This window comes from Haliotis rufescens, unplaced genomic scaffold (genome assembly GCF_023055435.1).
Source record: "Haliotis rufescens isolate VD_foot unplaced genomic scaffold, xgHalRufe1.0.p SCAF_8, whole genome shotgun sequence".
NCBI classification, from domain to species: domain Eukaryota; kingdom Metazoa; phylum Mollusca; class Gastropoda; order Lepetellida; family Haliotidae; genus Haliotis; species Haliotis rufescens.
The window spans coordinates 27,957,043-28,029,131 of record NW_025964372.1 but is presented as its reverse complement, the minus strand read 5'-3'; the positions used below and the strand labels follow the sequence as shown (position 1 = coordinate 28,029,131).

At 40.2% G+C, this 72,089-nt stretch overlaps 7 protein-coding genes across 7 annotated transcripts in view; 4 read left to right on the top strand and 3 right to left on the bottom strand.

Moving 5' to 3' along the window:
- Positions 1 to 779, top strand: part of LOC124143476 — a 4,070-nt gene extending 3,291 nt beyond the window's left edge. Inside the window, exon 5 of the mRNA XM_046512473.2 lies at positions 264 to 779. Coding sequence (XP_046368429.1) covers positions 264 to 631 — 368 coding nt within the window. The 3' untranslated portion in view covers positions 632 to 779. The remainder of the gene's footprint in view (positions 1 to 263) is intronic.
- Positions 780 to 4,761: 3,982 nt separating this feature from the next.
- LOC124143480 lies at positions 4,762 to 11,759 on the bottom strand. The gene is made up of 6 exons (XM_046512477.1): positions 11,693 to 11,759; positions 10,404 to 10,640; positions 9,337 to 9,561; positions 6,782 to 6,861; positions 6,189 to 6,282; positions 4,762 to 5,220 (listed from the first exon to the last, which is right to left on the bottom strand). Exons 1-6 carry the CDS (start codon positions 11,742 to 11,744, stop codon positions 4,931 to 4,933), a joined length of 978 nt encoding a protein of 325 aa, XP_046368433.1. The 5' UTR covers positions 11,745 to 11,759; the 3' UTR covers positions 4,762 to 4,930.
- Positions 11,760 to 28,763: 17,004 nt separating this feature from the next.
- Positions 28,764 to 30,723, top strand: LOC124143530 (fucolectin-like). Its single transcript, XM_048389763.1, has 3 exons — positions 28,764 to 28,812; positions 29,520 to 29,774; positions 30,224 to 30,723. The coding sequence occupies exons 1-3, from the start codon at positions 28,764 to 28,766 to the stop codon at positions 30,715 to 30,717; spliced, it is 798 nt and encodes a 265-aa protein (XP_048245720.1). The 3' UTR covers positions 30,718 to 30,723.
- A 4,988-nt stretch (positions 30,724 to 35,711) lies between these two features.
- Positions 35,712 to 37,753, top strand: LOC124143514 (fucolectin-like). The gene is made up of 3 exons (XM_046512514.2): positions 35,712 to 35,748; positions 36,347 to 36,601; positions 37,057 to 37,753. Exons 1-3 carry the CDS (start codon positions 35,727 to 35,729, stop codon positions 37,533 to 37,535), a joined length of 756 nt encoding a protein of 251 aa, XP_046368470.1. The 5' UTR covers positions 35,712 to 35,726; the 3' UTR covers positions 37,536 to 37,753.
- Positions 37,754 to 42,349: 4,596 nt separating this feature from the next.
- LOC124143513 (fucolectin-like) lies at positions 42,350 to 44,410 on the top strand. Its single transcript, XM_046512513.2, has 3 exons — positions 42,350 to 42,398; positions 43,011 to 43,265; positions 43,720 to 44,410. The coding sequence occupies exons 1-3, from the start codon at positions 42,350 to 42,352 to the stop codon at positions 44,190 to 44,192; spliced, it is 777 nt and encodes a 258-aa protein (XP_046368469.2). The 3' UTR covers positions 44,193 to 44,410.
- A 4,986-nt stretch (positions 44,411 to 49,396) lies between these two features.
- LOC124143512 (fucolectin-1-like) lies at positions 49,397 to 53,627 on the bottom strand. Its single transcript, XM_046512512.2, has 3 exons — positions 53,564 to 53,627; positions 50,398 to 50,652; positions 49,397 to 49,949 (listed from the first exon to the last, which is right to left on the bottom strand). The coding sequence occupies exons 1-3, from the start codon at positions 53,610 to 53,612 to the stop codon at positions 49,516 to 49,518; spliced, it is 738 nt and encodes a 245-aa protein (XP_046368468.1). The 5' UTR covers positions 53,613 to 53,627; the 3' UTR covers positions 49,397 to 49,515.
- A 16,289-nt stretch (positions 53,628 to 69,916) lies between these two features.
- LOC124143510 (fucolectin-5-like) overlaps positions 69,917 to 72,089 on the bottom strand; it is a 7,632-nt gene continuing 5,459 nt past the window's right edge. Inside the window, exons 4-6 of the mRNA XM_046512511.2 lie at positions 71,889 to 71,968; positions 70,852 to 70,948; positions 69,917 to 70,186 (exon numbers count right to left, since the gene is read on the bottom strand). Of these exons, the coding sequence (XP_046368467.2) occupies positions 69,924 to 70,186; positions 70,852 to 70,948; positions 71,889 to 71,968 (440 nt within the window). The 3' untranslated portion in view covers positions 69,917 to 69,923. The remainder of the gene's footprint in view (positions 70,187 to 70,851; positions 70,949 to 71,888; positions 71,969 to 72,089) is intronic.

Here is a 72,089-nt window from a genome sequence, read left to right as displayed (position 1 = left end):
GTTCATGAATCAGTACGGTTTGGATGTTATGACATGCTGTCTTTGAGCTTATGACTATAAAAATCCTGTTATATCTAATTAATATGTAACTCTACCTTGGGCTTTAGCATCACAGCGCCACGTTATTTACATTGATTTTCCAACATACCAATCCTATCTTAATAGTTTTGAGAATTATACCTTTGTTAATATGACCTGAAGACGATTTATTTGTGCCCTGTGATTTTGCCTGTATGACACGGTGACGTCATTGTCTTCAACAGCCGAGCGTCTCCGCAACATCGACGTCGGGATCCTTATAAAGGACCCCTTCAAGTTCCTGGAGTTCCCACATCTCTGTGGTAGCATCACTGGCAACGTCGCTGCAGGAGCGAACTTCACCGTCAACTGCTTCTATCCCGCCGTTGGCCGCTTCATCAAGATCCAGAAGACCAGTATGGTCGACAGCAACGACCTCTTAACTCTCTGTGAAGTTCAGGTCAGCGGAAGGTCCGCTTCCCACAGCGAGGTCACCAACAAGTTTGTGGACGATGACGTTCAGCGTGCAGCGTTTGAAAACAACGCTGGTCTTACCAATGTAGATATCGGTCGTGTCAATGCTGCCTTTGATTTTGGTTTCAACGAGAAGTGAAGAAGTCATGGTTGATTTGTGACGACCCATTACTTTCCCTGGAACACATTTTGAGTGTCTGCATCAGCAAGTCCTGGCTTGATGTTTATGCCATTATTTGCTAATATACATGTAGATGCCAAACATTTTGTTCCAGTGCAAAGTAATAAGTCTTCACATTTTATATATATATATATATATATATATATATATATATATATATATATATATATATATATATATATATATATATATATTTTTATATATATATATATATATATTATGATTATAATTATTAATACTGGTATTCATCTATTATCTATCTTTTAATGTACTCATAGGAGGTCATGGCGTGATTTCAGCATGTTCTATTTTGTCACGGTGAATAACAATAATTACTTACTGAGATTACCTCACTCAAAGTTTGCGTAATTCGGTATGCAAATAAAATGTCACACGTAAAACTTGAGTTTATGTATCTTTGACATCATTCCAAAGCAGGAAATAGCCGGAGAATGGGTTGGTTTGTTGTTTTACCCTGCACTCAGCAATATTCCCGCTGTATGACGGGGGTCTGTAGAAAATCGAGTCTGGACCAGACAATCCAGTGATTGATATCATCGATGCGCAATTGGGATCGATGACATGCATCAACCAAGTCATCGACCCCGACCATCCGATCCCGTTGGTCGCCTCTTACTTCAAGCATGGTCGCAAGCCTGGGTTGCAGAAGAGTTATTCTACTCCGGATCTTCACGGAGGATGGGAAGCTTGTCATACACTAAAACGAAAATGTTTCAGTGTGATTACTTATGGTTACTGGTAGTCGGTCACTCATGAGTTAACGGTCTCATCAGGCACTGATAGTAGAAAATATCTGATCAGGCACTGATAGTAGAAAACATCTCATCTGGCAAGGATAGTAGGAAACATCTAATCAGGCATTGATACGTGGAAAACATCTCAACAGGCACCGATGGTAGAAAACATCTCAACAGGCACTGATAGTAGAAATATCCCATCAGGCACTAATAGAAGAAAACATCTCATCAGGCACTGATAGTAGTTGGTTGGTTGGTTGGTTTTTTAACGCCGCACTCAGCACTATTCAAGCTACATGACGGCGGTCTGTAAATAATCGAGTCTGGACCAGTGATTCATATCATGAGCATCGATCCACGCAATTGGGATTGATGACATGCAACAACCAAGTCAGCGAGCCTGACCACCCGACCCCGTTAGTCACTGATAGTAGAAAGCATTTCATCGGGCAACTGATAGTAGAAAACATCTCATCAGGCACTTATAGTAGAAAACATCTCACCGGGTACTGATAGTAGAAAACATCTCATCAGACACTGATAGTAGAAACCACCTCATCAGGCACTGATAGTAGAAAACATCTCATCAGGCACTGATAGTAGAAACCACCTCATCAGGCACTGATATCAGAAAACATCTCATCAGGCACTGATATCAGAAAACATCTCATCAGGCACTGATAGTAGAAAACATCTCATCAGGCAAGGATAGTAGAAAACATCTCAACAGGCACCGATAGTAGAAAACATCTCATCAGGCACTGATAGTAGAAAACATCTCATCAGGCACTGATAGTAGAAAACATCTCATCAGGCACCGATAGTAGAAAACATCTCATCAGGCACTGATAGTAGAAAACATCTCATCAGACACTGATAGTAGAAAACATCTCATCAGGCACCGATAGTAGAAAACATCTCAACAGGCACTGATAGTAGAAAACATCTCAACAGGCACTGATAGTAGAAAACATCTCATCAGGCACTGATAGTAGAAACCACCTCATCAGGCACCGATAGTAGAAAACATCTCATCAGGTACTGATAGTAGAAAACATCTCATCAGACACTGATAGTAGAAAACATCTCATCAGACACTGATAGTAGAAAACATCTCATCAGGCACCGATAGTAGAAAACATCTCAACAGGCACTGATAGTAGAAAACATCTCATCAGGCACTGATATCAGAAAACATCTCATCAGGTACTGATATCAGAAAACATCTCATCAGGCACCGATAGTAGAAAACATCTCATCAGGTACTGATAGTAGAAAACATCTCAACAGGCACTGATAGTAGAAAACATCTCATCAGGCACTGATAGTAGAAAACATCTCATCAGGCACCGATAGTAGAAAACATCTCAACAGGCACTGATAGTAGAAAACATCTCATCAGGCACTGATAGTAGAAAACATCTCAACAGGCACTGATAGTAGAAAACATCTCATCAGGCAAGGATAGTACAAAACATCTCATCAGGCACTGATAGTAGAAAACATCTCATCAGGCACCGATAGTAGAAAACATCTCAACAGACACTGATAGTAGAAAACATAACATCAGGCAAGGATAGTAGAAAACAGCTCATCAGGCACCGATAGTAGAAAACATCTCAACAGGCACTGATAGTACAAAACATCTCATCAGGCACTGATAGTAGAAAACATCTCATCAGGCACCGATAGTAGAAAACATCTCAACAGGCACTGATAGTAGAAAACATAACATCAGGCAAGGATAGTAGAAAACATCTCATCAGGCACTGATAGTAGAAAACATCTCAACAGGCACTGATAGTAGAAAACATATCATCAGGCACCGATAGTAGAAAACATCTCATCAGGCACTGATAGTAGAAAACAAACAAAAGGTTGAACAACCGATAGCACCCGCCCCTTCAGCTGACCATCAATTTTGACACAGTCATTTACTTTTATGGCTTCGGTTGCCATTGTGTGAGGATCATTCGCTTGACGATAGAATCATCGTCTGCTCTATATTCTTTTTCATGTCGTTTATTATTTCTTATTAATGATTTTTTCTCAACAGTATATTTAGAACATATTACTTTTTCGATTTCAGCATAATTCATCTGAACAAAAAGTATTAGTAATCACGCCCTGGTGAGAATCGGTACACTTTTATAGTAGCCATTTTGTTAGGTCATGTCATGTATCATGTGGCCGGCCAAAAATAGTTCCGTTTGCACGTGATGTTATTAAACAATGTGGGTGAGGTGAGGTGAAATGGCGTCAAACGTGTGTGTGTGTGTGTGTGTGTGTGACTGCTTGTGTACTAGACCGGGCTGATGCCGATTTACAGTGCTAGATCACCGAGTTACCATGTCACAGTTGCCCACTCAGACATAGTATACTCAGAGCCGACCAGCCCTTGCTTTAGCCCCTTAATGCCGAGCGCCAGATAGGGTAACAACAAGTACCATCTTTTAACGTCTCGAACCCCGGACCTTCCGGTCTCCCTGCGGACGCTCTACCACTAGACCACGGAGACAGTCCATAAAACAATGTGTAATATCGACGTATGTTTATTAAACGGGTTATCTCTTCACGGATGAGTGATAAAAGTTTGTAAAGAGGTGCATGTCGAGTCGAACGGGAGCATATGTAAGGATGAGATTTATTCTTACTAATGAAAACACTCAACGCATGAACCATTCCATAGAACTAGCAAATTGGGAATATCACTGATTTATGAATGTGTGGAGATGTGTTTGGACAGTCGGAAACCAATTCGGACGATGCGGAATGGACTGGTGGGGATTGAATGCACTGACACATTTGTGTTCTGTGATCATTTCAACGTCAGGCTGTGTTACGTTTGGAGTTTGGAATTTGTCGTGTGTGCTGTAATTTTTTTATTTATTTTATTTTTATTCATTTTTTTTATTTATTTTTTTTTGGGGGGGGTGGGATTTAAGTTTCTTTTCTAACCTTATTATACTTTATGGTTTCTCAAAATCTTGGATTCCTTTCCGATACGATAGTGAATCGGGTTTTAGTTTGGGATTGTCCAGGAGCAGTCGATTTGATCTGTGTCGGCCGCCACATCTGAGCAAGGTACGACATTTCGTTCGCTTTAAAAAGGATATATCAAGCAAGGATCAAAAAGAAAGTTGAAAAACTAGTTGATCGTAAAGACCGATTTAGAATTTGGGGAAACCCCGGAAGTAGTTCCGGCAAAAGTTCACACGATCAATTTCACCAAAAAAATGAACCTTTTTGTCCGTTCACAGGTGTGTGAACTCCAAATATCAGATCACGTGACTATCCATTCAGCATATCAGCATAAAAGAAACTTCAAAGTTTGAAATTGCTAGCATTTATTTCAAATTACATTTCAAGCGACAATGTGTACGGACATTATATACTGAGTAAATTAGCTGATATTGTACGAGAGAGATAAACCACAAGAGATAAACTGACGGAGATACAGAACTGAGTCGAAAGTGAAGCTGGAGGTAACAATGCTATCTTAATTGTCAGTGGAAAGAACACCGCAACAAAGGAAGTACTCCTTGGAGTTGCAGCTTTGTCGGTCCCAGAGGTAGTCCCCGTTGTCGTTGCAACGTAGCAGGGCGCAGTTGTCAGACCTCGGGTCGTTGCCCACCACCTGTGAGTCGGAGAGGCCCAGAAACGGCGTCATGTGGCTGGTCCCGTTCAGAAGGGGATAGGTGAAGTTGGTCGGATAGACCGCGTCTCCGTACAGGTACCGCCAGGTCTCCTTGTCTTCCATGTTGGTAGCACCAATCCAGTAGTTGGCATCTATAGAGAATAAATGTTAAATAACATTTTAGGATTTGGGAAAGTTTGTTCGTTTGTTGTTTAGAGCCGCACTCCGCAATATTCCAGCTATATGACGGCTGTCTGTAAATAATCGAGTCTGGACCAGACAATCCAGTGATTGACGTCATGAACATCGATCCACGCAATTGGGATCGATGACATGTATCTACCAAGTCAGCGACCCTGACCACCCGATCCGGTTAGTCCCTCTTACGACAAGCACAGTCGCCTTTTACGGCAAGCATGGGTTGCTGAAGACCTATTCTACCCCGGATCTTCCCGAACTGGGACAGAAGTTAACGAGTGAAGGTGGGTAGTGTGATAATGTGGTTTCACGTCGAAATCAGCATATTCCAGCTGTGTCATTGTAAATAATGGAGTCTATGTAAACCAGTGGTTAATGGTAAGAGCAACGATTTAATGTCTAGGTTGCACACACAATCAGCGAGGTCACACGTTGTGAACACAGACATTCATTGGTCGTCTGTACTAACAAGCATGAGGTACATGGAATGTAGACATAATGCTTCAGTGTGGTTTTTTGTGTGTGTTTGTTTGTTTGTTAGTTTGTTGTTTAACGCCGAACTCTGCGGTTTGGCGGCGGTCTGTAAATAACTGAGTCTGGACCAGACAATCCAGTGATTGACATCATGAACATCGAACCACGGAATTGAAATACCATGACATGCCTCAACTAAATTCAGCAAGCCTGACAACCCGATCCCTCTTACGAAAAGCACGGGTTGCTGAAGACCTTTTATGACCTGGATATTCACGGGCCACATGCTTTTGACCCATAATCGTTCTTGTAGTGCAGACAAAGACAATGTAAAGCATACATATAACACATACAGATATGGTTATAATTCATTCTCACAATACGGGTTCTCAACACAAATCAGAAAATTGAATTGTCATACTGGAACTATTCAGGGGAGGTAACTCACCTTTGGGGTAGGCGGGTAAGATGGAGGTGACGAAGTTGTTCATGTCGGTTGTGCGAATTTCTGCCAGATCTGTGAAGAGGACGTTGCAGTACTCCTGGGAACACACGTCGTTATAAGATGTACACAAGGCTATCAATCGCATGGGTAGCGCGGCGGAGTGAATGATATCGAAGTCACCTGATATGTTAGTGAGTGTGTGAGTGAATGAATAAATTTGATTGTCTGTTGTTTAACGCCGCACTCAGCACTATTCCAGCTATATGATGGCGGTCTGTATAAAATCAAGACTGGACAGGCAATCCAGTGATTGACACCATGAGCATTTTATCCACGCAATTGAAATACGATTACATCCATCAACAAAGCCAGTGAGCCTGACCACCCGATCCGTTAGTCGCCTCTTTAGGTAAACATAGTCGCCTCTTACGACAAACATGGTCGCCTCTTACGACAAGCATGTATCAATTCTAACCCATCAGATTGCTAGCTGAATGCATGACACATTGGTGTGTGCCGTGGTACATGTCTATGTCGACTACTGTTCGTACCTGTGCTGTTTGCGATCGATTGTGTGATTTGGTAACTAGGATTACCTGAGCCTGAGCGAATGTAGTCGCGAAGCAGGAACTATAGAAGCAGTAGCGATCTAGTTGTTCATATCCGGCCGGACAAGCTGTGACAAAATACATCGATACATTCATGTTTGAAATATGTGTGAGCCACAAAAGACTGTTCAGCTTGCGATGGTTTTGACTGTCGAATCGTACCTCTCATCAGACATGTACATTCCAGCTTATCAAAAGATACTCGCTGACGTAGTACTAACATTATTTATTTTCTAAGATAGGTATGATTTAAATCCAAATGAAAGACATTCAGACTGTTGTGTACTCTACCTTACTTGTCTGTACCAGGCAATCCGGTGATTAATATCATGAGCAACAGTCCAGGCAATTGGGATCGAAAGCATGCATCAACCAAATCAGCGAGCTTGACTAACGGGATCGGGTGATCAGGCACGCTGACTTGGTTGATGCATGTCATTGATCCCAATTGCGTGGATTGATGCATTAAACAACAAACCAACCAACAAACCTTCCTAGTCGCACTTGATGACTATCCACTTAATTCCTGCGACCTATAGGAAAACATTTACTTTGTGGGCAACTTTGCATAACGGGGTATGTATGCTGGTATACATTTTTTACTTTACATATGGATAAAATGTTAATCTTAAAGTAAACAGTCTAGTTTCTGTGTCAGCGCGCCGAAACAACATCTGCATCTATGTATATCAAAGGCGACAAGACCTGCCATAAAAGACGTAATTATAAGCACTAGGTTACTTACGGAACTAGGTTACAATACACTTGCGGTAACGGTATCCTTAATTACGTTCATAGGTTCATGTCAGTATTACTATATGTCGGGGCGGTTGGGTAGCCTAGCGGTTAAAGCGTTCGCTCGTCACACCGAAGATCCGGGTTCGATTCCCGGCATGGGTGTAATGCGTGAAGCCGATTTTTGGTGTCCCCCGCCGTGATATTGCTGTAATATTGCCAAAAGCGGCGCAAAACCATACTCACTCAGTACTATATGTTACAAATACGGATCAACCCGTTAAAGAAATCTGCCAATATGCTCTGTAAGATTTTACTAAATACTTCTACATCTCCCAATAATGTTTATAATTAAATACGGAAAACAAACTAAAAAAGAAATACTTTATATTTCATCGAATGTGATCTTTGAATAGGGATTTCCTATGAGAAATAAATTCTGGGGGTCATCATGTCATTAGCTCCCAGGGAGTTTATGAATACAACTCCCGTTCAGATTGAAAAATATGAATGTTTCCAGCTAGGTAACGATATTTTGCATTTTAACAATAAATGAAATCATGTAAAATCAAATGACAGTAGTTTTCTTTATATTCCCGAGGATGGAACACACAACCTTCGTATCTGTAGCCCAGTGAGTGTACCTCAAGGGAACAATGGCGCTTTTTAGAATGTCTTTTTCAAGTACCGTACGGGGCGGTCGGGTAGCCTAGTGGTTAAAGCGTTCGCTCGTCACGCCGAAGACCCGGGTTCGATTCCCGACATGGATACAATGTGTGAAGCCCAATTCTGGTGTCCCCCGCCGTGATATTGCTGGAATATTGCTAAAAGCGGCGTACAACTATATTCACTCACTCACTTTTTCAAGTACCGTACGCCAGCAACAGATATTTTACGCCCGTTTCCTAGGGTTCATGGAAAGTATGTTTGACACATACAAATTTTGATAAATGTTTGAAGTTTCTTTTTTCGGTTTGTAAGTTAGATTAAACACTTTCCCTAGGTTTTTCTCATATTTAAAATATTTATCCCGATGTGGGTTTTAAATACCATAGAAACTCTCTGACGTGCTATATCCTTAACATAAAAAACGAACACACATATAATACCATAAAAATATTTAACACAAACAAGGCAACCAGCCGACCCAACCAGGATTATAATAGACTATAAGTAATGACAACAAAAATTTTTTTTAAAAATACGGACAAAATAAGAAAATACAAAATATCCTAGCTCATTAATGTAGCCCGAAGGTAGGTACTACAGTTAAACACCAACGTCGGTACTGGCGTTCTTGTTTTGGCCGTTTTTATGAACGGGGAATAATTAACAGAACTTGCGAAACCTCATTTCAGAATCTTGCAATTCCTTTGGTTAATCCGTACCTCGTGTCGAAACAGTACATTTAAATGTAGACTGACACTGACCTTGCATTCTGACTCGTCACATGATCAGTATTGACCTGTCACGTGATGAGTTTTGAGTCGTGTGTTAGAAAACAAGATGGCCTCTGGTAATAACACTTCACGGTCCGCAGCTAAGTTATTGTAATGAAACAGAGGACGGTTTAAAGGCTTCATCAACACCAATGTGAATTTAAGTATAGCAAAACAAATGATCTCTCTTGACGAGGTCAATATGCGAAAATAGGAACCCTCGGACCCGACTCCTTCGGCGATCTGACCGGACCTGCCACCATGTTTTCGTATATTGACCTCGTCAGGGCTAATTATTTGTAGATTATCGAGGGAAGGTAGCACATGAAATTATGTTTTGAAATTTGAAAGAAACCGTTGTATACGCACCTAACGCCGATCCCTGGACTTGTACCTCACAGAACTGGAGGGTGTCGAAATTATCAAGTGCCATTTTAGATATCCGAATGTAACGACCGACCACATAGTCTGGACAAATGATAGCTATAGTTCCGGCAGCTGGAACGCCACCTGAGACCAGTCCGCACACCTCGGGTGTTTCCGTGAATGGGAAACGGTCAAATACCTCGATAGTTATATTTCTGATACGCTCCTCTGAAAACAGAAATGTAACGGATCTGAATTTCAAACTTTGAATTGATTTTAACACCATTGTATTTTTGTTCGTTTGTTTGTTTGTTTGTGTGTCGTTTAACGCCGCACTCAACAATAAACCCAGCTATAAAACGGCAGTCTGTGTTAGTAATCGAGTCTGGACCAGACAATCCAGAGATTGATTTCATGAGCAACGATCCACGCAATTGAGATCGATGACATTCAACAACCATGTCAGCGAGCATGACCACCCAATCCCGTCAGTCGCCTCTTACGACAAGCATAGTCGCATTTTACAGCAAGCATGGGTTGCTATTCATTGCAATTTGGAATCGGGCTGATTCTTTGACTGGTTTTTGTCACGCAGTCAACCCTTAGTTTCCCTTTCAGCACCACAGTTATAAGAAATCATTAGACATCTCAGTGAAAAGTAGATTCCATTGTACGATTCTGCCCATATCATTAACAAATAGAAAATCTCCCATGATCTATCCATTTTGACCATCTCATTCCCGTGAAGATCCGGGGTAGAATAGGTCTTCAGCAACCCATGCTTGCCATAAAAGGCGACTATGCGTGTCGTAAGAGGCGACCAACGGGAACGGATGGTCAGGTTCGCTGAACTGGTTGATGCTTGCCATCGAATCCCAAATGCGCGGATCGATGGTCTTGTCAATCACTGGATTGTCTGGTCCAAACTTGATATATTTACAGACCGCCGACATTTAGCTGGAATATTACTGAGTGTGGCGTTAGAAAGCAAACAAACAAAGATTCCCATTTTATATTTTTACGAAATGTGAGATATATCATAAACATTTCAAAAATAATATAATACATACCACAGCAATCTCCTCTGTTAAAAAGGGTGATAGAGTCGATGACGTAGAACGCTTCAAGGTCCACATACCAGAAGGGTTCGATGTCGTTAACGTCGCTGCTAAAACAGCTCCCATTTAAGAAATTGGGGTCTATGTTTCCATCAACAGCTCGAGATGGGCCATAAGTAACACCTGAAAATGGAAACGCGCTCGACGAACCTGTTGGTCTGTTCAGTGCTATGTTCGGAGGCGGGGGGGCTACAAAAAAGACATGTACGTTTCAATACATAGCAGTGCAAATATACAGTAAGAAACAATACCTTTCTTCACATGGAAGTAAACACATCTGTGTAAAGTCACCAAATCTATAAGGCACAAGATGTACATTTCCGTCAATAATACACTACTGTGAGACTGCGGGGAAAAAATATCATCGAGGGTTTGGGCACAAACATAAAAATTAATTGTGTCCTTAAGAGTTGTCACCGGGTCGGGAAACCAGTCTAGTCTCGATGTTGTGACCTCACCGCTTCCCTCTCTCTTTATTGTACGGGTTACGTCACTATTTGGCAACGTCCGGAGGTCGTCATAATCCGGTTTCTTTACATTCGTTGTTAGAGAAATGCAATTACCCGCATTTTTTATTCTCTGGGGAGTGAATCGCATACTTTTATCTTGTATTGATTTGCTATGTGTTGTCTCGTATATGTATGCAAACTTAATGTTTTGAAAATGTTTTTGTAACTTTGATTTTCGCGCAGTAGCCGGATTGTCTGTACTGGTGGATATTTCTCAATTATTTATGGTCATTTTTGCCACCTCAATAATGGTATATGTGTGGTTGTACATCGTTTGTGGTACCGTTTGACAGCATATGAAAAGGGCTTTAGTTCCGTATTGGTGTAGTAGCTTGTTTGCTATTCGGGTTTTCCGGATATCAGGAAACACACTTTGGTAACCTCACCAGGCTATCGCAGTCCCACTGCTGAAAAGGATTCTTGTTCTCTACTACGTCCGCGGACACGTATATAACCCTTGGCGAAATCATGTGTCTTTACCCCCATGTACCGTCAGAGAAAGGGTCGTCGAAACTTAGATTTCGTTAGTAAGTGGTTTTGGGTACTGACTTACTCTGGTGGTATTGAGATAAAACGTATTGGCCAGGCTTTTATATTTCGTACCCCGTTTTTCTAGTAATCCGTCGCCTTTTACGGCAAACATGGATCGATGAACACCTTTCTACCCCGGATCTTCACGGGTCATAACTCACTTAAAAAACGGGCATGCACTAACATACATCTTGGACATACCTGTTGCCAATCCCAGGGAGGCTACGGCGATGTACAGACACAGCAACGGCATGATGATGGTAAGGCTGGTCGGCATCTGCAATACTCTTTATATAGCCTTCATTTAATTATTTTATTTGGAATTGGCAGTGTAAATATAATTCAAGCTCAGCATGCATCAAATTAGACGGAAAGTCACACGTGTCAATTACCTGCTCATCGCCCTCGAAATCGGATTGGAATTGGCAATTTCTCATTGTCAGCATGCAGTTGACAAATGTACAACCAACATTAAATGAGTTTTCAAAACCATTGAAGCAATGGACGATATAGGATAGAGGCCCGTTTTCACCCACGGGAAATGCCAAATCGTATAGTTGTTGACACATTTGAAATACTTGTACCAAATCAAGCAGACGTGTTCAAATGACAGGCAACCTTTCGTTCGTAGACTTGCACGTTTTGGTCTTCTGACATGATGAAGTATATAACTGGTGGTAAAATGATTGAAGAACACCGATTTTTCCCAACTTCAAGAAATAAATCTAATCACCAGGACGTCTATGTTGTAACTATCTGGTGTTTCGGAGAAACTTACAGATAATGATTTTCTTGATCATGTAAAATCTTTTGATATAATTGGTTTAACTGAAACCTGGATAGATAACTTAGAACAATGCAATGTATTTAGAGATTTTGATGTATTTACTAAGACAGCTGATAAACTTGCTGAGTTTGGCAGGCTCTCTGGTGGTATTGCAATTTTGGTAAGAAGAGATTTGGGTAAATATATCATTTGGACAAAAGTATTAGACAATACAATTTATATATTGTTTGGTGAAGACATATTTGATTTAGACTCTGACATACTCTACGCGTGCGTGTATGTACACCCAGAGGACTTATCCTGGTATGCCAAGGTCTGTACACAATGTAAAAATGGTATTGATTTGTTACGTGAAACACTGTGTGATATTTTATCTAAACATCATTGTAAATATTTGTTACTAGGTGGTGATTTTAATTCTAGAACTGGTATAAAACCTGACTATGTAGCAAACGACATACTTGAACACACTGAGGGAGATACGTCATGGGATTTTATGTTTGACTCTTTCAACAAAGAGCGATTTTCTTTAGATAAGTGTATAAATACCTTCGGTAAAAGTCTACTAGATCTTTGCTCAGTTATAGATATTCATTCTTTAAATGGAAGATGTGGAAAAGACACAAATATTGGAGACTTTACAAACATTGGAGCAGTGTAATTGATTATGTAATTGCTTCGCCTCGCTTATTTAATTATATAGTTGATTTTGAAATTCAGTGTAGAACCGAATCTGACCACCTACCCCTTTGCATTACGCTAAGGAGGTGTAATAGAACCCGAACTTCACCTAATAGTAGCGCAAGCGCAAAAAATAGCTATACGTTTGTTTGGGATGATTATATGTTAAACACATTCAGAGAGAATTCACTTACAGACGATATCCAAAAGCTTCTAGATAAATGTATTTTTGATATAAACAAAAGTGTTAATGCTATTGCAGATGCTCTATGTGTAGCCGCTAGTGATATGAAACGAAAAGTAGGTCGAGTTAGAGAAAGGGTGAAAGAAATCCATGGTTTGATAACGAGTGTGAAATGCTTAATAAAGAAAAATGTAAATATTTAAATAGATTTAGAAATTGCAAAAATGAAAGTAACCTAAAAGAATATCATGCCGCTAGAAACAAATATACTGCCATCTGTAAATATAAACAAAATAAATATTTAATGGAGAGGAAACAAAGGTGAGAGAAAAATATAAATAATTCAAAACTGTTTTGGTCAGAATTAAAAAGCATGAATAAAAACAAAAAGCGTCATTTTTAGAATGTAATGATAATGTAAATGAGGATGATAACACGGACGACAACTTAAGTGTAATAAATCATCTGGCATTGATAATTTAATGCCTGAATTTTTCCAACATTCAGCAGACCATATCTTGAACTAATATTTAATGTCATTTTAGAAAACGGAACCTTTCCGAATTCATGGTCGGTGGAAATAATTGTACCTCTCCAGAAGACCGGGGATATACATAACACTGATAATTATAGGGGTATAACTTTTGAGAATTTTTAGCAAGATATTTACTTTTATTATTAAGAAAAGATTAGTGTATTGGGCTAGTACAATGAACAAAATTGATGAGTCAAAAGCTGGATTCAGAGAAGGATATAGTACCGTGGACAACATATTTATATTACATTGTTTAATTCAAAGATACCTTAATAATAAGGGTGGAAAGTTTTATGTAGTTTTTGTAGATTTTTCTAAAGCATTTGACTCTGTGCAAAGAAATAAACTTTGGAATCTTTTTAAGACTCATGGATCAAGTTCTAAAATGAATAAATTGTTATGTAGCATACATGAAAATATTAAAATCTGTGTTAGAAATAACCAAATTATCTCTCCTACATTTTCAAGTCATTTAGAAGTACGACTGGGTTGTATCTTAAGCCCGTTTCAGTTTTCGTTTTTCATCAATGAATTTGCAATGCGAATAATAATTGTTCCTATGGAATTCAATTGTTTTCGCTTTTGTTTGCAGACGATATTGCACTATTTTCAAGTACTATTAAGGTCTACAGTCACAAATTAATGAGTTAGAAAAGTATTGTGATGAATGGAAATTGAATGTAAATAGAAATAAAACAAAGATTGTTGTATTTAAAACGGCGGTAATTTATCAAAATATGAAAAATGGTACTATAAAGGTAACCAATTGGAGATAACAAGTTTTTATAAATATTTAGGAGTGTATTTTACTAACCGTCTTTCATGGACATATCATGTAAGCCAAGCATCCTTACAAGCTCAAAAGGTATTCATTGCTTTACAACGAAATGCATGTGGTCTAAACTTTGATTATAATACACTTTTCAAAATTTTATTGTATGGTGCAGAGATTTGGTGACTGTCAAAAGTAGATGCTATAGAAAAGATTCACTTGTATGCATGTAAGAAATATTTTGGTGTAAAAGTTAATACACCCGGGGTTATGGTTTATGGTGATTGTGGTCGCTATCCACTGTATATTTTTGCATATATTAAAGTTATCAAATATTGGTTAAGAATTTTAAATGTGCCTTTGTATAGATTTCCAAAAAAGTGTTATAATATGTTATTGTTGTTTGATTCAAATGGTAAAAACAACTGGGCAACTGGTGTTAGAGAACTCTTATTTGAATCTGATTTTGGTAATGTTTGGTATGATCAACGGGTCAATAATACTGCTGAGTTTATCCAGTCACCGAAACAAAGACTAAAAGATATTTATTTACAATCATGGAATGTTTCATAAGCATTGTCAAATAAACACTTTTATTATAAACTTTTTAAATCTTACATTTATAGAGAATGCTATCTCGTTGATATTGCCATACCAAAATATAGAAAAGCATTGGCACGGTTTCGTTGCATGTCGCATGATCTACATATTGAAACAGACAGATATATAAATAACCCAAGAGAACAAAGAAAATGTAACATGTGTAACTTAAATGAAATAGAAGACGAGTATCACTTCCTTATCAGATGTCCATTATATTTAGAACTAAGAATAAAATACTTACCAAAATACTATTACAGTGAACCAAACATATGTAAATTTATAAGTTTATTGATATCTGAGAGAACAGAGGTTGTAAAGAATTTATCGATGTTTATTTACCATGCTTTTGGCCATAGAAATGAAATTGTTAACTGTTAATTAAATACTATCTATGCCAGAATATAATGAGCATATTTATGGTTGTCATGATGTAAAATGTGGGAGATAATTTATTTCAATTTGATGTGCTATTGTAATGATTAATTATGTTGAATTGTATTATGTACTTAAGGCCTGTGGCCTCTTGAGTACGAAATTAATAAAGATTAAAGACATTAAATAGTCGATCCTTCACTAAACAATGAAAAGTTTCGTTTCCCTCGAGCTGTTCACTTGTCGCACGTGTGTTCTCTTTATGCTCTCCAGTATGTAACTGTGTCCTAACAGAGATAGAAAGCGATGTTTATTGAAATCTACTCTCGAAACCGTAATGTACGGAATACTGTCAGTGACATTCTCGCAATCTCGAGATTTGGAGGCGAGCAAAATATGCCCAAAACACAAGAACGCGAGATTTGGCCAAAATCTCGCCTTCGCGCATTTTCGTGCCTTTGGTACATATCACTTTTTGTCAAATGTTGACAACACAAGAATGCGACATTTGGACATAATGCAAATTCTCGCCATGTCAAATTAGGCCACAAAGACACGCAATCGCGAGGACGCGAAAATGCGACTTTTTTTCGCGATCTCGCCTTCTCGCGCTTTAGACGCTGTCCGTGCGCATGCGTTATATCATAAGGTCATGGCGCATGCGCACGTTAGTAGTCCTGTGGTCATGCTTCTTTTATGCTCTTCACTCTCCAAATATCATTTGACCCGTGATAGAATAGGTCTTCAGCAACCCATGCTTGCCGTAAAAGGCGACTATGCTTGTCGTAAGAGGCGACTTACGGGATCGGGTGGTCAGACTCTCTGACTTGGTTGATGCATGTCATCGATCCCAATTGCGTGGATCGATGTTCATGATATCAATCACTGGATTGTCTGCTCCAGACTCGATTATGTACAGACCGCCATCATGTAGCTGGAATATTGCTGAGTGCGGCGTAAAACCACAAGCGCTTTTTCTGATAATTACCTATACAGTCACCTTGAGGCTCAGTCGCCTGAGGCATCGCAATTTGCTGTGGAGAGTTACGTCCCTTGTGCGTGCAAGAAACCGTCCCCTTTCAAGTTGACAAGCCGGGATATAACTGAAATATATATACTGTTAAGCCAAACTAACTCACTTATTCAAGGTTATGCCGGTCGCTCAGGCTGGATAGTGGGGAACATTCCCAGTATACACATGCCTAGCATGTGGATTAATAGTTAGAGTTTGGACCGAGTTGTCGGGCTTGGACTTCGTAAGAGGCGACTTACGGGATCTTGTGGTCAGGCTCGCGGACTTGGTTGATGCATGTCATCGTATCCCAATTGCGTGGATCGAGGTGCATGATGTCAATCACTGGATTGTCTGCTCCACACTCGATTATTTACAGACCGCCGTCATATAGCTTGAATATTGCTGAGTGCAGTGTTAAACAGCAAACCAACCAACCAACTTTCAATATAATATGTAATAATAAGGAGATTAAACTTGATCCAACGCCGTTTTTAGGATATTATGTATCCATATAGATGTGTGTGTTGTTGGAGATTCCCAAGTTTCTACTCACGACAACAGTCAGCCCTGTTTGGGGATGATGACGGACTCGATGGCGTAAAATCACCCACGATCTACCGCCCAGTGGGGCGAAATAGCTCGTGTCGTTGATGAAGTCTCCGTCCATTCTTGCCTTCAGCAGCTAGGACGGGGGACGCGATCAGCGACGCAACAGTATACTCGTATTTCTCCTGGGGAAGTCTCCTTGCCCAGTACATAGTCCTTGAACTCCCCTGGTGAAGTTGAAGAAGCGTATAGTCGACGAAGTCATCCATATCCCCCTCCCATTTTAACACGTTATGGTCCCAAACCAGGTAACTGACCCAACATTTCTCTTAGCCCATGTCAAAATAGCTGCAATGGAAATTCTAAAATAAGCATTTCTAAAACTCCTAATATCAAATGGCTCCAGTTCTGTTCGGTATGTGCTTTATATATCGACATGCAATGTTTGGAAAGGAAATATTTCTGGAAATAATGCCCAGTAATACAAATTTCTAAAATTCATAAATAGCAAAAGGCAACAATTCAGCATGTGTTTGAAAGATGTGGAAAATTCCATCCGGAATCGAGCCCTACCCCCTTATTGTTTTAAAACGTCTAAATATAAATAAATAAAAAAATCCTAAAAAGCAAAAGGTACCAGTTCAGTATGTGCCTGGTAGACATGCAAAGTTTTGTAAGAAAGTATTTAACGGTTTTTGAGTAACGCTCCGGAAACGAACTCTACCCTATAGAACCTAAGTCCATCTTGTTGCCATGGAAACATAAAAAATAAAAATATCAAAAATTCCTAAATAGCGAAAGGCGCCAGTTAAGCATGAGTCTGATAGACATGCAAGGTTTCATAGAGACATATTTGACGGTTTCACACGCACAGACGGAAGGACGGAACCCATTTCTAAATTATATCCCCCGCCAACTTCGTTGCGGCGGAGGATAACAAGAAGACTTATTGTTGGGTTGTCCGTATTTGTTTTTGTGTTTCCCATCTCCCGCGCGCTCGAGTTTTCATTTCGATATGAAGTAATAAAGTTTTCTTATCTCAATTTTTACCGTCGCTGTGGAAATTTATGCCCCGATGTGATAAAAATGAAATTCTGCAGAGATTGCACACTCAGCTTGATCTTTCTTCAGCTACATTTATTTAAGATTAGTTTCCGAAGCCTGGCGACTAGATCTACGTCATCAATTAATTTAAAGACTGTTATCAAGTGTCCTAATTTTTTAATAAAATATGTTACCGAAGCCTGGCGACTAGATCTTTTTGTTTATATATTTGTAATGCTTTTTGCCTGTCCGCTCTCGTGCAGGTTGAAACTGAAGAAGAGAAACACATAAAAATGTATGGATGGCCAAAATTCCAGCAATGTAGCGGCTGTGGGCACCGGTAGCGGGCTTTACGCATTGTACCAATGTACACTCTTCAAAAAAAGAAACGCACAGGTAGATTTTTAGTAAATGTATTGTACCTCCTAAAGTCGCTATATTTAATTTAGTATCATAGATACAAATATGATTTTTTTAGCTCGATATTCACATGTTGTCGTTGTTCAAAGGCATTAAAAAATGCTTGTTCAAAGGCTGTTCATTGACATGTCACATAAGGCTACACGGTAGTGCTGAAATCAGTATCTCGTGTGCTCTGCATCTCCTCGGCACTGACTGGAAAAGTGCACGAATTCTGTCCTGCGGAATTCTGTGCCTTCCTTCTTGTAACGCGTTGGCCAGTTGTGGGAGTGTCTGCGGCGTGTTCTGACGTTGACGGTATGGTTGAAGAATTTGATTCATGTAGCGATTTGCTGTCAAATTTCCCTAAACCACAACGAAGTCAAATCTCGTGGTCTAGGATATTGCCTCCCACACCATGACACTACCGCTACCGAATTGGTCGAATTCACGTCCACAATGTGGGGCAAAATGCTCATTTTGACAACGATAAATACATTGTCTTCCATCTCGACGGTGAAGACGCACTGTTTGTCGAATATCAGGCCACCAACATTTTCCAATAACGTATATCCAATTTATATACCCGATTTTTTTGTGCAGTGAGGTTCAATGAACTACATACTACCTGTGCGTTTCGTGTTTTGAGGAGTGTATGTTCACCGAAATGGAACAATGCTTTAACCACACAGCCCTTAAGGAGTGGTATTAAAATACACTCATATTATTATCATCAACAGTCATTAAACGAAGCGGCTTAAATATTCAACCAATGTACCGGCATTGAATCCCACCCGACCCTTATCAAGATATTAATTCAAAATTAAGTTCAATTCAAAATTCTACGCACCATTTTGACATTTTACATTGTCCGGCAAATGTAACCCAGTACTTGAATATTCATGAGTGACAGAATATGATTTAACCCCATTTTTGCAAAATGCCAACTATAAATAGTTCGTGTAAATGTAGCCCCAAATATTCAAAGTGTAGGTACATGTTTATGTTGGTTTGTTGGTTTAACGTCGCACTCAGCAATGTCCCAGCTATATGAGGGCGGTCTGTAAATAGTCGAGTCTGGACCAGACAATCCAGTGATTGACATCAGGAGCATCGATCCACGCAATCGGCATCACCCAAGTCCGCGAGCCTGATCACCGGATCCTGTTAGTCGCCCCTTAAGATAAGTATATATGCTTTGTACGGCAAGCATGGGTTGCTGAGACCTATTCTACCCCGGATCTTTACGGGCCACACAATACGGGCCACACCATGCTACATGTAACTACTACTTGCTATTTTGCTTTAGGACGTTGCTCAAAATGCCAATCACAGGTTTGTCTGATTAACTCAATTATACACATACAACCGTGAAATATTTGGAATACTGCTGAATATGGCGTTGAACAAGGAAGGAACAAAATACACATTTCCTTACCTGCCTTACTGCGACCAGCCATCAAGAGTACTGCGACAACGCTGTAAAACATCATGTTGCTGTTAGAGAATACTGCCAGCAATGTTGAATGTTGAATGTTAAACGTTGACAGTAGCCTTGCGTCATATACTGTCCACGCTTAATTAATTGAGTAATAGTGTATCACTGTGTGAGTTGGTCAGTGGTGGAGGAGACAGTAGGTTTCTGCTGTGCAACACGTTGTCATTGCCGGATAAGGGTGATGTAAATGTTACAGATGCTACTACTCCCTATAGGGGCATTCCAACAGCATTGTGTACACCAGAAATTATATGGAGGAGTGAAGTGAAACCTAATTATCTGATAATTCAGTCGGTTGAGCTGATTATTATTATTATTATTATTTACAAAATAAAAATATAAAATGCAGCATAGAGGGTTTGGGTGATCCTGGTACAGCCAGGCTGGTTAGGATCATCATCAGCTGAGGGCCCTTGCCCCCTCCCTCTACACGCAGCCCAGACAGCGAATGGGACTTCTCCCAGGACGCGCTGCCAAGACAAACCCACAGAACTTTTCGGAGAATGTGAAGACTCCCCAACACTGCCGCCTTCTGCATTACCCTTATTGTCAGAAGGACAATATTCCTGGCAGCAAACCCGGGTACTCTCGCAATGTCAACAGATTGGGAGATACCAAACCGAGACCAATGGGGAATCGGACAACTTGGTAACCTGGGATGTAAGCGTGACATTTCGAAAGCGAGGTCCGCATATTTGCGATGTTTTTCCTTAATCTTGTAAATCACATATCAATGATTTCATTGGATTTATCAGAAAGGACTACAAGATCAGGTTTGTTGGCCTGGATAAGTCTTAGGCTGTATACGGGCCTATTCCAAAGAGTTTTGTATTTATCATTTTCCATGACGCTTTCTATATATTCTGAGTCGTACCATGGATGTCACCTTTGTGTCAAAACAACAAGCATGGCGAAGACGGTTATAAAAGGATCAAGCTACACCGTCATGTCGCTTAAAGGGCAAGTTCACACGGAAATGAACCTATTTTTCTTGTACTTTTTCCACATTAAAAGTGTTAACATAGAAGTGTCATAGACAAAAATATAAAAATATCACAATTAATTAACATATTTTTCGCATTAAAACGATTTATATTTTTCACATTTACCAAGTGTTCTATTTCCACAACAAAAACACCATGGCTTATGCCCCTTGCAATATGACGTCATTAGTGCCAATTGATAAACATTATGACGTCATCATGCTTTGTTAGAGCCGCTTCACGTGGTGTAGGTACAGTTTTGTGATTCTAGCGTCTCCAGATGCCAGCCAGAATTGTGTTACGCTTAGTCACCAATGCGCCGGAGTGTGTCGTAGACCATGTTGTTTTACCGCAAACTGGTCCTTGATATCTTTTGCGTTGAGAATAGACAGGGACCCAGTTGAATTGGCACCAATTACGTCATAATCTAAGGGAGATAACTCAGGCCTATTTCGCTCGTAAAACGAAGGCCTCATAACGACATATCATTTTAACACTATTGTGAGCTTCCTACTTTCACTGTGAAAAAAAATGAGCGTATATTTTCAAACACAGATACTACCTAATTCTAAAATTGCGTTTTGTTTAGAAAAAGAAAGAAAGTGATTTTTGCGTGTACACTTCCCCTTTAAGATTCGTGTTTGTGCCAAAGACGGGCATCCACGAACAATGTGTTGGACAGTCTCAATTCATTACACACACCACATTTCATATTTACATTTTTATGCAAAATCACATTTTGACGGATTCGAGTGAAAGGTGACTGGTCTTTAGCAGCAAACAGAAAGCCTTCTGTTTCACTTTACAGGCCAGCTGACCTCATCCCAGCGATGGTCTCTGCAGGGTTGGTACACTGTACATAAACCCGATGCAGTGGTCGTTCAGACAGCCTCTCCCTGGTGCCTATTTGATATGAGTCAATATATAATGGCACTTCGCTTGGTTGACACTCATTTCTGTACCGCCAAGCAGTACAGAACCTTCAACAAAGCCAACATTGACATTGAGATTATGTCCCACATCCTTGGCTCGCTTACGAAAACTGTGGAATGCCTTGTTTTCATCATGAATCGTGACATGCTACACATGAGGATTATCAGACAAATAAATCACTCCCATTATATTTGGTAAACAAAAGCGATTGAGGGAAGAGGTGGTGGGATCTATTGTCTGACATGATTCTTCGTTTGAAGGTGCCAATACCCTGAATTTCTTGTTTCGATAGTAGTAGTAGTAGTAGTAGTAGTAGTAGTAGTAGTAGTAGTAGAAGTAGTAGTAGTAGTTTACAGATTAAAATAGAAATACAGCAGATGGGGTTCGGGAGATCTTGGCAGTCAGGCTTGTTAAGCTCGTCATCAGCTCAGGTATTATTATTGTTGTTGTTACTTTGTTGTTGTCGTCGTGCTCTTATGGATAATGTTTTGTCATTCTTAATCTTTATGCATCGATCTAAATGTGAAACGGACGAGGTTCTAACTTAAGGCATCAGTTGCCCTGTTTGCACATTTTAAATTCAAGACAATGCGGTTTTTGTCTGATTTAGTGTAGTCTATTTCTGTCTTGGCCAAATAAAGTTTCAAGGCGACATCAAGATCTACACTCGATAGTCGATACTGGGGGCTCTTACTGATGTTGCCCCACCCACCAGCAAAGGTTGCTGGAATCGTTTGATTTCTTTGGCTTTGTGCATTCCCAGTGGTAGCTGAAGCATTCGCAACAAATCTTTAAAATGATTGCTATCATTTGGCCTTCGTTAAGTCTTGTGAAAATGGCTGCATCGGCGTCCTTGTGATACAGGAAACAATACATTGACGTCGGAAGTTTGCATTACAAATCCTGCCAAAATCTTTTATTTTGTCGTTACATTCATATGACATCGCTGTACACAACAGCCGAATCCAATAATTTTCACTAATATCCTAACATTCATGCAAAGGATGGACTGCTTTTAAGAATTAAAATGTTGGTATGCACAAATGAAAAGCCCATGGTGTGTGGGTAAGCAAACGACGAAAAGAGCACAAATTATATAGCAAACGTGTTCTATAATACTGAACCTTTCCATATCAGTTTTATAACATGTTCCATCCATCCATATACTCAAACTATATACTTTTGTTGAAATCAAAATGCAATGGTAATCTTACAAACATTATATTTTTAAGACCAAATTTTAGGTTGGAGCTATGACAACATCTGTACTACCAGGAAGACCCGTGAAGATTCCGGGGTAGAATAGGTCTTCAGCATCCCATGCTTGCCGTAAAAGATGACTTTGCTTGTCGTAAAAGGCGACTAACGGGATCGGGTGGTCAGGCTCGCTGACTTGGTTGATGCATGTCATCGATCCCAATGGCGTGGATCGATGCTCATGACATTAATCGCTGTATTGTCTGGTCCAGACTCGATTATTACAGACCGCCGTCATATAGCTGGAATATTGTTGAGTGCGGCGTAAAACAACAAACAAACCAACCAACTACCAGGGTCGCCACGCGTTACCTACATTCTCTTTTACAATTTTCTCTATCAAATAGAAATTTTCATTAATAGATTTCAAGATAACAAGTGTACTCAACCCCTACTGACTTTGAAATTAAATTCTTGATTACGAAACAAAACTGTAATCCAATTTGTATCCACAACAACACATGTACCCTCAGGATTGTGTCACTTTTAACCAACAATTTCTTATATAATATTTAATTATACCAGGCGAACATGTTCTGTCTATAAAATTACCACATTCAAATTTCAATTGTGTCCCAAAACCCCTACTGACTTTACAATTAAACCATTAATACCTTGATTAAGAGTGTAAACTATAAATTCACCCGTCCTTCTCCACGAGAAGACATATTTCAACTGACTGATGATCAAGATGGTTGGTCTTCTCATTTCCTTGTTGATGCTGCTGGGTTCTACCCAAGGTGAGATGGAACCAAATTGATATCTCTTTCATATTTATATCTGTCTTTATTTAGTTTGAGCCTTCCCTTTTTTGTGATAGTTATGATTCGTTATTGGTCATAGCATTCGTTTTGTCAAGTTGTCACATTGTCCCCAAACAACCTACAGTCAGCAAAGGAAGACGAGCTAATGACCGCCAGATTCTTTCTTATTACTACATTCATAGTTTATCTGTCATGCCATGAGTAGTGTGTCCCTGGAGAGAATACATTCTTCACATTGTTATTCTCACTTCATCTAACGATCACACAGTTTTCATCCACATTTATTTCATCAGGTCATTCCCTCACTTCTTATATTTCTTGCAGGACAAAACGTTTTCGTTTCAACAAACCAGATCGCGACAGGTAGAACAACGGGGTCAACGTCGTCTTTCGTGTTCGCTGCTCAAGGACTAAATGCGACCTCCAATTTGGCCGTCGATGGCAACACAAATGGCAACTTCCTCTCAGGCAGCTGCTTCTCCAGTGCCATCGGCGACGACAACCCCGTGTGGTTCGTCGACCTTGGAGCAAACTTCAACATCTACAGCGTCAGGATCTTCAACAGAGGGGACTGCTGTGGTAAGTGTACATCATTCATTGTTTCCACTTATACATAATTACATAGTAAAAGTCCATTAACGGATCGGGTGGTCAGGCTCGCTGACATGGTTGATGCATGTCATCGTATCCCAATCGCATAGGTCGAAGCTCATAATGTCAATCACTGAATTGTTTGGTCCAGACTTGATTATTTACAGACCGCCGTCATATAGCTGGAATATTGCTGAATGCTGCGTTAAACAATGAACAAAGAAACAAGCAAACATCGTGAGAATATGTTAATTCCGGGGGGTGAGTCGATTTCCGGACTCAACAGATACTCCAACTTTAAAAAATGTTTGTGGATAAACCTTTCTGATGACAAACGACAACGACTAACGTGTATAACTATATCAATATGCCTTTCGCATTGCAGCGGAACGTCTCAACAACATCAGGGTCGACATTCTTCAGAGCAATCCCTTGACTGGCACCCCGGGAACTGTCCAAACTTGTGGCACCATCGGCAACCCCGGAGGTGTTGGGTTGAGCCAGTCTCGGGAAATTGTATGTCCTTTTCAAACCTACTACTACTATTACTATTACTACTACTACTATTACTACTATTTCTACACCGTCTTCCAAAATGGCCGCTACATCCGTATTACAAAAACAAGCACTGGGGATGCTGATGGACTACTGACACTGTGTGAGGTTCAAGTCAACGTTGCAACCAACGTCTTCTACCCATACTCCACTGTTGGTGTGGCCAACGCTGGTGTTGCTGATGAAGCTACTCCCAAAGTCGGATCTCTTCCTGATGGAGTCACTGTCACCCAGTTCGAGCCCCAGGGAGACATGCACCGCGTCACCGTACCCGCTCCCGTAGTTGCCCAGCCAAATGCTCAACAGGAACCGGAACAACATTAACCGGAAGCTGCGTCTGATAGAACTCGTATTGGTGTTTATTGAAACGACGCCTTACTATTAGAAATCTACTGAGGACTATCACTCGAGCAGTAATGAGATCTCTAAACAAAATTCGTGATTATGTTACATAATTTGAACTGGCGCACCTACGTCTAAAAAAAACCCTGATGTTGTATCCTTGTGTATGTCTCACAAGGCCTTTAACGAAACCAATTCTTTTTGAGAATATTCCCCAGGAGAATGAGGACTTTCAGTTCCTATTCATGCAACATGATGTCTGTGTCTCGGTTTTGATGATTTGACTTTGTATTGTCCCTGTCAATAAACCCTCTGCTGTTCTAATATTAAACAGTTTTATATTCATTTACTCATTTTCCAATGTCACAAGACACTTCGACCACCAACTGATGACAACACTCAACTCTAATGATAAGGAGCATGTATAAAAGTAGCTCCATCACTGGCCATTAGCCATTAGGCTTGGGGTCGATTTCAACAATGGGCACAATGAGTGAAGCCAATTCTTGATGACTCCAAGTGTGACATAAATGAAACAATGTTTAGAACACAATTATTCAAATCGCTACCTCCCTCTTGTGATATTAGAAATAAAGAAAGTGTAAAACCAAACTTACTCACAGAATCACCAAACACACCCACTCAATCAATCATTCAATCACTCAAACACTCAGTCATTCACAATACATAAGTCCTCTGAACGTTGTGTAATTAGTTTGACTTGACTTTAGTTATTTAGTCATTTACAGGACCATGTGTCCACGGAAATTCAAACATTTTCTCAAAATGTAACCAAAAGTGAGTATGTTTCTTTTATGCTTGATACATATCAAAGTCAACGCCGGAGAAGCATCAGTCACGATTATCTGCTAAAAGATCCCATTGAACGTAAAAGGCAACATAGTATTCTTATGTATGAATTGATGACTGACAATCAGTGATGACACCAGGTGTTCAAGAAAATGTATGCGTGTCCCGCTCTACCGCTACCGTCCGCCACTCACACAAATTGCTTAAGAAATAAGACATTTCCTGCTATGAATAATATCAGGTACCTTTTGAGCAAGCACATACATGTATATCTTAAACTAACCTCAAGTCACGGTTGTTCACCGAATACCATCATACTCATCAAAGAAGGAGAGAATTGCTGTGAAATGATATCTGCTTTTATGATATGAAATGCGGTATGATATCTATGTTAGATCTTTCATTATTATACCTCAACAAACAGTTAAGTAATTCCTGAAATATATATATAGGATATTAATTTCGTAATGAGCCCAAGAAGGGCAAAAGCAGGTGATGATGTTTACAAAATACGTCTTGTAACCATATTTTTACACACAAAACGGAATAAGCCAAACTACAGAATTTTAAGAAAAATATAATCTTAATTCATTACCTACGTGTAAATATAAAACACCAACGCCAATGCCAGGGAATGATCCGCGCAAAAAGCAAAACAGTGGTGAAAATTAGAAGAATACTTCACCGAAAATCAGAGATGACACCAGGCGTTTGTGTAAAGGATTAGCATGTCCTGCCCTACCGGTAGAACCCTCCACTCACACAATTTGCATAAAAAGGGAAGGGTTTCTTTGTTTGTTAACGTTGCACAAACTCCCGCCTTACGACGGCGGACTGGAAACAATCGAGTCATGACCAGACAATCCAGTGACAGGATAGCCCATTTACTGATTTCGTTGAAACTGAAAACGATTTGTTAACCTTTAATTACGTCTGCTGCCTACAAGTGCATGTATTATGCTGCTTACAAGTAAAGTACATTAAAAATATGTTCTTTTCCTTCACAGAAGGTATATTTAATGTCTCGGTCAAAACATTTCTTTTGTAGTTGCTGTAGCATAATTGATACATGGTACTGACGTTATGATGGATCTTGGAGAATTCAATCTATCACCAGACAGACACATCGACCCACTTCAAGTACATAGAAAACGCCAACGCCAGAAAAAAATCAGTCTCTATCATCCACCAACACAGATTCCATTGAGCGCCATAGACAAATGGGTGGTGGAAATTGGATGAATGGATCACTGAATATAGGTGATGACACCAGGTGTTCACGAAAAGAGTAAGCATGTCCTGCTCTCCCACCACTCACACATTTGCATTAAAAGGACGTGTTTGTTCTTTTCCCGACCCCGCAAATCTGTACTCCTCCCATAAGACCGCCACATGAAAGGTATGATTAAATCGGAATCCAACTGTAGTCCTACATTTTTCTCTTAGGTCTATAGCTTCGGAGAAGAAGAGGCTAGAACATTTTCCACAAATGAAACTCAGTTTTGTTTTTAATTTAAAAACAGAATAAACAAATATGTCAATTGCATGAACACATCCAAATATTATTATCGATCTTGCACATATTCATGGCGATTCAGATCTGTGGCTTTTATGGAAAAAGAATTCTCCAAACTTTTCCAATTTCTATTCATTTGAAAAATATGTGTTGGTACACATCATATCAATGTCTATCAATCCTATACCTCTGGTTTCTTTGAAAAATATCAGATATTTTGATCAGATTGGTTTCTTAACGTGATTAACGATGGGTTAGAAGCATCATACAAATTACTTACTTTTGAAATAATGATATGATATCAAGGGTTTCTACACAAAATTTTGTATCGTGACACTGCAAACGACTTATTAAGAAAATTAAGCCTCCACATAAGTACATAAATCTACATGTCGAACATTTACACATGATAAATACATGTGGTCTTAGATAGGAATTTTAATAAGAATTATCATAATTTCAAATATTTGACGTCCAAATTTTTAAAAAGTCCTTTAAAATTGTATTTATCGTCAGCAATCCATGGAATCTGTAACATTTTCAAACACTGAAGATTTAACGTTGAAACAACAATGGAATTGGTTGCTTAAAATTAAAACAAAAGTTCTTTGGTAAAAACTTTAAGGCAAATATGGCACTATTTAACGCTTGAGATTTATTGTTAATGCAACTTTGGAACTTGGTTGCTCGATGTCACAAACCAGCAATCAACAAAATAAATCTTAAACAATGTTCCATTCATCTCCGATGCTCGAACTGCAGTGTTAATCCCATAAACATTTCTACACCCAATTTCAGATAGGAACTGTCACAACACATGTTCTCTCAGGACTGTGTCAGCTATAGCCCATGTGTTGCCACGTTTCACCAACATTGTCTTATGTAATATATAATTAAACCACGCGAACACGTACTGTCTGTATAAAATTAGGATTCTCATTAAACGTTTTAAATTTGAACTTCTGTACCAAAACCCCTACTGGTTTTTTAAAATTAAACCATCAATTTCTTGATTAAGAAAGGAAACTATAAATTCCCCTGTCTTTCTCCACTAGAAGACATATGTCAACTGACTGATGCTCAAGATGGTTGGTATTCTCATTTCCCTGTTGATGCTGTTGGGTTCTACCCAAGGTGAGATAGAACTACATTTATATCCCTTTTGTTCGATTCCCGACATGGGTACAATGTGTGAAGCCCATTTCTGGTGTCCCCCGCCGTGATATTGCTGGAATATTGCTAAAAGCGGCGTAAAACCATACTCAGTCAGTCAGTATATCCCTTTTATATTTATATCTGGCTATATCTCGCTTTTTTAGTTTGAGCCACCGACCCGTGAAGATCCGGGATAGAATAGGCTGCAGCAACCCATGCTTGGCATAAAAAGCGACTTTGCTTGTCGTAAGAGGCGGCTAATGGTATCGGGTGGTCAGGTTCACTGAATTGTGTAGATCGATGCTCGTGATGTCAATCATGGATTTTCTGGTCAGGATTCGTTTGTTTACAGAATATTGCTGAGTATGGTGTTAAACAACAAACGAAATACATAGTTTGAGTTTCAAGTTAGTTGATTCGTTATGGGTCATAGCATTCATTTTGTCAAGTCTATGTCTCGAAACAATATACACTTCAGTCCGCTAGGAAGATAAGCTAAGGACCACCAGATTCTTGTATATTACTATAGTTTATCGGTCATGCCATGAGTAGAATATGTCGCAAAAGCACGTATGATTCAGTCAGTTTAGGAACCATGTCATTCTTACTTCATGTTAACTATCATTCCGTTTTCATACACATTTTACTTCAGAAAGTCATTCCTACACTTCTTATATTTCTTGCAGGACAAAACGTTTTCGTTTCAACAAGCCAGATCGCGACGGGTAAATCAACGGGGTCAACATCGTCTTTCGTGTTCGCCGCTCAAGGACTAAATGCGACTTCCAATTTGGCCGTCGATGGCAACACAAATGGCAACTTCCTCTCAGGCAGTTGCTTCTCCAGTGCCATCGGCGACGACAACCCCGTGTGGTTCGTCGACCTTGGAGCAAACTTCAATATCTACAGCGTCAGAATCTTCAACAGAGGGGACTGCTGTGGTAAGTGTGCATTGTGTCATTCACTGTATCCTCTGTCATTATTACGTCATGGAAAATTCATGAGTACCTGTTGATTGCGGATGGAGATTCAACGAGCTCGTAGTGTGCGAGTCTATTCTACTTCCGGACTCAACAGATTCGATTCGATTATGGTTGATGTTTATTTTTTCTATCGTTTTGCATAAGCGACTATACTTGCTTCAGTTTTACTTGTATGGTTAATGGCTGACTTAGAATCAACTGCATCAATAATAGCATTGTTAATGGTTTAAACAGAGTTACTTCAAATGGTCATTTTAAAACTTATTCCTTAAACCTCCCACTTCCTGTAGTATTAAAGTGACAATATATAGAGACAGTGCCTCCCCTATTTGTGTGGATAACCCTGATGATGACATACCACAACGACTAACGTGTATAACTATATCAATATGCCTCTCGCATTGCAGCGGAACGTCTCAACAACATCAGGGTCGACATTCTTCAGAACAATCCCTTGACTGGCACCCCGGGAACTGTCCAAACTTGTGGCGCCATCGGCAATCCCGGAGGTGTTGGGTTGAGCCAGTCTCGGGACATTGTATGTCCTTTTCAAACCTACTACTACTATTACTATTACTACTACTACTATTACTACTATTTCTACACCGTCTTCCAAAATGGCCGCTACATCCGTATTACAAAAACAAGCACTGGGGATGCTGAGGGACTACTGACACTGTGTGAGGTTCAAGTCAACGTTGCAACCAACGTCTTCTACCCATACTCCACTGTTGGTGTGGCCAACGCTGGTGTTGCTGATGAAGCTACTCCCAAAGTCGGATCTCTACCTGATGGAGTCACTGTCACCCAGTTCGAGCCCCAGGGAGACATGCACCGTGTCACCGTACCCGCTCCCGTAGCCGCCCAGCCAAATGCTCAACAGGAACCGGAACAACATTAACCGGAAGCTGCGTCTGATAGAACTCGTATTGCTGTTTACTGAAAAGACGCCTCACTATCACTCGAGCAGTAATGAGATCTCTAAACAAAAATCGTGATTATGTTACATAATTTAAACTGGAGCACCTACGTCTAAACAAACCTAATGTTGTATCCTTGTGTATGTCTCACAAGACCTTTAATGAAACAAATTCTTATTGAGAATATTCCCCGGGAGAATGAAGACTTTCTACTCCTATTCATGCAATATAATGTCTGTGTTTTGATGATTTGACTTTGTATTGTCCCTGTCAATAAACACTCTGCTTATCTAATATTTAACAGTTTTATATTCATTTTCCAATGTCACAAGACACTTCGACCACAAGCTGATGGCAACACTCAGCTCTAATGATAAGGAGCAAGTATTAAAATAGAGCCATCACTGGCCATAAGCCATTAGGCCTGGGGTCGATTTCAACAATTGGCAGAATGAGTGAAGCCAATTCTTTGATGACTCCAAGTGTGACATAAATAAAACAATGTTTAGAACACAATTATTCAAATCGCTACCTCCCTCTTGTGGTATTCGGAGAAATAAAGAATGTGTAAAACCAAACTAACTCACAGAATCAACAAACACACCCACTCAATCAATCATTTAATCACTCAAACACTCAGTAAATTACAATACTGAAGTTCTCTGAACGTCGTAAATAGTATGACTTGAGTTTAGTTATTTACTCATATAGGGGACCACGTGTCCACGGAAATTGAAACATTTTCTCAAAATGTATACAAAAGTGAGTATGTTTCTTTTATGCTTGATACGTATTTAAGTCAACGCCGGAGAATCATCAGTCACGATTATCTGCCGGAACAGATGCCAATGGACGTAAAAGGCAACTTAGTATTCTTATGTATGAATTGATGACTGACAATCAGTGATGAGTCCAGGTGTTCACGAAAACTGTATGCGTGTCCTGCCCTACCGCTACCGCCCGCCACACACACAATTTGCATAAAAATAAGACATTTCCTGCTATAAATAATTTCCGGTACTTTTTGACCAAGCACATATATCTTAAACTAACCTCAAGTCACTGTTGTTCACCAACCATCATACTCATCAAATGAGGAGAGAGTTGCTGTGTAATGATATCTGCCTTTATGAGAGGACGGTATGATATTTATGTTAGATCTTTCATAATTATACCTCAACAAACAGTTAAGAAATTCCTGAAATATATATATATATATATGATATTAATTTCGTAATAAGCCCAACAATGGCCAAAGCAGGTGATGATGTTTACAAAATAAGTCTTGTAACCATATTTTCACACACAAAACGGAATAAGCCAAATTACAGAATTTTAAGAAAAATATAATCTTAATTTATTCCCTACATGTAAATATAAAACACCAACGTTAATGCCAGAGAATGATCCGCGCAAAAAGGAAAAACAGTGGTGAAAATTATATGAATACTTCACCCAAAATCAGAGATGACATCAGCTGTTTGTCTTAAGGATTAGCATGTCCTGCCCTACCGGTAGAACCCTCCACTCACACAGTTTGCATAAAAAGGGAAGGGTTTCTTTGTTTGTTAACGTCGCACAAACTCCCGCCTTACGATGGCGGACTGGAAACAATCGAGTCATGGCCAGACAATCCAGTGACAGGATGACCCATTTACTGATTTCATTGAAACTGAAAACGATTTGTTAACCTTTAATTACGTCTGCTGCCCACAAGTGCATGTATTATGCTGCTTACAAGTAAAGAACATTAAAAAATATGTTCTTGTCTTTCACAGAAGGTAGATTTAATGTCTCGGGCCAAACATTTCTTTTGTAGTTGCCGAAGCATAATTGATACATTGTACTGACGTTATGATGAATCTTGGAGAATTCAATCTACCACCAGACAGACACATCGACCCACTTCAAGAACATAGAAAATAATCAGTCTCTATCATCCACCGAAACAGATTCCATTGAGCGCCATAGACAAATCTGTGGAGGAAATTGGATGAATGGATCACTGAATATCGGTGATGACACCAGGTGTTCACGAAAAGAGTAAGCATGTTCTGCTCTCCCACCACTCACACATTTGCATTAAAAGGAAGTCTTTGTTCTTTCCCCGACGCCGCAAATCTGTACTCCTGCCATACGAAAGGTATGATTAAATCGGAATCCAACTGTAATTCTACATATGTTTCTTAGGTGTATAGCTTCGGAGAAGAAGAGGCTCAAACATTTTCCACAATTGAAACTCAGTTTTGTTTTTTATTTAAAAACAGAATAAAAAAAATTGTCACATCAATTGCATGAACACATCCAAGTAGTATTATTGGTCCTGCACATATTCATGGCGATTCAGATCTGTGGGTTTTGTGGAAAAGATATTCTCCAAACTTTTCAAATTTCTTTTGATTTGAAAAATATACTGAACCAAATTCAAAGCTTCACAATCCTCAAATTTTAACATTTTGACCAGTTATCATTGTGGGCCCGTATTGTGTATTTAAACAGTAATGGCCACGTATTGTCTTCGGATAACACCCGTTTTTGTGCAGGTGAATCGATCAAAATCATGTGCACAGCACTATAGTGGCAAAAGTGGTTTTTCACGTGCAGCTGGTCACGTGGCCAAAATACCGAACGTGTTTTCAGCCATACTTGTAAGCAGTCATTAAGAAAAAGAAGAAAAACACAAGAAAACAAAAGTCTTTACGGCCATTTGTCATGCCACGCCTTTCAAATGTGCAACGTGAACGTGCCATCGGCATGTTGCAGACGGGAACGTCCGTAGCTGAAGTCGCAAGGACGATGGGTTGTAGTCGACCGACTGTTTATGATTTACAGACGCGTCTACAGCAAACGGGTACCACCGCCCATCGCACTCGGCCATGTCGACCACGTGTGACGTCACATGCAGAGGATCGTCAGATTGTCTTACGCCACCTCCGTAACCGATTTTTGACGGCTACATCAACCAGAAATGAACTGTTTAGGGGTAGACTGAGTGCGCAAACTGTTTGAAACCATCTGAGAACTGCTCACCTTCAAGCACGACGGCCATACTGCGGGCCGATTCTGACTCAATTACACAGACGTCAACGTCAGTTGTGGGCACAGCGACACTTACGATGGACTCAGAGGAATTGGAATCAAGTTGTCTTCAGTGATGAATCCCGATTTATCTTCGATTTGCTGATGGTAGGGAGAGGGTGTGGAGGCGCCGTCATGAACGTTACGCCTAGTGTTGTGTACAGGAAGTTGACAGATTTCGAGGCGGAAGTGTCATGGTGTGGGTTGCTTTCTGTGGCAATGCACGTTCCAGGCTTCTTGTCATCCGTGGCAACCTCAACCCTGCTGCTTACTGCGACCAGGTACTGGCATCAGATCTTCTGCCTTTTATGGCAGCACATTGACCCGGTTTGATCTTCCAACACGACAATGCCAGACCCCACACAGCAATTTTGACAAGGAATTTTCTTTAGAATGCGGTAGTCAACGTCATGGACTGGCCGTCAAGATCTCCCGACCTCAATCCCATCGAACACGTCTGGGATGCTCTTGGCAGAAGTCTGCCCACTCTCCAGAACCAACCACAGAATTTGCAAGATCTTGGCACCATTTTGCAGCAACAATGGCGTCGTCTTCCCAATCATGTGTTCACAAGCATCACAAGGCCCATGCGGAGGCGTTGTGTGGCAGTTGTCAACGCACATGGTGGCCATACACGCCCCTGAACTTGTGTGCCATCAGATTCTCCTGCTTGGGACTTATGATTTAAACTGTTGATGTTATTACCCAATACCGTAGGTGCTTGGAACAAATTATGGTTACCACCGTCAATTAAAATCCTTCTTTGGACATAAATGATTAAAAATTACCTTCTCTGATACATTTGTCCGTTGTATATCATATATGGGATTACTTTTAAAATGTGAAGTTTTTAATTTGACTCAGTCTCTGGTTTCTTTGAAGAATATCAGATATTTTGATCAGATTGATTTCTTAACGTGATTAACGATGGGTTAGAAGCATCATAAAAAAATACTAACTTTTGAAATAATGATATGATATCAAGGGTTTCTACACAAATCTTTGTATCGTGACACTGCAAACGATTTATTAAGAAAATTAAGCCTCCACATAAGTACATAAATCTACATGTTGAACATTCTGTATTTTGAACGCTATTAGCCTTCATCTCTTCTCAATAAAATTAAATTAAAAAAAGAGATTGAGCAACAACTATTCATTCTTTTTCATATACCCATTAACCCATAGTATTCTGTAGGCTAAAGATATTAATAATTACAAACTGGTTTTAGATAAATGTAGGCATTTTAATAAGAATTATCGTAATTTCGAATATTTGTCGTGCAAATTTTTAAAAAGTCCTTGGAAATTGTTTTTATCGTCAGCAATCCATGGAATCTGTAACGTTTTCCAAAACTGAAGATTTAACGTTGAAACAACAATGGAATTGGTTGCTTAAAATTAAAACAAAAGTTCTTTGGTAAAAACTTTAAGGCTAATATGGCACTATTTTAAAGCTTGAGATTTAATGTTTATGCAACTTTGAAACTTAGTTGCTCAATGTCACAAACCAGCAATCACAAAATAAATCTTAAACAATGTTCCTATACTTGAACTGCAGTGTTTATCCCATAAACATTTCTACACCCAATTTCAGATAGGAACTGTCGCAACACATGTTCTCTCAGGACTGTGTCAGCTATAGCCCATGTGTTGCCACGTTTCACCAACATTGTCCTATTATGCAATATATAATTATACCACGCGAACACGTTCTGCCTGTATAAAATTAGGATTCTCATTAAACGTTTCAAATTTGAACTTCTGTACCAAAGCCCCTACTGGTTTTAAAATTAAACCATCAATTTCTTGATTAAGAAAGGAAACTATAAATTCTCCTGTCTTTCTCCACTAGAAGACATATCTCAACAAACTGATGTTTAAGATGGTTGGTCTTCTCATTTCCCTGTTGATGCTGTTGGGTTCTACCCAAGGTGAGATGGAACTTTTATATTTATATCTGGCTATATCTGGCTCTTTTAGTTTGAGCCTTCGACCCGTGAAGATCCGGTATAGAATATGCTGCAGCAAACCATGCTTGGCATAAAAAGCGACTATGCTTGTCTTAAGAGGCGACTAACGGGATCGGGTGGTCAGGTTCGCTGACTTGGTTGATGCATGTCATCGTATCCCAATTGTTTAGATCGATGCTGACGATGTCAATCATGGATTTTCTAGTCAGGATTCGTTTGTTTACAGAATATTGCTGAGTATGGTGTTAAACAACAAACGACATACATAGTTTGAGTTTCAAGTTAATTGATTCGTTATGGGTCATGGCATTCATTTTGTCAAGTCTATGTCTCGAAACAATATACACTTCAATCAGCTTGGAAGATAAGCTAAGAACCACCAGATTCTTGTATATTACTATTGTTTATCGGTCATGCCATGAGAAGAATAAGTCGCGAAAGCACGTGCACTTCAGTCAGTCTAGGAACCATGTCATTCTTACTTCATGTAACTATCATTCCGTTTTCATACACATTTTACTTCAGAAAGTCATTCCTACACTTCTTATATTTCTTGCAGGACAAAACGTTTTCGTCTCAACAAGCCAGATCGCGACGGGTAAATCAACGGGGTCAACATCGTCTTTCGTGTTCGCCGCTCAAGGACTAGATGCGACCTCCAATTTGGCCGTCGATGGCAACACAAATGGCAACTTCCTCTCAGGCAGCTGCTTCTCCAGTGCCATCGGCGACGACAACCCCGTGTGGTTCGTCGACCTTGGGGCAAACTTCAATATCTACAGCGTCAGGATCTTTAACAGAGGAGACTGCTGTGGTAAGTGTACATTGTTTCATTCACTGTATCCTCTGTCATTATTACGTCATGGAAAATTAACGAGTACCTGTTGATTGCGGATGTAGATTCAAAGGGTGCGAGTCGATTCTACTTCCGGACGCAACAGATTCGAGTGATTTCTTAAAGCTTAAAGCATATTATGGTTGATATTTACTTTTTTTCTATCATTTTGCATAATGACCTATAGTTTTACTTGTCTGGTGAATGGCTGACTTAGAATCAACTGCATCAACAATAGCATTGTTAATGGTTTAAATAAAGTTACTTCAATCTGGTCATTTGAAAATCTATTCCTTAAACCTCCCACTCCCTGTAGTATTAAAGTGGCAATACAAAGATACAGTGCCTCCCCGTTTTTCTGTGGATAACCCTGATGATGACATACCACAACGACTAAAGTGTATAACTATATCAATATCCCTCTCGCATTGCAGCTGAACGTCTCAACAACATCAGGGTCGACATTCTTCCCGGCACCCCGGGAACTGTCCAAACTTGTGGCACCATCGGCAACCCCGGAGGTGTTGGGTTGAGCCAGTCTCGTGAAATTGTATGTCCTTTTCAAACCTACTACTACTATTACTATTACTACTACTACTATTACTACTATTTCTACACCGTCTTCCAAAATGGCCGCTACATCCGTATTACAAAAACAAGCACTGGGGATGCTGAGGGACTACTGACACTGTGTGAGGTTCAAGTCAACGTTGCAACCAACGTCTTCTACCCATACTCCACTGTTGGTGTGGCCAACGCTGGTGTTGCTGATGAAGCTACTCCCAAAGTCGGATCTCTTCCTGATGGAGTCACTGTCACCCAGTTCGAGCCCCAGGGAGACATGCACCGTGTCACCATACCCGCTCCCGTAGCCGCCCAGCCAAATACTCAACAGGAACCGGAACAACATTAACCGGAAGCTGCGTCTGAGAGAACTCGTATTGCTGTTTACTGAAAAGACGCCTTACTATCACTCGATCAGTACTGAGATCGCTAAACAAAAATCGTGATTATGTTACATAATTTAAACTGGAGCACCTACGTCTAAACAAACCTGATGTTGTATCCTTGTGTATGTCTCACAAGACCTTTAATGAAACAAATTCTTATTGAGAATATTCCCCGGGAGAATGAAGACTTTCTACTCCTATTCATGCAATATAATGTCTGTGTTTTGATGATTTGACTTTGTATTGTCCCTGTCAATAAACACTCTGCTTATCTAATATTTAACAGTTTTATATTCATTTTCCAATGTCACAAGACACTTCGACCACAAGCTGATGGCAACGCTCAGCTCTAATGATAAGGAGCAAGTATTAAAATAGCGCCATCACTGGCCATAAGCCATTAGGCCTGGGGTCGATTTCAACGATTGGCAGAATGAGTGAAGCCAATTCTTTGATGACTCCAAGTGTGACATAAATAAAACAATGTTTAGAACACAATTATTCAAATCGCTACCTCCCTCTTGTGATAGTCGGAGAAATAAAGAATGTGTAAAACCAAACTTACTCACAGAATCAACAAACACACCCACTCAATCAATCATTTAATCACTCAAACACTCAGTAAATCACAATACTGAAGTTCTCTGAACGTCGCAAATAGTATGACTTGAGTTTAGTTATTTACTCATATTGAGGACCACGTGTCCACGGAAATTGAAACATTTTCTCAAAATGTATACAAAAGTGAGTATGTTTCTTTATGCTTGATACGTATTAAAGTCAATGCCGGAGAATCATCATTCACGATTATCTGCCGGAACAGATGCCAATGGACGTAAAAGGCAACTTAGTATTCTTATGTATGAATTGATGACTGACAATCAGTGATGAGTCCAGGTGTTCACGAAAACTGTATGCGTGTCCTGCCCTACCGCTAATGATATCTGCCTTTATGAGAGGACGGTATGATATTTATGTTAGATCTTTCATTATTATACCTCAACAAACAGTTAAGAAATTCCTGAAATATATATATATATATTAATTTCGTAATGAGCCCAACAATGGCCAAAGCAGGTGATGATGTTTACAAAATAAGTCTTGTAACCATATTTTCATACACAACACGGAATAAGCCAAACTTCGGAATTTTAAGAAAACTATAAACTTATTCATTACCTACATGTAAATATAAAACACCAACGCCAATGCAAAAGAATGATCCGCCGAAACGGATTCCATTGAGCGCAAAAAGGAAAACAGTGGTGAAGATTAGATGAATACTTCACCGAAAATCAGAGATGCACCGGGTGTTTGCGTAAAGGGTTAGCATGTCCTGCCCTACCGGTTGCACCCACCGCTCACACAATTTGCATATAATAGGGAAGGGTTCTTTGTTTCCTAACGCCGCACAGCTGTACTCCCGCCTTACGATGGCGGACTGGAAACACTCGAGTCATGACCAGACAATGCAGTGACAGGATGACCCATTTACTGATTTCGTTGAAACTGAAAACGATTTGTTAACCTTTAAATACGTCTGCTGCCTACTAGTGCATGTATTATACTGCTTACAAGTAAAGAACATTACAAATATATGTATTTTTCCTTCACAGAAGCATTTCTTTTGTAGTTGCCGAAGCATAATTGATACATGGTACTGACGTTATGATGAATCTTGGAGAATTCAATCTACCACCAGACAGACACATCGACCCACTTCAAGAACATAGAAAATAATCAGTCTCTATCATCCACCGAAACAGATTCCATTGAGCGCCATAGACAAATCTGTGGAGGAAATTGGATGAATGGATCACTGAATATCGGTGATGACACCAGGTGTTCACGAAAAGAGTAAGCATGTTCTGCTCTCCCACCACTCACACATTTGCATTAAAAGGAAGTCTTTGTTCTTTCCCCGACGCCGCAAATCTGTACTCCTGCCATACGAAAGGTATGATTAAATCGGAATCCAACTGTAATTCTACATATGTTTCTTAGGTGTATAGCTTCGGAGAAGAAGAGGCTCAAACATTTTCCACAATTGAAACTCAGTTTTGTTTTTTATTTAAAAACAGAATAAAAAAAATTGTCACATCAATTGCATGAACACATCCAAGTAGTATTATTGGTCCTGCACATATTCATGGCGATTCAGATCTGTGGGTTTTGTGGAAAAGATATTCTCCAAACTTTTCAAATTTCTTTTGATTTGAAAAATATACTGAACCAAATTCAAAGCTTCACAATCCTCAAATTTTAACATTTTGACCAGTTATCATTGTGGGCCCGTATTGTGTATTTAAACAGTAATGGCCACGTATTGTCTTCGGATAACACCCGTTTTTGTGCAGGTGAATCGATCAAAATCATGTGCACAGCACTATAGTGGCAAAAGTGGTTTTTCACGTGCAGCTGGTCACGTGGCCAAAATACCGAACGTGTTTTCAGCCATACTTGTAAGCAGTCATTAAGAAAAAGAAGAAAAACACAAGAAAACAAAAGTCTTTACGGCCATTTGTCATGCCACGCCTTTCAAATGTGCAACGTGAACGTGCCATCGGCATGTTGCAGACGGGAACGTCCGTAGCTGAAGTCGCAAGGACGATGGGTTGTAGTCGACCGACTGTTTATGATTTACAGACGCGTCTACAGCAAACGGGTACCACCGCCCATCGCACTCGGCCATGTCGACCACGTGTGACGTCACATGCAGAGGATCGTCAGATTGTCTTACGCCACCTCCGTAACCGATTTTTGACGGCTACATCAACCAGAAATGAACTGTTTAGGGGTAGACTGAGTGCGCAAACTGTTTGAAACCATCTGAGAACTGCTCACCTTCAAGCACGACGGCCATACTGCGGGCCGATTCTGACTCAATTACACAGACGTCAACGTCAGTTGTGGGCACAGCGACACTTACGATGGACTCAGAGGAATTGGAATCAAGTTGTCTTCAGTGATGAATCCCGATTTATCTTCGATTTGCTGATGGTAGGGAGAGGGTGTGGAGGCGCCGTCATGAACGTTACGCCTAGTGTTGTGTACAGGAAGTTGACAGATTTCGAGGCGGAAGTGTCATGGTGTGGGTTGCTTTCTGTGGCAATGCACGTTCCAGGCTTCTTGTCATCCGTGGCAACCTCAACCCTGCTGCTTACTGCGACCAGGTACTGGCATCAGATCTTCTGCCTTTTATGGCAGCACATTGACCCGGTTTGATCTTCCAACACGACAATGCCAGACCCCACACAGCAATTTTGACAAGGAATTTTCTTTAGAATGCGGTAGTCAACGTCATGGACTGGCCGTCAAGATCTCCCGACCTCAATCCCATCGAACACGTCTGGGATGCTCTTGGCAGAAGTCTGCCCACTCTCCAGAACCAACCACAGAATTTGCAAGATCTTGGCACCATTTTGCAGCAACAATGGCGTCGTCTTCCCAATCATGTGTTCACAAGCATCACAAGGCCCATGCGGAGGCGTTGTGTGGCAGTTGTCAACGCACATGGTGGCCATACACGCCCCTGAACTTGTGTGCCATCAGATTCTCCTGCTTGGGACTTATGATTTAAACTGTTGATGTTATTACCCAATACCGTAGGTGCTTGGAACAAATTATGGTTACCACCGTCAATTAAAATCCTTCTTTGGACATAAATGATTAAAAATTACCTTCTCTGATACATTTGTCCGTTGTATATCATATATGGGATTACTTTTAAAAATGTGAAGTTTTTAATTTGACTCAGTCTCTGGTTTCTTTGAAGAATATAAGATATTTTGATCAGATTGATTTCTTAACGTGATTAACGATGGGTTAGAAGCATCATAAAAAAATACTAACTTTTGAAATAATGATATGATATCAAGGGTTTCTACACAAATCTTTGTATCGTGACACTGCAAACGATTTATTAAGAAAATTAAGCCTCCACATAAGTACATAAATCTACATGTTGAACATTCTGTATTTTGAACGCTATTAGCCTTCATCTCTTCTCAATAAAATTAAATTAAAAAAGAGATTGAGCAACAACTATTCATTCTTTTTCATATACCCATTAACCCATAGTATTCTGTAGGCTAAAGATATATATAATTACAAACTGGTTTTAGATAAATGTAGGCATTTTAATAAGAATTATCGTAATTTCGAATATTTGTCGTGCAAATTTTTAAAAAGTCCTTGGAAATTGTTTTTATCGTCAGCAATCCATGGAATCTGTAACGTTTTCCAAAACTGAAGATTTAACGTTGAAACAACAATGGAATTGGTTGCTTAAAATTAAAACAAAAGTTCTTTGGTAAAAACTTTAAGGCTAATATGGCACTATTTTAAAGCTTGAGATTTAATGTTTATGAAACTTTGAAACTTAGTTGCTCGATGTCACAAACCAGCAATCACAAAATAAATCTTAAACAATGTTCCTATACTTGAACTGCAGTGTTTATCCCATAAACATTTCTACACCCAATTTCAGATAGGAACTGTCGCAACACATGTTCTCTCAGGACTGTGTCAGCTATAGCCCATGTGTTGCCACGTTTCACAAACATTGTCCTATTATGCAATATATAATTATACTACGCGAACACGTTCTGTCTGTATCAAATTAGGATTCTCATTAAACGTTTCAAATTTGAACTTCTGTACCAAAACCCCTACTGGTTTTAAAATTAAACCATCAATTTCTTGATTAAGAAAGGAAACTATAAATTCTCCTGTCTTTCTCTACTAGAAGACATATCTCAACAAACTGATGCTCAAGATGTTTGGTCTTCTAATTTCCCTGTTGATGCTGTTTGGTTCTACCCAAGGTGAGATAGAACTACATTTATATCCCTTTTATATTTATATCTGGCTATATCTGGCTTTTTTAGTTTGGGCCTTCGACCCGTGAAGATCCGGGATAGAATAGGCTGCAGCAACCCATGCTTGGCATAAAAAGCGGCTTTGCTTGTCGTAAGAGGCGACTAACGGGATCGGGTGGTCAGGTTCGCTGACTGGGTTGATGCATGTCATCGTATCCCAATTTTTAGATCGATGCTGACGATGTCAATCATGGATTTTCTAGTCAGGATTCGTTTATTTACAGAATATTGCTGAGTACGGTGTTAGACAACAAACGAAATACATAGTTTGAGTTTCAAGTTAGTTGATTCGTTATGGGTCATGGCATTCATTTTGTCAAGTCTATGTCTCGAAACAATATACACTTCAGTCAGCAATGGGAGATTAGCTAAGAACCACCTGATTCTTGTATATTACTATAGTTTATCGGTCATCCCATGAGAAGAATATGTCGCGAAAGCACGTGCACATCAGTCAGTATAGGAGCCATGTCATTCTTACTTCATGTAACTGTCATTCCGTTTTCATACACATTTTACTTCAGAAAGTCATTCCTACACTTCTTATATTTCTTGCAGGACAAAACGTTTTCGTTTCAACAAGCCAGATCGCGACGGGTAAATCAACGGGGTCAACATCGTCTTTCGTGTTCGCCGCTCAAGGACTAAATGCGACCTCCAATTTGGCCGTCGATGGCAACACAAATGGCAACTTCCTCTCAGGCAGCTGCTTCTCCAGTGCCATCAGCGACGACAACCCCGTGTGGTTCGTCGACCTTGGAGCAAACTTCAATATCTACAGCGTCAGGATCTTTAACAGAGGAGACTGCTGTGGTAAGTGTATATTGTTTCATTCACTGTATCCTCTGTCATTATTACGTCATGGAAAATTAACGAGTACCTGTTGATTGCGGATGTAGATTCAAAGGGTGCGAGTCGATTCTACTTCCGGACGCAACAGATTCGAGTGATTTCTTAAAGCTTAAAGCATATTATGGTTGATATTTACTTTTTTTCTATCATTTTGCATAATGACCTATAGTTTTACTTGTCTGGTGAATGGCTGACTTAGAATCAACTGCATCAATAATAGCGTTGTTAATGCTTTACAAATGTTACTTCAAACTGGTCATTTGAAAATTTATTCCTTAAACCTCCTACTTCCTGTAGTATTTAAAGTGACAATATTTTGAGACAGTGCCTCCCCTATTTCTGTGGATAACCCTGATGATGACATACCACAACGACTAAAGTGTATAACTATATCAACATGCCTTTCGCATTGCAGCTGAACGTCTCAACAACATCAGGGTCGACATTCTTCAGAACAATCCCTTGACTGGCACCCCGGGAACTGTCCAAACTTGTGGCACTATCGGCAACCCCGGAGGTGTTGGGTTGAGCCAGTCTCGGGAAATTGTATGTCCTTTTCAAACCTACTACTACTATTACTACTACTACTACTACTATTACTACTACTTCTACACCGTCTTCCAAAATGGCCGCTACATCCGTATTACAAAAACAAGCACTGGGGATGCTGATGGACTACTGACACTGTGTGAGGTTCAAGTCAACGTTGCAACCAACGTCTACTACCCATACTCCAGTGTTGGTGTAGCCAACGCTGGTGTTGCTGATGGAGCTGCTTCCAACATTACCGTCACCCAGTTCGAGCCCCAGGGAGACATGCACCGCGTCCCCGTGCCCGCTCCTGTAGCCGCCCAGCCAAATGCTCAACAGCAACCGGAACAACATTAACCGGTAGCTGCGTCTGAATGGACTCGTACTGACGCTAAATGGAACAGCTGAATCAATATTATTAAATACCTTCAATCGCAACCGGAACAACATTAACCGGAAGCTGCGTCTGATTGGACTCGTACTGACGTTAATTGGAACAGCTGAATCAATATTATTAAATACCTTCAATCGCGAAATAAATGTAAATGTTTTTTTCTTGTCGTCTCAATAAAAAATCCCTGCTGTACGACCATTTGTTCATCTTTTGTTGTCAACAGAGTGACAAGGAACAATATATAATCATTCGAAATAATATATTACAGGGATGACGTACATCAAAGTGTCGAAACGATTATTTGTTGATGACAAACAAAAACAATGTTAAGTCGTTATACTTTTGTTTCCAACCATTAATGTATACATGTATAAAGTTATATGACATATTAAGACAAGATAGAAACATTGAAACAATGTTTTACAAAACAATTATTTTATTGTTTTATTACTCACCATTAAGACGACCTCAACTTTTCCACGTATAACGGTGTTAGATACGTTTGGACAGAAAAGAATGTGGTAATATTTAATGACTACTAAAATTTCCAAACTTTGTTTTATACGTCTACGTTGGTCTAGCTCACCTAAATAACACAATGGACATTCGTTAACGTGCCATGCTATGTCAACAAAAGGACCAAAATGCTGAAACAGGTAGGAAATAAGTAAATATAAGTTGAAATCGGAATTACTTAAGTCCAATTGTTGTGATTCGAGTATTGCCTATATGTCTAAATGATGTCTTGAATTCAATAATAAGATCTTTGTTAAGATATAACTTCTTAGCGACATTGACGTGTTTGGCCTGCTTGTTTCGTTTAATAAAGTGTGGTAGTTAAATGGTTAAAGCGTTCGCTCGTCACGCCGAAGATATGGGTTCGATTCCCCACATGTACAATGGTGCAATGTGTGAAGCCCATTTCTGGTGTCCCCTGTCATGATATTGCTGGAATATTGTTAAAGCACCGTAAAACCATACTCACTCACTCGCTTATAAAGTGTAAGTCTCGAAGAAGACTCGTGAATTGTTTTCTGACAGAACGTTTCGTGTGTGTCCTTGTGACTTAGAGGTCATGGTTATCCAATAAAAATGATAAATGCCTTGTCAATACGACACACGTGTGATGTACAGATTTGTATCACACTGTATACACAGATAGACCGGTCGCGTAACCTCTCTTGCCTTCATCAGTATTTTTTAATCCGATCCGTTGACTTATTACCTTCATATCTTTGACCATTTTTTTACATTAGGTGTTTCCTACATCTCATATTTTACACCAAAAAAAATTATATTTAACAATGGAAATAAATAACTGTAACTAATATAAAGTGGCGTTTATGATACTAATAGCAACATAAGATTTGGTAATTCATTGAAAAACCAATACCTGGTAAGAGAGGACAGAGCGACACGCTCTAAAAAGGAATGGTGTAACAGCTGCAATGTTAATATCGGGTGTGACCACCATCTGCGTGGATACCATTGAGGCAGCAGCGGTGCATTGAAGACACCAGATGATGGAAAACAACCCTGGGATGTTGTTCCAAACGTCAATCAAAGTTTGGCCCAACGAAGCTAACGTTACCGGTTATATATATAAATAAGGTTTTGTTCCATCTCACCCCAGACATATTCTATGGGGGAAAGGTCTGGAGAAACATCCGACCATGGAAGTACAGCAACAGTATGCAACCTCAAACAGTCAGTTATACAAAACGTTCAAGGGGTGGGCGGGCTCTATCCTGCTGCAACATGACGTTACGTCCCTACATTTGCATAAATGTTGTCCCTCTAGCGTAGGCCATTCAAATTACCATTAGCAATGATGAGATTTCTTCTCCGTTGAGTTGCGATGCAACCCCATACAATTACACCTCCGTAACGCAAGCGACACTGAAACGTTTTCATAGACGCCTGTAGACCCTTGCACGACCATCAGAGCTGACCAGATGAAAGGTGGTCTCACCTGTGAACAGCATACTGTCCTCGTCTTGTCTTCTGAACCTTATATGCTGTCCACACTAAGCAAGGCGTACCTGACGGTGACGCAGAAGCAAACTTGGGCGTATCGCTGGACGTTCGGGGCAGGATGTTGCTATTCCTCAATAGGGGGCACGGGTGGCCCAGTCGTCTAAGGCGCCGCAATTCGCTGTGCAGAGTTGCGTCCCTTGGGCACGCCAGAAACCTATGATTGTGGGTTCGAATCCCAATTCGCCCCAATTATGTTTCAGGGTTTGTCAGCACCATACCCGTGCTCGTGGGTTTCACCGAAGTGGTAAATGTCTGAGACCTGCATCACTTCGGGCTTTCCTCCCACTTTAAGCTGACATGGAATACTGTTAAAAGTAGCGTTGCCCGAGCTGTGAATGTGGCAGTTTTGTCTCGATTCCGTAGATGCACAAACCGAATATGGATGTTCTGTTGACATGACGGCACACGTGGATAACCGGACCGTGACAAGTTATGAGTGTCGCCCTGCTGTAGATTACGTCTCAAAAGAGATGATATTGTGAAGTAAGACAAGTTCTATGGATGAACAACTTCTTTATTACAATTAGTTATAACCGCTTTTGTTATATCAGGGTTGTATTCAGTTAAACATCGTTTTGCCCTATTACATAGCTAGCTTAGATTATATTTAGAGTTGATTCATCTTGTTGATTATCAGGTTGAGGAAAGCCGATTGCTGTATCGTCAGCAAAGAGTCTTGTTGTGAAATCTAATTCATCAGCAATGTCATTAACAAATACAATGAATAAAAGGGGACCTAACACCGACCTCTGTAGATCGTCAGCCTTCAAAATCCTTGATTTGATAGAGCCCCGCTTAAAACAAAACTGACGGAGTACGATTGCTTATATACCTAGACAGCCATTGAAGTAAAATCCCTTTTCTATCATACATTTCTAACATTTCTGTTCTAATTTGTACATAAGCCCATTATGCCAGACGCGATCACATGTTTTTGACACATCACTAAGAACCATACAATAATTTTCACTATCATCTAAAGATATACAAAATTGATTATACAATTCGATTAATTCATGAACAGTGGAATAAACGTTTTGAAAGCCTTAATTGTATTTCAATAACAATTTATTGTCACGAAAATAGTTATAAAGATGCCTAAATACAACTCAGTCAAACAATTTACCTATTTAACTAATGAGTGTAATTTGACACAACTGGATGATCACCTTTCTTATACAAAGGCATAACATGAGGTCTTGATGGATATGCATTTAACCTCAAAGAATGATTGAACAACAGACATAAAACACTACTGATGCTGTTTACTGTTTTCTTAAATAGTTTATGATTCATTCTGTCTGTATCAGATGCCTAAATAATTAGACATTTTATAACGACAGTTAATTTATCAAAAGGTATCTTAGTGTGTTGCTTGAAAATATGGTAATTATTCGCGTTCTTCAATTAGGGTAGATATGAATTGGAAATATTTATTCAATATCCCTGATTTTTGTAAAACCTGAAACTGTCATCCGTATCTTTTTTTCCATTACGGGGGAATGATTGTAGATGTTCCACAATTTTTGACAACATATCTAAATAATTATCAATATGATCGTTATAAAGTTTGAAAGAAATTTATCGGTGTTAGCATAACTATTCATGTTGTCTTTATATGCTATAATATGTGCTACGTCTGTGATCTGTGATCAAAGTCGATCACACCACTGTCCTTCACGTCGACATCTTAACAAACAATGATTGATTCAAAAGTGTGCTAGATTTTAGACTCTGGTGGACACAACAATTACATTACTTAATGTTTTTGGGGGGTACAATTTCATTTCTATAATAATTTCTGTTAGATAATAAAGTTTCATTTAAATCACCGTCAGTAGCCATGTAACATGATACATCCAATCCAACCTCGATACAATTATCTAAACGACTCCAAAACTCTATAAAATTGTGTCCTGGTCTGTAAATAACACAGAGTAGCAAAGACCCTTGAGGAAAACATATTTTTATCCATATACTCTCATCAGTAACAGTTTCTAGTTCATACATCCTCTTGTATGTTAAACACTTAGTCATGTATATCATAACGCCTCCGCCAAAAGCAATTCTATCTTTCCTCACTGAATCATGAAATGATTGCCAGTGTAAAACTTCATTATCTGCAGATACATCCAGATGTGTTTCAGTGAAACAAACTGCATCATATATAGAGAAATATTCTGTAAGATATCTTTGCTTATATGGTGAGGTGAGGTGAAATTGGGTTTAACGTCGCGTCCAAGATTATTGCACTTATATAGCGACGTGTGTGTGTGTGTGTGTGTGTGTGTGTGTGTGTGTCTGCTTGTACTAGTCCGGACTGATGCCGATTTATAGTGCTAGCACACTGAGATACCATGCCGCAGTTTAACATGAATACCCCACTCAGACACAGTATACTGACTCCGAGCCGACCAGTCCTTGTTTTAGCCCCTTAATGCCGAGCGCCAGACAGGGTAACAACAAGTTCCATCTTTTAACGTCTTTTGGTATGACGCGGCCGGGGATCGAACCCAGGACCTTCCGCTCTCCGGGTGGGCGCTCTACCACTAGACCACGGAGGCGGTCAATAAGGAACCGAAGCAACACCACATCCGGCATTACCTTTAAACGATTATTTTTTGTAAAACTAAAGCATTTCAGGGAAGAGGTGTATAAACTGCCGGAACAAAATGTTTTTACACTTGAAAATTGGATTTGATTACAAACTGTATCAAAACGTTACTAGGCAGAAAAAAGCCACTTCTACAAATGCTACAAACGTATGGTTCAAAACGCAACTATGATATCCGTATCAAATACATCACCATCGAATAATGATTCCTCATTTGCTTCATTTTAAGCCACCATCAAACATGGGTGTATACTTCGTTTTGTCCGGAAGTATACTTTTTGTATACCGACTGTTAATATCCGCTGCTATTGTGTGTTGTTAAGGGTTATGCCATCTGTATTTTCTCTATATTTCTCATCTCTCACCAGTTCTAAATAACCACCCCATGGATTTCTGAAAAAAATACCTTTTCGAAAATGTTCAAAATTCACAACTGATTTTGAACACTTGAGTCAAATTGTTAAATTGTCAACCATTTTGCCCATAACTTAAAAACAAAACATACAAACTCAGCAGTTTTATTTTGAACCAAAATGGTTTATTTCATATTATGCTCCGACCACACACTCTCTCTCAAGGGAGACAAAGCCAAGGAAACACTGAGTAGATAGAAGTTTCCCTTTCGGATGTCGTTTTCATTCGTCTTCCGTCTCCTGACTTTGATCACCATAGGCGTCGCTTGTGACGGGTAAGGTCACTGGGACATAATGCATGTTTTCCGCTGCGGGTTTGAACGTATTCAAGCCCTCTGGAGCAAGGCCATTTTCGCCACTTTCTTCGCGGGAGGAGTATTTGTAGAAGATGTTGGTAGCGGCGTTGACCTCGATCTCGCAAAACGCCATCATTCCCTCGCCCGTTTTGGTGATGCGGATGTATCGGCCGGTGGGGAACACAATGCTGAAGTAGTGCTTATAGTACAGGGTTTGGAAAGGACATGTAATCTCTATTGTTCCATTGAGGCCCACATCCCCGGGGTTGCCGATGTTGCCACAGTTGACCACGTTGCCAGGGTCGCCAGAAAAGGGGTTGTTCTCGACAACGTCGATGGCAAAATCAGCGAGACGATCAGCTGCGAATCGAAAATGATAAATATTATGACAATGATTATAATGATATTTGAGTGAGTGAGTGAGTTTAACACTGCTTTGATTGGTATTTCAGTTCCATGTTTAACCAAACCTGTTTATATCATTTCTATGACCCGCCGACACATTCCCTCTCAAGCGGAGCATGTAGATGAGAAAAACCCAAGAAAACATTCAACAGATTTAATTCATTAGTTGTCTAAACATGTGACCATGATTACGATTATGTATCGAGGTTTGTCAGCACCATACCCGTGCTCATGGCTTTCACTATAGTGTTAAACGTCTGAGACCCGCATCACTTTGGGCTTTCGTCCCACATTATGCTGACACGCCGTGACGTAACTGGAACATCGTTCAAAGCGGCGCTAACCTAACCACTCACTCACTCATTCTGCTAATTAACAGAAAGTTAGGCAGAAAGCAACGCACCACAACAATCCCCTCTGTTGTAGATCTTGACGCTGTAGATGTTGAAATTTTCGCCAAGGTCGACGTACCATACGGGGTTGACGTCCGGAACATCGCTGGAGAAGCAGCTGCCGGAGAGGAAGTCGCCATTGGTGTCGCCATCGACGGCCAAGTCCGACGTTGCGTTAAGGGTTATGGCTGCGTAGTAAAACGACGACGTGGACTCTGTTGGCTGTCCTGAAGCGACCTCGCTTATGGAAATGTAAACGCTCGATGCTGAACAACAAGGACCAAACAAATATTGTAAGAACAAGAAACATACATTAAAGTTTTGAATTTTATATAATTATCAATTATTATTTAACGAAAAGGTCAGGTTAATGGTTATTGCTGAAGTCGGCCTAGCATGGTTATATGACATAAACTGTTGTTTCAAAACACATTTTATGAAATCTGAAATCAATTTAAATAATCTTTTGACGTCTTATTGTATATAGGGGCGGTCGGGTAGATTAGTGGTTAAAGCGTTCGCTCGTCACGCTGAAGCCCCTTGTTCGATTCCCGACATGGGTACAATGTGTGAAGCCCATTTCTGGTGTCCCGCCGTGATATTGCTGGAACATTGCTAAAAGCGGCATAAAACCATACTCACTCACTTATTGTATATTCCAGGGCCCATTTCCACAAAGCGAACGTAGCGCTGAGACGATCGTAATTTCCATACTTTAACATAGACTTGGCAGTTTTGGCGTTAAGATCGCTTTGTGGAACCGGGCCCTGATATTGTTATATTACATTCATGTACCACTGTAGGGGGTGGGGCCCGCTGTCTGGTCAAGGGAAGGAAAGACCAACTACAACAAAAGCGTGATGTACGACATCGTATACACAGGCCACGAGCTGATCTGTGACGTGTTGCACGCATTATCTGGGCTACTACTTACATTTGATGCAAACTGCCATGCTATGGTTAGACTTTGCGATTATACAAGTTACGGTAAAGTATAAGAGTTATGACAGTCGTTTCGCAAAGTTCTCTTTCTCGAGGAGCGGTCGGGTAGCCTAGTGGTTAAAGCTCGTCACACCGAAGACCCGGGTTCGATTTCCGACATGGAGCAATGTGTGAAGCCCATCTGTGGTGTCCCCTGCCGTGATATTGCTGGATTATTGCTAAAAGCGGCGTAAAATCTCACTCACTCACTCTTTCTCGAACGAGGTCCTGCGTTTAAAATACTTCACTTAAACGTCACAAATGACCTTGACCCCTCTTCGAGGTACCATACTAAGGTTATGATAGCTGCACAAGACAGAACAAGGACAAATCAATGAGTGAACTATTTCTCGTAAAACCCCGTTACATGTTTGATACATGTACGGGGTTGTAAAATGTGAACGTTGGTGCACTCCCATTGACATTCGTCCCAACCCGCTGGATTCGTAAAATGTTGTACGTATTCAACACACCGCCATTGACGCATGGGAGTCAAAGTTCAAATTTCAATATTGATACAAGTTCTCCACTCAGTTGGAGCTTCAGGTGTATGTACAACATTCGGAAACAGATGAAGGTCAGATGTTGTGTTACATATAAAACGACCGGAGAATAAACTGTAAATAAAATCAATGTTTGTCTTCGTACATTTTACGGGACAACGGGTGGCCCAGTCGTCTAAGGCGCCGCGATTCGCTGTGCGGAGTTGCGTCCCTTGAGCACGCCAGAAACCTATGATTGTTGGTTCGAATCCCGGTTCGCCCCAATTATGTTTCTAGGTTTGCCAGCACCATACCCGTGCTCGTGGGTTTCACCGAAGTGGTAAACGTCTAAGGCCTACATCACTTCGGGTTTTCCTCATACATTAAACTGACATGCCGTCATGACTGGAAAACTGTTAAAAGCGGCGTTAAACACAACTCACTCACTCATACATTTTACACGAGATGACCGATGTTCGGTGTGGTTTTAGACTGACGGGTCTTGGGGGAACAAGAACCGGGGCATGTTTTATAATGCGACCCTCAGTTGTACGACGTTCGTATAGAGGATACACCATGTGTCGAGTGAAATAATGCTACTCTCATTGAGTGACGAAGGGAAAGGAGATATTTTCCCTTTGTTTTTGCTTTTCTCCTTTTCCCCCGTCACGAGATGAAAGAAACATGATATTTCACGTGACAAGTGGAATATCCTATTTATCATATACTTTGTGTGCACCGGTAGTTGTCGACCGGAAACTAAATTTATTTCATTACAAATGCAAAACCTTGAAACGTAAATTATCCCAACCTAAAAAACAGGGACACTTCACCACCCCTTGTATTTGCAAATAAAAATGTAGTTTCTTGTTTGCAAAATCTTTAAATACATAAACAAAATTAACTTTAACCAAAAATGCTCTTGAAATCTACAAGGCGGCTGTTGGAAGCAAAACAATACACGCTGGTCAAGTAACAAAAATGGCGCTTTGCGAAACGAACAGTCTCGATTGACGAGTTAAATGACACATTTACAGTTTATAAGGAAGCATTTTCAAAAGAAAAACTAACGGCATGAAGCGATATTAACTCCATAAATGACCATCTGTCATTATTGTGCCTTGTCAATGTGTAACTAACGCGAACAGGAAGTCCACAGTTTGTGTAGTGACTAGACACGGTATAACTTGTATAACAATAGTTCCGTCAAAGTGTTATGTTCACAGCAGGGAGATATCAAAAGTTATGTTCACTGCAATGAAGGTATAACTTTTCTCAACTTCGAAAACCTCAGTCCTCCACACTAAAGTATATAATGAAACACCCATACTATATACAAATTGCCATCCTGGTCTAGTGGATAGAGCATATTCCCGGGGAGCGGGCGTGTTCAAGGAGTGTGAGTGAGTTGTGTTTAACGCCGCTTTTAACAGTATTACGTGTCAGCTTAATGTGGGAGGAAAGCCCGAAGTGATGCAGGTCTCAGACGTTTATCACTTCGGTGAAACCCACGAGCACGGGTATGGTGCTGACAAATCTAGAAACATAACCGGGTCGAACCGGGATTCGAACCCACAATCATAGGCTTCTGGCGTGTCCACGGGACGCAACTCTGCACAGCAAATCGCGCTTTAGACGACTGGGCCACCCGTGCCCCCCGTGTTCAAGAAGATATACCAAGCAGAGCATGTTCACGAAGAGAAGTGTAACTTACCACTGGCAGAACCAAGGGCCATGAGGAGAGAGAGAACGGGAGCGATCATCTTGCTTGAAGAACAACCGAGTTGTGTCGAATCAGAGAGGAATTACAGAATATATACCCTTAAGAATTCTAATTTAAAACTGCAATAACATTTCATTAATATTTAATGACTAACATCATAATATTTAGTTTGGTTAAATGTCTGTCAACATTGGTGTGTCAACATTGATGTGTCAACATTGATGTGTCAACACTAGGAGTCCCGTTAAGTATATACAAGTATACATATCTAACGGAAGTCAATACAAGCAGCTTTAATGGCGTTACGTAGGTAAATAACTTTAATCATTATGCTATTCAGCTTGTCTGCTGAGGGTGAGTGAGTGAAAAGAGAAACATAATATTTCACGAATCACTTGATATATCCTATTTATTATATACTTTTTTTGCAGTTTTCTAAAGGAAAACTAAATTATTTCATTACAAATGTAAAACCTTGAAACGAAAATTCTCCGTACCTAACACACAGGGACGGTTCACCGCCTCTTGTATTTGCGACAAAAAAGCAGTTTCGTGTTTGCAGAATCTTTAAAATATAAAAAGTATCAAAACTTATTTAGGGTCACGGAAATTCTTTGTCATAAATTTCGATATAATCTTATATAAAATCATCTTGAACAACAACAAAATGAAAACTAGGAGACCGCTGTTGGAAGCGAAACAATAAACGCTGGTCAAGTAACAAAACTTGCGCTTTGCGAAACGAACAGTCTCGATTGACGAGTTGAATCAGAAATTAACAGATTACAAAGAAACATTTTCGAGAGAATTACAAACGGAAAGAAGTGATATTAACTCCATAAATGCGATATTTTTATTCCTTTGCCTTGTCAGTGTGGAACTAACGTAAAAAGGACGTCAACAATGTGTGTGCTGGCTTGACACTAACGATAAAGGGAGACAATTTAAGGGGAGGGAACTCTTGTATGACAATAGTTCCGTCAGTGTTATATGTTTTAGCAGTGAAATATCAAGTGTTATGTTCACTGCAAACTTAGGAAAACTCAGTCTTTCACACTGAAGTATATAATAAAGTACTCTCCATTCACTACAGATGTAGGCCGTCGGCCCGCTGTACATTATCTAGTCCAGTATCTAGTCAAGTATTCAGCTCCGTTCATTTATACATTATGACACTCTGTAGAGTTTGCAGATCAGAATAACTTAAGTTTTTTTAACATTCATTTTATGGTAACTACATTTCTTAAAACTGCTTCATTTTGCGTATATTAAATTTTACTTGTGATGGCTGGACATAATATTTATGGTGAGGTGAGGTGAAATTGGATTTAACGTCGCGTCCAAGATTATTGCACTTATAAAGCGACGTGCATGCACGTGTGTGTGGCTGCTTGTACTGCCGATTTTAGTGCAAGGACACTGAGATACAATGCCGCAGTTTAACATGAATACCCCACTCAGACACAATATACTGACTCCGAGCCGACCAGTCCTTGTTTTAGCCCCTTAATGCCGAGCGTCAGACAGGGTAACAACAAGTACCATCTTTTAACGTCTTTTTGGTATGACGCACCCGGAGATCGAACCCCGGACCTTCCGCTCTCCGGGCGGACGCTCTGCCACTAGACCACGGAGGCGGTCATAATATTTCTGGATTAAGTACATTTGCTGGTGATCCTTTTACACAGTACAGATCAGCAAAACATGATACTCTGTCTCTACGTGGCCCTTGTGCTGTCTTTGTTCTTTAGGTACGTGCACATGTCTACCTGTCTCAATACATCATTGATGTCAACTACAGCGGAACTGTGCCATAACATACACGAATTTACTTATTTTTTAAAAAGTATTCTTGAAACATGAATACTGAAAAATGTTAGTATACCTCACAATTCAGCATGCCAATCCTGTTAATTGGTAACATTTAATCTACAAAAAAGCAATAAATTCTGATAGAATAGACTTCCAACTCTTTCGTTTTCCGAAATAAACACGAAACCAAATAAGAGACTGTATCTGTCATGGCCTTTTGGTTTTGCCATTATCCCCTGCCTATGGAATACTGTAAGGGACATTCTCGCGATCTCGACCTTTGGAAACGAGGTAAATGCCCAAAACACGAGAATGCGAGATCGCGAGAACGCGAGATTTGGGCCAAATCTCGCGTTCTCGCGATCTCGCATTCTCGTGTTTTGGTACATAGCACTTTTTGTCAAAAGTCGACAACGTGAGAATGCGACATTTGGACATGATGCAAAATCTCGCAATCTCGCAATCTCGAGTTGTCAAATTAGGCCACAAAAGCACGAAATCGCGAGAACGCGAGAATGCGACATTTCATTATCTCGCGATCTCGCGATCTCGCGTTCTCGTGTTCTCGCGTTTTAGACGCTGTCCGTGCGCATGCGTAATATCATAAGGTCAAGGCGCAGGCGCACGTTAGTAGTCCTTTGGTCATGCTTTTTTCATGCTCTTCATTCTCCAAGTAGCATTTAGCAAAATTATGACTTGAGCTTGAAAATGCTATGTTACTTACATACACAAAGTCTGAGTCATCTCCCGTTGTTACAGTTTCCTATGTACTTTATAATAAAACCCTCAACATGCTCAATATAATTTAACAAAAGAAATTGTGTACATGAATGTCCAATGATAGTGAAAACATTAATGTGTCCGAAAGCTGGAAACAAAACTATCACCGTCAGTGAGTGAGTGAGTAATATTGCTTAAAGCCGCATCAGCAGTATTGCAGCTATTCGCGGCTACACTGTCAGTTACAGAAATAATCACAGGCCAGTGAGTTTCTCCATGAGGCAATATTATACACGGCTAGCATATTCACGAAAGGCAAAATTCTCACAGACCAATTTGAAATACAAAATTAATTATCATATTTTCATCCGCTCCAACCTGACTACAAAGCATCCCGCTTTACACTATTTTATAGTTAAAATGGATAAAATTATCATTAAACCGCCCACATGTTATCATAAATGAGCGGGCCACTGTTAAAGAAATAAACGACGAGTGGGGGTACAATACAACACTGCAGGGAGAATAAACCATGAGGGCGAGTGGTTTATTGTACAATAAACAACAACCACGAGTCGTTTAATGATTATATGAGATATCAACATTATGTACAGCCTCTTTAAGGATGTTCATCTCATATAAACATACGTCTATATTCTGTACATAAACATGAACTTAATAATCAATGATATACAAATTAATCATTATCTTAACCCTGTAATAAACAAACAATTCATCAAGGGCGATAACTCAATCCCGACATCACTTACAAGATACACTATAAACCTGGTCCATGTTGTAGATACACTTAACATTATAAATACAATTTCCACTTTCTTGAAAAGCATCGTCAGTTGTAGGAATCCAACTATATCATAAGCATGTTATTTTATGCAGCACTGTCAAAAAGTGATGATACCATATGTTCGCAAAAGGTGCGCTTAAAACGGAAAACGTGCGCGTGTAGATTTCGAACCAACATTCAACCATTGGGTGAGTGAGTGAGCATGGTTTTTTACGCCGCTTTTAGCAATATTCCAGCGATATCACGACGGGGGACACCAGACATGGGCTTCACACATTATACCCATGTCGGGAATCGAACCCGGGTCTTCGGCGTGACGAGCGAACGCTTTAGCCACTAGGCTACCCGACCGCCCCGCTATGCTATGAACATATATATGTATATATGTATATATGCACCTTAACAGTAAATAAGCGCTGATAGTTGATAGATCAAACTCATTCATTTTCAGAAAAAAACACTCACGGCGGTACAGGAGATATATTATATACACTTATTGGAATCGAACCCAAGACCTCGGCGTGACGAGCAAACGCTTTAACCACTAGGCTACCCGACCGCCCCTTCAACCATTGGCATAGCATTATGTGTGGTTAGGACGAGTGGATGAGGATGGGTACAAAATTGTGTCTCTCCTAAAACTCCAAAGTACAAAATGACATCACTCAGTAGGTAACCATGATTCGATAATCCTGAAAAAAATTCATCAGGACGAGTTATGCCTAGGGTTGCTGTAATCGGAATCACAGAATACAGGTGAGGGGAGGTGAGGTGAAATCTGGTTTAACGTCGCGTCCAAGATTATTGCACTTATATAGCGACATGCATGCACGCGTGTGTTTGTGTGGCTGCTTGTACTAGTCCGGACTGATGCCGATTTCTAGTGCTAGGACACTGATATGCCATGCCGCAGTATAACATGAATACCCCACACAGTATACTGACTCCGAGCCGACCAGTCCTTGTTTTAGCCCCTTAATGCCGAGCGCCAGACAGGGTAACAACAAGTTCCATCTTTTAATGTCTTTTTGTATGACGCTGCCGGGGATCGAACCCCGGACCTTCCGTTCTCCGGGTGGACGCTCTACCACTAGACCACGGAGGTGGTCAGCACATATTTCAGAACAAAAGCGCCAAAAGACATTTCCAAAACATAGAGAAATCTCTAAAAAGACCACTGTACGATTCTGATAATCTCATGAGCATGTCTTTATGAATCACTATCAAATAGTGATGATACCAGGTGTTCGCGAAAAGGCGAGCATGACCTTCCCCACCAGTAGCACTAGTTAAAACCACATGCAAAAGCAAGTCAATTGTTCACCTAAAAGCACGGAAATATATGGTGCGCGTCAAAACAGAGAATTGCATCGTACATCATTTTTGTCACTGATGGGTCACATTCGGAAATGTCCTCATGTCGACCATAAAAAATTTGAAAGCTTTACTAAGGCCTTGAATGTTGTCACTTTGATCAAACTACTTTTGAGCAGGACACGTATGACCCTCCTTGAAATCATCGCAGAAAGAGCATGCTTAAGATTATGTAAAGTCACTACGTCACCCCAAGAACCCCCCCCCCCCCCCCCCCCCCCCACACACACACACACACACACACACACACACGCACACACGCACACACACACACACACACACACACACACACCTCAGAGCAACACTTTGCTTATCGCATGTTTAATGAGTACACTTTCAGTATGTACACCCATCGTACACGTATATAACATTGATTTTATGGTTATGTGACCACGTCATCTCCTCTGTCATGGGTGTCGTGACCTGTAAGGTGACCAAAGCCTTTATTTAACATGGGTATAGTTACTAACTGTGCTGGCGCTGCTCTTAGCAATATGAAAGCCTTATCACTCACTCACTCACTCACTCACTCACTCACTCTCACTCACTCTCACTCACTCACTCACTCACTCATTCATTAATTCACTCACCAAATGAATCATAAAATCAGTTTATAACATGCTCTCGTACACTCACCAAATAAATCGGATGGGCATGTTCGTTGATTTCGTTGATTGTGTGTCATCGTACCCCGACGGCTTGTTGCATTGCTCGTGATATCAATCGTCGGCTTGTCTTGCTCAGATTCGAAACTCGTGGGTTCCAACAAAACAATTAACGGATCCGAAATTCAACTGAGTCAGGCTTTCCTCCCACATGAAGCTGGCACACCGTAATATAACGGGAACACTAGTCACTCACTCACTCACTCACTCACTCACTCTAAGTGCCCGTGCCAACGCAGTGAAACCGTATTCAGTCGAACTCGACATATCGAGTATATTATGATGATACAAATTCCTGGTCATGGCAGAATACAGTGATGGTGTGAGGCATGTTTGACACGGTAACAAGTACAAACGAATTATGATAGATCTGCATTTCTTCTTATTGGTATTATGACTGTTTTAACGAATGACCAGATGTCTACATTGGGTTGGTTATTCTGTCTCGCACACCAAAGAGAATAAATAAAGAAATGAATCAATGTCAATTATATTCGGTTTTTATAGATTTCACTTAAGCATTCGATAAAGTATGGAGAGTTGGTCTATGGCATTTACTACAAAAACTTAGAATAGAAGCAAGGTTTTTCATCCTGGTTAAGAATATGTACAACATCAAATATTGAATTAGCATTAATAACCAGTTCTCTGACGATTTCATTTGTCATGATGGTGTACGACAGGGCGAAAACCTTTCCCCTCTCCTATTTTCTTTATTCTTAAACGATCTAGAACAATATCTGCTGAACAGTGAATGTAAAAGTGTTGACCTGGGAAATCTGATTGACACTAACCTAACTGTATTTTTTCAGCTCTTATTTTTTTTCTCTATGCTGATGACACTGTTATGATAAGTGATAACCCTAAAGACCTAAAAAATCGTTAAATGAGTCTTCCGACTGATGTGCTCTTTGGAAACTAAATGTTAATCTGACAAAAACAAAAGTTGTGATATTTGGTGGCGGACCTGCAAACAAATCGAAATTATGTTTCACTATTGGCTCCGACCCTATCGAAACCGTAGATTCATATAACTACCTTGGCTTAAAACTACACAGGAATAGACGATGTATTCACGCAGTCAAATCTCTGTCTGAAAACGCAACTAAAGCCATGTTCAGCCTACTCATGAAGTCCCGTAATGTTACTTTGCCTCTTATCTGCATTTTGATGCAATAGTCGTTCCTATACTATTATATGGTGTTGAGACGTAGGGAAACGAGAATCTAACTACTTTAGAATGGGTTAATCTAAAATATCTTAAATAAGCTACTGAACTGAAACACACAACTCCAAACTTTATGTTGTATGGCAAATTGGGTGGGGAACCACGAAGTATTAAAGACTATAGACGTGTTATTTCCTTTTGGCGCAAGCTTGCTACCTCAGAAGTGTATCTTAAACCGTACCAAATACTTCACACATTCATGTATACTATCCATATAGAAGTTGAAAATGCCCCATGGTAAGTACTTATTAAGAATATATTGGATACTGCGGTCTATCATATGTATTTCAAAACCCATCAGTATGGTCAACGCCATGACTATCAGTGCAACGCCATGACTATCAGTGCAACGCCATCACTATCAGTACAACGCCATGACTATCAGTGCAACGCCATGACTATCAGTACAACGCCATGACTATCAGTTCAAAGCCATGACTATCAGTACAACGCCATGACTATCAGTACAACGCCATGACTATCAGTTCAACGCAATGACTATCAGTTCAACGCCATGACTATCTGTACAACGCCATGACTATCAGTACAACGCCATGACTATCATTTCAACGCCATGACTATCAGTACAACGCCATGACTATCAGTTCAACGCCATGACTATCAGTACAAGGCCATGACTATCAGTACAAGGCCATGACTATCAGTACAACGCCATGACAAGCAATATCTTAAGTTTCCAAACCTGTCCCAATTTAAGAAACTTATGACTAACAATGTAACAGATCAATCAATCTATACTTTATTCAGTATGAAGACCATAGGCCCATATACAAATAACAGTTTATAAGTATGGTAGAGGCAATATGCATATAATTTTTATTTATCATAATTGTAAACATTGTTTAACAAATACGTTCTCCTTTCATACGCATGATAAATAAGCATGCAAAGTGACTTTCTTTGTTCTGTATCGTTTGTCGCAATTATCCTTTTTAGTTATACATGTCTTTGGTGGAGATTGACTTCTTATAGCATCAAAAGTAGCACATGATAGAAAATGATATTCGTCATCTACATGTATACCTCGATCACAGTTTCTCATGCATATATCGATTTTTGGCTGCCTACCTTCGTTATTTTTTAACCGTAATAGTCCCCCTCTAAACTTCACTAAAATATTTCGAAGCTTTTATTCGCTCATTGCATAAAGATATTTTTCTGGTTCTAACAAACTTTTATATTCTCTATAAAGGTTATATCTTGAACTGTTAGTAATAGTTGATATCCAATTTTGATGAAACATATTAATAGCACAATCTTTCCATATACTTGTTTAACATCAGTGTAGGAGATCGAAAAGGCCTATCTATATTCCTTAACAATGTGTACAATACAATTGGTAAATTGTATTAGTATCCACGTATCCTATTTTCATTATTCTTGTTAAATGCTATCATTTTGTAATATTAAAAAAGTGTATAAAATGTATCTCCTGTGCCGCCGTGAGTGTTTTTTTTCTGAGAATGAATGAGTTTGATCTATCAACTATCAGCGCTTATTTACTGTTAAGGTGCATATATGCATATATACATATATAGTTCTCTGTTTCGTAGCATTTATGCAGCTGATGAATGAGTAAGTATATACTCCGAAACGTTGTGTTCCTCATAATAAAGAAGTTGACATCCATAAATTCTCTTCCTTATGTGTATCACTTCTAAATGCATTTCAAATACTTGATCATAAAAAGACGATAAAAGATTATTCTTCACAATACCGATTTTATTTTAAATAACAGGACATATTCTTGCAGGGTATTGACCACAACATAATCTAACATTAGTTAAAACAAACGAGCGGTCCAGCCATAGAACCTGTCTCCCTGACTGTCCAATTCTTAGCGCAAAGGTCGTCACGTGGAAAGGGGTCTTGCCTTGCTGAACCAACTGCGCCCTACCCCACGAACACGTCTTACCCTTCATGTCGGTTGGTGTGGGTGACCGGGTAAATGTTGCAGTCCCTCTCCATGTCCACGAACCAGTAGGGCTGCATATCACCCACGTCGGTGGAGCAGCAGCTGCAGACGTTGAAGTCGGTCTGGAAGTTGCCGTCAACAGCGAGGTAAGGTGATGATGATGACCACCTGGATGAAGACGCTGTCGTCTTGCCACTTTACACTACCCCCATCCACGAGTTGTGCGAGATGGATGCTCGAGAAGAGTGAGTGAGCTTGGATCACGCCGCTTTGAACTGTATTTCAAATGTGGGAGGAAAGCCAGAAGTGATACAGGTCAAAAATCTTTAAGATCAATAGGGGAAGGGGCATATTAGTTTCTTTTCGTTACATCATTTTATCTACCCTTATAAACCTTTTGTGACGTAGCATCGCGGTGTGAGTAGGTGTTTAACGTGTTTGTAAATTGCGAATGTATTCATTGACCAGGAAACCCCGGGCATTCGGAAGGAGTATCTCAGGTTTAATTGAATTTTATAAACCTCCAGTGATGCATTACCATTGTTAAAACAGGTTGTTTTTTTCTCCGAAAATCCCTCTGCCCACGGGATTCTCGAGCTGTGCGCTTTTGACTGAGAACTTTCGAGTGCTACAATTGAAATTTCAGAATTAAAGTTATGTCATGTAAACAAAAAAGCATCTTCACATCTGTCGGTTTATAAGTCAGATATTAACCTTCTCCTATGGCTATCCGTGAAACTAATGGGCCTGCGGGCTTTTCCTTTGCCGGACTGCATTTGTTTCACATATAGCCCGCGGAGGCGGTTTATATCCTCTACATATAAACTGGTCTTTTGATATGAATCTCATGTTGATTTTTGATCGGTTAAAAGTTACATTTTCTACATATGAAAATTCCATGACGTGAGTCGAACCTGCAGCCTCACATATCCTGTTTAATTTTGTAACCCACTGAGCCACCGGGGAGGTGATGAAAAAGTGTTCAATCTCACGCACGCTTTAATCGAATTCTTTTTATACCCCGGCGCACCGTATTGTTTCACTATAAGGTACCTCGATGTCTTCTTTTGTCTTTCCGATATTTCTTGCATTAAGACGTATACAGGTTAGATAAAAACCGATTTTGAGGTCATGCCAGAGGGATCTTGGGGAGGGCCGAGTTTTATCCTTTACAACAATACTTTTAGAAATATATGTTTTTAACATAGCAATAAAAATAACGATAATAATTATGAGGTAAAAATGTGTACCTTCACAACTGTTCCCTTATTTCTGTTGATGAGTATATGTACTTATGATTAGGGTATTCTCAATATCAAGCATCTGTTTTGCTGTTTAAGAACGAATTATTTCATTGTACCTCTTCATTCAATGATTCAACTGATTGGATGAATACAAATATGTACATATATACCTTGTGCATATCCAAAGGCTATTCCCACACATAGAACCACACCCGAAAATTGGGGATGTAGCGACGAGCTGGGTATTTGAATGTTACCATGTTATTTCAGAATTACAGTGGCAATACGTCAATTAGTTCCACCATGATAAGTCTTGTCTTGTGCGGGTGCTGTGTATAACACGAAGCTTATCCCATTTAGATACCCTGATAACATCGTTTGTGACATGTTGAACATTAATTGCATTCTACAGCTTGGATACGGACGGCTTTAGTTGCGTTGTAATTTAAGGGACAGAGAGTATCGAATTAGGAAATAACCCTACTGTGATCTGACATTTGAGGTAGATTAACTGTAGATTAATATCACAGAAATGTGCTCCTGAGACCAGGATGTCTTTATATAAGAATAACGTAATAACAGAAAAAGTGGCAAAAGTTACCCCCTTTTCTAGTAATCCGTGAATAATAGATTTTTCCAGGGGTTTTCTAGGTTAGATTGGGTACAGTTTTATGGTTGTGAGTCAAGTTACTCCTCAGAGTCAAGTACCTGATTATTGTTGTGAATCTGAGTATTAATTAAGTCACAGTACCTGTATTTTCTGGAAGTCAAGAATTTCATTACTCAGCCCATGACTTTAGTCTATAAGGCTATATTTTTATTCAGGAGTATTCGTTTATCTTAATTGCCCCGGAGACATATTTCAGGGACAGGCCCTCTGTGCTCACTTCTCCCTATCTTACCAAGCCGATGTTATTCACGCATTAAAGTGTGTTGGGTTAATTTACTCTCTGGCAAATTAACTATTAAACATTTACCACAAGTTATGTACAATTAGTAAAGTGGCAAAAATGACTTTAACTACACGAGAAATATCTACATAGTACTAGATAATCCCGCGACTACGTGAAAATCAAAGTTACAAAAACACTTTCAAAACATGAATAAACTTGCATACATTTTGGAGATAACATATATCAAAACAATACATGATGAAAGTATGAGATTAAAGTGCTAGAGAATACAATTTACAGACAACACATTATCAAACAATGCCCAAATGAACATAAATAAATCCCTGTAACTTGTTTACACGTAATGTTGCTGTGTTATATGTGTCAATATAGTGATGCGAGTGATATGTATCAATTTGACGGATATGTGTCATGTAAATGATGTGAGTTATTTGTGCAAGTGGGGTGTACGGGGTTTTACGAGCTTATCGTTCTTGTACACTTCTTATAACTTTATTAAGCGTATTTCGAGATGAAATTTTGTTTTGTATCAAATACGTAATTAAATCTGCCGTAAGTCCCCTGACGTACACAACTCTACGGGGGTAGGTCACACCTGGTAGACAGGTGCGTGTTTGTAGTTGGCTTAATCAGAAATCTGATGAATATCCACAACTGATATCACGCTTATTTGAATTAACCCCATTTGCTGATTTATTCTTGTTTATAATTTTCCAATTTCAAGATAAATTGATACAAAAATTAAACAACACAGCAAGAGAAAGTAAACACCCACGTTTGATGGCGAGTGAGTGAGTATGCTTTTACGCCGCTTTTAGCAATATTCCAGCAATATCACGACGGGGGGACACCAGAAATGGGCTTCACACATTACACCCATGTGGGGAATCGAACCCGGGTCTTCGGCGTGACGAGCGAACGCTTTAACCACAAGGCTACCCCACCGCCCACGTTTGATGGTGGCTGAAATGAAACAAACATGAAATGGTTGTCCGATGGTGTTGTATTTGAAACAGGGATGAAAGTTGTTGTTTGGACGTTAAGTTGCAGCGATTTTATTTTCAACGTTTGTAATATTTTAGACAATTCCAGTTTTCAAGTGTACGTATGTTTTCGTTTGCCCTGCAGTTTATGTAATTCTGTAAATACTTGATTATATGAAATGATGAAGATATGTGTGAGGGTCATGTGACGTGGGAAGATATGTATGTGTGTAAGGTGACGTGGGAAGATATATATGTGTGTAAGGTGACGTGGGAAGATATGTATGTGTGTAAGGTGACGTGGGAAGATATGTATGTGTGTAAGGTGACGTGGGAAGATATGTATGTGTGTAAGGTGACGTGGGAAGATATGTATGTGTGTAAGGTGACGTGGGAAGATATGTATGTGTGTAAGGTGACGTGGGAAGATATGTATGTGTGTAAGGTGACGTGGGAAGATATGTATGTGTGTAAGGTGACGTGGGAAGATATATATGGGTGGCAAGGTGATGTGTGAAAATATGTGTGAGGGTCATGTGACGTGGGAAGATATGTATGTGTGTAAGGTGACGTGGGAAGATATGTATGTGTGTAAGGTGACATGGGAAGATATGTATGTGTGTAAGGTGACGTGGGAAGATATGTATGTGTGTAAGGTGACGTGGGAAGATATGTATGTGTGAAGGATGACGTGGGAAGATATATATGGGTGGCAAGGTGACGTGGGAAGATATGTGTGAGGGTCATGTGACGTGGGAAGATATGTGTGAGGGTCATGTGACGTGGGAAGATATGTATGTGTGTAAGGTGACGTGGGAAGATATATATGGGTGGCAAGGTGACGTGGGAAGATATGTGTGAGGGTCATGTGACGTGGGAAGATATGTGTGAGGGTCACGTGCCGTGGGAAGATATGTGTGAGGGTCATGTGACGTGGGAAGATATGTATGTGTGTAAGGTGACGTGGGAAGATATGTATGTGTGTAAGGTGACGTGGGAAGATATATATGGGTGGCAAGGTGACGTGGGAAGATATGTGTGAGGGTCATGTGACGTGGGAAGATATGTGTGAGGGTCATGTGACGTGGGAAGATATGTATGTGTGTGAGGTGACGTGGGAAGATATGTATGTGTGTAAGGTGACGTGGGAAGATATATATGGGTGGCAAGGTGACGTGGGAAGATATGTGTGAGGGTCGTTAGACGTGGGAAGATATGTATGTGTGTAAGGTGACGTGGGAAGATATATATGGGTGGCAAGGTGACGTGGGAAGATATGTGTGAGGGTCATGTGACGTGGGAAGATATGTGTGAGGGTCATGTGACGTGGGAAGATATGTATGTGTGTGAGGTGACGTGGGAAGATATGTATGTGTGTAAGGTGACGTGGGAAGATATATATGGGTGGCAAGGTGACGTGGGAAGATATGTGTGAGGGTCGTTAGACGTGGGAAGATATGTATGTGTGTAAGGTGACGTGGGAAGATATATATGGGTGGCAAGGTGACGTGGGAAGATATGTGTGAGGGTCATGTGACGTGGGAAGATATGTGTGAGGGTCATGTGACGTGGGAAGATATGTATGTGTGTAAGGTGACGTGGGAAGATATGTATGTGTGTAAGGTAACATGGGAAGATATGTATGTGAGTAAGGTGACGTGGGAAGATATGTATGTGTGTAAGGTAACATGGGAAGATATGTATGTGTGTAAGGTAACATGGGAAGATATGTATGTGTATAAGGTGACGTGGGAAGATATGTATGCGTGGTAAGGTGACGTGGGAAGATATGTATGTGTGTAAGGTGACGTGGGGAGATATGTATGCGTGATAAGGTGACCGGAGAAGATATGTATGGGCGGTAAGGTGACATGAGAAGATATGTATGGGTGGTAAGGTGACGTAGGAAGATATGTATGGGTGGTAAGGTAACATGAGAAGATATGTATGGGTGGTAAGGTGACATGGTGACTAAGCGTGATATGGCCAATATAAGCAGGTTAAGATTGAGAAATCAACATTTATTCACTCAATTAACTATCACATCATCAAACTATGATAAACAGTGTGAAAATATAAACACTGGCAGGGTTCAACACTTTATAAAACAGTCAGGTTCAAGTCAAGATTTCATGACGGGCGTTGAAAAGCATTACTAACATGAAGACGTTTAGAAACCGCAACAGCCGATAGGCACAACAAAAACAGTGAGATGTAAACAAAAGGGCTCTTTACTCGATGAGAATGGATCACTGTTCAGAAAGTGATGTTTTACGCCGGGGTCAGCAATATTCAAGCTATATCATGACGGCCCGTAAGTTGTTAGTCTGGATCCGGCACACCATTTGCTGAGAGATCAACGAACACCAGAGAAACTGACACAAGGTCTCACACCGTGACTACAGGTCAAGTTAGTCTACTCTTACTGCAAACATGAGGTCACGGGTGGCCAGTCGTCTAAGGTGCCGCAATTTGTTGCGTCCCTTAGGCATGCCAGGAACCTATGATCGTGAGTCAGATTATGTCTCAATGTTTGCCAGCACCAAACACGTACTTGTGGGTTTCACCAAATAGATAAACGTCAAAGACCTGCATCACCTCGGGGTTTTCGCCTTCATCTGGTTGACACGCCGTGATGGAACCGAATTACATTTCAAAGCGGCGTTGAACCAAACTCACTCGGTCCAAACATTGGATGTTTAGGACATGTTCTCACCACGCAGGTTACCAATCGTTCACTTCCATTTAGTGGACACGTTCTCACCACGCAGGTTACCAATCGTTCACTTCCATTTAGTGGACACGTTCTCACCACGCAGGTTACCAATCGTTCACTTCCATTTAGTGGACACGTTCTCACCACGCAGGTTACCAATCGTTCACTTCCATTAAGTGGATACGTTCTCACCACGCAGGTTACCAATCGTTCACTTCCATTCAGTGATGGACACAGCTAATAGGATATCGTACGGCTTCACATCTTAACCAAATACGCATACAATAACCTAGAACGGAGGTGTCGGGAACAGTGTGTTGTATTACCCGGTTGCATGGGTATAACAAGAGGGATTGGATCCTCCATACTCTGAAGTATACATTTAGACGGCCCCCTTAAAACATAACGTCATGTGCGAGGGGCGTTCAATAAGTTTTGCAACTTCAATATAAGACCAAGTCGCAGAATATCTTTTGCCCTTTTATTTTTCAATATAATCTTCATTCACCTGGTATTTATGGACCCCATTTACAAAAATAAACTTGTTATTTCATCACAACATCTCACAATACTAACACAATGTACATCAACAAACGACACATTGATTTCAATAACTCTTTTTTATTTCCAATATATTTTCTCAGGATATTTATGGAGAAAGTACATTCAAATATTGAACATTGAAATAATTCATTGCAAACTCCGGTTATATTCAGAAAATACATAGTAGAAACATTTTCATCTAACTGATACAATCTTCCATCTCTCTGTCATCGACACCGTGGGGATCCCTCATCAGAGTGGTCTCAGGCAACCAAAGCTTTGGAGTCGAGTTAGTTTTATTAGCAGGTTCTGTGACTTTGTTGGTAGTGAGTGAGTGGGTATGATTTTACGCCGACTTTTAGCAATATTCCAGCAACATCACGTCGGGAGACACCAGAAATGGGCTTCACACATTGTACCCATGTGGGGAATCGAACCCCGGTCTCCGGCGTGACGAGTGGAAGCTTTAACCACTAGGCTACCCTATCGCCCCTTGTTGGTAGTGCGTCAACAAGGTGTGGAGCGTTGCTCATAATATCAATCACCGGATTGCCTTGTCCAGACTCGATTATTTACAAGCCGCTGTCATATAGCTTGAATATTGCTGAGTGCAGCGTTAAACAATAAACCAAAACAATCACAATGATCAGTTAAATATACAGCCTCTATTGCTGGAGGTATTGACAAACGACCACCTGGTAGAAGCGCCGCAGATCACCGGGCCAGAGAGCACACGTGCACTCCGAGCTACACTATTACGTGAACTAGTCACTCAGCTGTATATATAATATATAAATATACATATGGAGCTGATTATCGACTTCGCTGAACGAATGTGCGCCTGAACTAGGGAAGATGCAACACAGTGAACAAGTTCCCTTCACCTGACATATTACATGTTATACTCATAAAATACTCATTATTCCTGAAATGTTCTGCAGAGCATGCACCGAACAGTAACAAAACGTTACGTTAAAAAAACCTTCCAAAGCAAAGACAAAATGACTTTCTGTGTGCCAAAAGATTATGAAGGAAGACAGAGAAAAGAACATTTCCATAACCATAATAATAATAATTAATAAAAGTGACAAAAACATTTCCATAAGAAATGGTGCACCCGTCACAAACACATGCAAAACCAAGTCAAATGTTCACCTAAACCAATACGGGAACATAATGACGAACACGTCAAAATAAGGAATAGCATGGGACATCAATTTTGTTAACTGATGCGGCACTGAATGTCATTTCACAATTGCTGTTAAATCATTTACGACTTCAATTAGCAGGTACGCGACACGCTTGTTTTTCAGAACCTATTTTAGACAAGATTTCTTACTAATGATAACTGTAAACTAAATGCACCAACGTTGGGGGTGGGGGGGGTGGGGGTGGGGGGGGGTTAAAGAGTCTATGTAGGTATGGGCAGGATTCCCAGACAGAGGAAGTACTCCTCACTGTTACACTGTTCGTCGTCCCACACCCATTGGCCGGCGTCGTTCTTCCCCAGGGCGGCGCAGTTTTCAGGGTGGGTCGTAAGAGTAGAGCTGCTGCAGGTGCCCGTGCCGCTCACGAGTGGGGAGGTGAAGCCATTCAGTGGAACAACGTCACCCAACAGATATCGCCACTGGACACGGTCGAGAAGATTGGTCACCCCAATCCAATATTCTTGACCTAAAGGGCACAAAAGACGTAATGAATACTCAAGTCATAATTTAAATATATTTTGTTGTTTTACGCTGCAGTCATCAACATTTCCAACTTGATCATAATATAAATAGTCGAGTCTGAAAATCCAATCAGTCAAACCTGTGGTTGATGTCATGAGCAACGTCCTATGACGTCAAGGAACCACGTCACCGGGTCTCACCAACCGATCCGATTACGCTGCCGCTTGGCGCACTCAATTGGGTGCTGGGGACCTATTCTTACCCGAAACATCATGGCTAAAGCGATTATTACATTAGTCCATCAATTGGACGCAGGAGAAAAAAAGATTCAGTATAATGATGCAAGGCTGAGCCAAAGGAGGGAGCCTGCTTCATGATCTCAGCCCATGTTCAGTCTGCGCGTCCCTCATCAGCATCATGTGTGAAACTTAAGCGTTGACACCTTGTGTAAGTAGCGTCACCAATAACTTCAAGATTAGATGCTAAGATTGAATTAGCCGCTAAAGTGCTGTGTGATGGACTGAAATTAATCGACTGTCAATTGATCCTACTTTGGTCTTAATGACCCCGTTGACAACAAAAAGGTCTTAGTATAAGTGGAAATAATTGTTGATCTGTTATTCGTGATATAGAACGGACAAGAAACATTATAAGCGAGTTAAAAGTTACCATTTTGAGCATTGGCAGCGAGAACACCGTTGACAAAGTCGCTCTGAGCCTGGGTTCGGATCATGGCAAGATCGCTTCCGATGATGTTACAGTATTCCTGTAACAAGAATATTTGTACTTCAGTGTCTATGAATATTGTAAACGCAAAATATAATCGTAGAGTACTGAACACACCAAGGGTTAGTGTTTGTTGTTTGACGCCGCACTCAGCAATATTCCAGCTATATGACGGCGGTCTGTAAAAAATCGAAACTGAACCAGACAATCCAGTGATTGACATCACGAGCATCGATCCATGCAATTGGGAAACGATGACATGCATCACCAAGTCAGCGAGCCGACCATTCGATCCCATTAGTCGCCTCTCACGACTATTATATATTAAACTTGAACCCTATTTAGAACACTGTAAGATAAAAAAACACCGTACCCACTTCACCAAGCTAAGGCTGTGTGATCACAGACCAAACACTGAACTGGGATGAAGAACAAGACCACCTACACCTTTGGAAGAATGTCTCTGTGATCACTGCTCAGTCCTCATCACGAGCATCGATCCACGCAATTGGGAAACGATGACATGCATCGACCAAGTCAGCGAGTCTGACCACCCGACCCCGTTAGTCGCCTTTTACGACAAGCATGCTCGCCTTTTACAGCAAGCGTAGGTTGCTGAAGACCTATTCTACCCCGGATCTTCACGGGTCTCGAGGGTTAGTGAGTGAATCTGGTTTAATGCCGCTCACCATTATTTCACTCCAGTCATGAGTGAGTTTGGTTTAGCTCGTGAGAGGAAACCCGGGATAGACCCAGGCTTTAGTCGTTTACATATTTGGCTATACCCACGAGAAAGGTTCATTATCTGAGATTTGAACCTAAGACTTGCCACCCTTAAGACACAGCAGTGTAAATTACAGTAACAAACATGCTTGCATCAGAGTGACAATATATTAAAGATTATACTTTGTATATGTAACATTATATTATAAATATAAAATGTAATTAATATTGCACGTGGATGCGATGTTGATGTTTACCTTCGCTTGGGCATAGGTTGTTTGGAATCCAGAGAAGTAGAAACAGTTCTCGTCCAGTTGGAAGTGGTTGCAAGGACATTCTGTGGAGGAGTGAGTGAGATGGGTTTAACGCCGTCTTAACCAGTATTTCAGTTTCAAAGCCTCATGTCAGCTAAATGTTGGAGGAAACCCCAATATGGCGCACATAAAGTAGATGCGAGT

Excerpts from the sequence above, each read along its gene's own strand:
- LOC124143513 (XM_046512513.2), top strand. The coding sequence starts at position 42,350 with ATGTTTGGTCTTCTAATTTCCCTGTTGATGCTGTTTGGTTCTACCCAA. Across the intron at positions 42,399-43,010 it reads GCTGTTTGGTTCTACCCAAG|GACAAAACGTTTTCGTTTCA; the intron begins GTGAGATAGAAC and ends TATTTCTTGCAG. Across the intron at positions 43,266-43,719 it reads TAACAGAGGAGACTGCTGTG|CTGAACGTCTCAACAACATC; the intron begins GTAAGTGTATAT and ends TTCGCATTGCAG.
- LOC124143512 (XM_046512512.2), bottom strand. The coding sequence starts at position 53,612 with ATGATCGCTCCCGTTCTCTCTCTCCTCATGGCCCTTGGTTCTGCCAGT. Across the intron at positions 50,653-53,563 it reads GGCCCTTGGTTCTGCCAGTG|CATCGAGCGTTTACATTTCC; the intron begins GTAAGTTACACT and ends CTTGTTGTTCAG. Across the intron at positions 49,950-50,397 it reads CAACAGAGGGGATTGTTGTG|CTGATCGTCTCGCTGATTTT; the intron begins GTGCGTTGCTTT and ends TTCGATTCGCAG.
- LOC124143530 (XM_048389763.1), top strand. The coding sequence starts at position 28,764 with ATGGTTGGTATTCTCATTTCCCTGTTGATGCTGTTGGGTTCTACCCAA. Across the intron at positions 28,813-29,519 it reads GCTGTTGGGTTCTACCCAAG|GACAAAACGTTTTCGTTTCA; the intron begins GTGAGATAGAAC and ends TATTTCTTGCAG. Across the intron at positions 29,775-30,223 it reads CAACAGAGGGGACTGCTGTG|CGGAACGTCTCAACAACATC; the intron begins GTAAGTGTGCAT and ends CTCGCATTGCAG.
- LOC124143514 (XM_046512514.2), top strand. The coding sequence starts at position 35,727 with ATGCTGTTGGGTTCTACCCAAG. Across the intron at positions 35,749-36,346 it reads GCTGTTGGGTTCTACCCAAG|GACAAAACGTTTTCGTCTCA; the intron begins GTGAGATGGAAC and ends TATTTCTTGCAG. Across the intron at positions 36,602-37,056 it reads TAACAGAGGAGACTGCTGTG|CTGAACGTCTCAACAACATC; the intron begins GTAAGTGTACAT and ends CTCGCATTGCAG.
- LOC124143480 (XM_046512477.1), bottom strand. The coding sequence starts at position 11,744 with ATGCCGTTGCTGTGTCTGTACATCGCCGTAGCCTCCCTGGGATTGGCA. Across the intron at positions 9,562-10,403 it reads TAACAGAGGAGATTGCTGTG|AGGAGCGTATCAGAAATATA; the intron begins GTATGTATTATA and ends TTCTGTTTTCAG. Across the intron at positions 5,221-6,188 it reads CTTACCCGCCTACCCCAAAG|ATGCCAACTACTGGATTGGT; the intron begins GTGAGTTACCTC and ends TATTCTCTATAG.